This window comes from Lytechinus pictus, chromosome 18, assembly GCF_037042905.1.
Source record: "Lytechinus pictus isolate F3 Inbred chromosome 18, Lp3.0, whole genome shotgun sequence".
Taxonomy (NCBI): Eukaryota; Metazoa; Echinodermata; class Echinoidea; order Temnopleuroida; family Toxopneustidae; genus Lytechinus; species Lytechinus pictus.
This window is the reverse complement of record NC_087262.1, coordinates 12,489,912-12,562,000: the sequence shown is the minus strand read 5'-3', so window position 1 is coordinate 12,562,000 and position 72,089 is coordinate 12,489,912. Positions and strand designations below refer to the sequence as shown.

The 72,089-nt window shown below is 35.0% G+C and overlaps 3 protein-coding genes and 1 long non-coding RNA gene across 5 annotated transcripts; 2 read left to right on the top strand and 2 right to left on the bottom strand.

Moving 5' to 3' along the window:
• Nucleotides 1-10,441: 10,441 nt before the first annotated feature.
• Nucleotides 10,442-20,918, top strand: LOC129281517 (zinc finger CCHC domain-containing protein 24-like). Its single transcript, XM_064113446.1, has 4 exons — nucleotides 10,442-10,471; nucleotides 12,028-12,192; nucleotides 16,278-17,697; nucleotides 18,297-20,918. Exons 1-3 carry the CDS (start codon nucleotides 10,442-10,444, stop codon nucleotides 16,389-16,391), a joined length of 309 nt encoding a protein of 102 aa, XP_063969516.1. The 3' UTR covers nucleotides 16,392-17,697; nucleotides 18,297-20,918.
• A 13,140-nt stretch (nucleotides 20,919-34,058) lies between these two features.
• Nucleotides 34,059-48,185, bottom strand: LOC129281150 (voltage-dependent anion-selective channel protein 2-like). Its single transcript, XM_054917091.2, has 9 exons — nucleotides 47,973-48,185; nucleotides 43,302-43,399; nucleotides 42,622-42,671; nucleotides 41,834-41,918; nucleotides 41,010-41,130; nucleotides 39,958-40,068; nucleotides 37,742-37,858; nucleotides 36,510-36,718; nucleotides 34,059-35,329 (listed from the first exon to the last, which is right to left on the bottom strand). Exons 2-9 carry the CDS (start codon nucleotides 43,366-43,368, stop codon nucleotides 35,238-35,240), a joined length of 852 nt encoding a protein of 283 aa, XP_054773066.2. The 5' UTR covers nucleotides 43,369-43,399; nucleotides 47,973-48,185; the 3' UTR covers nucleotides 34,059-35,237.
• A 5,052-nt stretch (nucleotides 48,186-53,237) lies between these two features.
• LOC129282267 (alpha-(1,3)-fucosyltransferase 10-like) lies at nucleotides 53,238-56,332 on the bottom strand (the record flags this gene model as incomplete). Its single annotated transcript, XM_054918197.2, has 1 exon — nucleotides 53,238-56,332. A coding segment is annotated over one exon (1,254 nt), but the record flags the coding sequence as incomplete, so codon positions are not given.
• Nucleotides 56,333-66,617: 10,285 nt separating this feature from the next.
• LOC129260579 (uncharacterized) lies at nucleotides 66,618-71,267 on the top strand. 2 transcript variants are annotated; one of them, XR_010296528.1, is made up of 4 exons: nucleotides 66,618-66,715; nucleotides 68,301-68,450; nucleotides 69,536-69,648; nucleotides 70,575-71,267. It is a non-coding gene; the product is annotated as an uncharacterized LOC129260579 (long non-coding RNA). The 2 variants fall into 2 exon arrangements; XR_010296529.1 differs by lacking the exon at nucleotides 66,618-66,715 and adding an exon at nucleotides 66,813-66,998.
• Nucleotides 71,268-72,089: the final 822 nt, after the last annotated feature.

The following is a 72,089-nucleotide window of genomic DNA, read 5'->3' as shown; positions in this document are numbered from 1 at the left end:
TATAAGCCTACCTGATTGTTAACACATAAACCCTATATGTTGGCCTACAGAAATCATATAAAACATATATTCACATGTGTAGTTTGCTTACAATATATCCCCAGCAGTAGATAATAATTGCTATCTCCCAGTTTATGGTACACTGGATTAGCATGCTATTGCTGGCTTCTGTTGTTTTATCAATACTAAAAACCGTGTGCTGTTCATCTTATCTGCTTCTGTACATAAATAGAGAATGCAAGCATGCAGAGATAAGCATATTTTCAGGAGCATCTGGCATTGTAAGATATCATGGGCCTACATGTACAATGGTAGTTGGTAGTTGCCATGTGTTAGCATGTCCATCTACATTGGTAAATTATTTTGTGATATGTAAGCTTTCATGTAGTCTGGATAACTGATTGGCCTACAACATACATGTAGTACTGGAAAGAATGTATTGAAATGAACTTCATCTTGGGTATTTCAGATTTGAACATTATTTTGTGCGTGTGGGACTCCGCTCAAAATAATGTTTTCCAGTTAAATAGGAGTTGGTTGTGGACTTTGGATAGGATATAGCTGTAAAATCTTTATAATTTTGCATAGATTAAAAGTGTAACCCATATAAAATACGCCCCTTGTCAAGGAATTTTGAATCACGGAAATTCAGACTGATATTGGGATATGAAGAATATCACTACTGAATCATACTCCCTTTTCTTCATCTTTTCACTGTTTTGTACACCCTAAATGTGCTCCCCCTCCCTCCATAAATTATGATCATGTTCTCGATATGTTCTTTCTAATAAAACTGTTTGCAGTATTTGAGCATTTTGACCACTGCTGTTTACTACTGCTAAACAATCGTAAATATCCAATGTTTATTTACTTGCACATTATAAATAGCAGTCCCTATGAATTTTGTTCTTTGTGAATACCAATTCGTATGAAGTGCAAGCTTGTCTTAGCGCACTGTCTGTGTCACACATGTGATGAGTATCATTGATAATTGATTATGCCACAGTCACACTGGCATAACTGAACCCAAACTGACACAAGCTATAACATTATGACCAATGACATACTATCTGTCCTTTTGGAGCCGGCTTCGTGGGTGTGACTATAGCATTAGTAGTTGTAGGGCCTGCTATCAATACCGAGGAACTAAAACGAAGGCGAGGAACTAAAACGAAGGCGAGGAAGTAGCTACATGGCCTGTATTGTCAAGTTAGCTCTTCTGCTTTTAGAACCATAACCTGTTATTGAACCCAGAGATGAGCCCTGTAACAGCAGGTTGAATACATTATCTCAACTCCAATTCTAGGATAGAGCCAGGTTGCCTTTATGCATGTAAAGAAGGTGCTTTAAGGAAAGTAAGTTTGGTTCATGAACTTCTGCATGCATGTTCCACATTTTCCAAAAGTTTCGAAGGTTGGTCTACACAAGTGTATAGAGCATATTTGTTATTAACACTTGGCAATCTATCGAATGCATAGTCTATGAGGATATAAGAGTTGCTCTTATATTGGCAGGCATGTTTTGACCAAATATGAATTTGGGATTGATGACACAAATATTTTGACATTTTATTTGGGTAAACTTCTTTGTAAGAATTTGATTTCTCTTTCTAATCTTGGAAAAGTCCAGAATTTATACAGACCAGAATGAACATCTGGGCATTTTCACGATAACTGACGTTACACAGCTCAATTTTACACACTTTTCATTGTGTGTATGATTATCTCTAAAACAACAAATGATGGGAGTTTGCTTTTTGTTTTAGAGATAATCATACACACAATGAAAAGTGTGTAAAATTGTGCCATGTAACATCAGTTACCATGAAAAGCAAACTCCCATCATTTGTTGTTTTAGAGATTACCGTGAAAATGCCCATAGGCCAATCAGTGGAAAATGTTTCACTACTGATTCCCCTTTCATAAACCCAATTAAGCCCAATTATGCGGCTAATAGCAGCATAATTTGGTCGTAAAATCAGAGGAGGACAAGAGTTATCCGCATTATTCTGATGCTGCTATTATCCGCATAATAGCGGCATCGGGACAAGATTTTGAGTTTATGAACGTATTTCCAAATAATGCGGATCATTGCCATGGTGCGGTCACAAGGTCACCCTTTTCCAACACAACCGCATCGGAGGGGGCGTGTCAAGTTGTCATGACGATTATCCGCCTTTTTCAGGACGGGCGCTCGTAAAAATAATGCGGATAATTTTTGGAGTTTGTGAACGCAATTTTTATTGAATTATCCGCATTACTCTTAGGCGGCTAATTGGAGGATAGGTTTTATTGGGTTTATGAAAGGGGTATGAAACCAATATTTTTACAATTTATGTGGGGAAACAACTTCTGTGTAATAGTTATATTTCTCTTTCCAATCTTGGAAATATGGGAAAGTCCAGAATCTATACAGACTGGAGGAGAGAGAGAGAGAGAGAGAGAGTGACATGTTGATGGATTAGTAGTGGCCAAATGCTCATCAAAACAAGAAATGTTATGATCTTTTGACCCTAGGGTGAACCATTCACACCTAATTGATAATTTCCTTGCTGAGAAATAACAACTTGGAGGTGGGGGCCAGTCTATTTGGTTGAATTGGCACTAAAATCTTGAGGTATCTCTAGGTGGTTTCAGACCGCCTCGAAGTTCGTCAGTTCCAGGTATTCTCTGATCGGGAAATTTACCCTGATCAGAAAATACCAGGTATTTTGGTAATGTGAAAGCAAACTACGCGTAATTTCCCCAAAAGAAAATACCCGCTAAATAGTAGGTACTTGGCAAAATTACGAGAACTTTCGCGGGGATTTTTCCAAGGTCGCAGGTATTTTGGCAATGTGAAAGCAATTTACGGGAACTTATAGCCCAGCGTGTTGTTGGGCGCGGGCGCCGTAGGTGGCTGCTGGGCTAGTGATTTTGAATCTCGCGCCTTGCATGCTTATACAGACCATACTGCACATGCTCGTAACTTCAGGAACTTATCCCGAAGGGTGTGTTTCGGGGCGGTGTGAATGCAGGAATAATTAATGGGTATTTTTTAGCCTAAAAAAGTTCTCGTAATTTAACGGGGATTCTTATGATCGAGGCGGTTTGAAACCACCTTCTGTTTATAGGGTTTGAGGGGTTTGACAGCAAATGTGTGCACAAATTGGTCAGGAGAAAAAAAAATGGAGAAAAAAATCCACTTGGTCAGCCTATGGACCTACATGTATGCTCATATCATGGACTTACTGGATATAGGCCTAACAGTGTGAGTTATGTCCTTTTCTTACATCGTCAGGCCAACATGTTAAGATGATATTTAGAGTATTAAAGATCGATACATCACAATCACAATTTTGTTGGAAGAGTAAGAAGAAACCTTCTAATTCTACTTCTTGAGGTTTGTAAAAGCATGGACCTACTATTGTAAAAGAAAGGAATTAAGACACCTATGGCATATTGGCTTTCAGAAATATCCAGTTAAAAAAAATACTTCTTGCAAGTTGTCATCTGAATCCTAATGATGACCATGCTAATCAAGTAATTATATTTCTGCAGAGCACTCTTGTGTACACACTCAATGACATTAAAAACTCAAGGACATGGCATGCCTTTTGTGTGATATAACTTAATGTCCATTCTCAACCTGTTGCAATCAATCACTTGTGCACATAGGAATAATTTATTTTGATGTCACTCTCCCTTGGTAGTTGGTACTATTTCCAAGAACAGCCCACTCTATTGTTTCTCTGTTCTGTTCTTGGGTTTATGAAAGCATGGAGGTATAAAATGGATGAATAAGGGCTAATGGTGATTGATAATGGCCTCAAGTTGTAGAAAAGTTGATTATTGTGAACTGTCATGTGTCAAACAATAAATGAATGACTCAATTGTGGTATTTTGTCTGCAAAATCCAGACTTAAGAGAGAAAAATCATGGATTGTTTTTTGCTGCATATTATTAATACGAAAAAAGTGAATAATAAGTATTTTGATGAAACGGATATGAATCAGAATTTGAATTTATTGTGAACAAAATAAAGACTTCAGAGAAAAAATCAAGGATTTCACAGTATATCTCAAACAGGGGGAAAATGTGAGGAAAAAATAAATTAAAATGCCAAACAAATTTGATCAATAAACATATCCACAATTCCACATCACATTTATTGTACCTTCTGAAATAATTTTTCTTAACACGTATAGATTGGATTGTATAATCTGTTATATGGTATAGCCTAGGCCTAAATAAACAGAATAGAAAAGAATGTCTATGAGAGTATTTAATATCTATTATCTGTATTTAATCAGTTCAAATAAGTCCAGGGAAGATGAGTATATTATTACCATGCAGAGTGACATGTTCTGTGTATTGTAGGGTTACCATGAATTTGATATATTTTTATCATTGTGGTAATATGCTTGTTGCCTGTTTCATTCATGTTACTCTGTTATTATCTAATAATCTAGACTAAAATGATATCAATCTATGTTTGTGCTAAATCATTATCAAATTGAATTGAGTCACTTGACTAGTAAATATTTAAAAGAAAATAAATTTGTTAATGATATCTGAAGGCCAACACAAATTCTATTTTGATTAAATGATTGATTGTGATGTTAGATAATTTGGGTGTCCTTTTTAATTAGTATGTTAATGTAAGGAACATGTGCCTTATTAACTTGATAATTGATTCTAATAAGTCGTGCAAAACCATGTAATTATTGATCAATTATCAACATTCACATTTCATTTATATAAAAATAAAAGAATGTATTATTTGTGATCTTTGGAATGATATGAAAGAGCACAATAATATTCTATTTTGATATTTCCTGTGAGTGTGAAAGTATAAAGGACTTGAACTCTGTTAAAGGGAAATTCGAATTGATATCAACCAGAAAAAATGAGAGAAAGGTCTTGAGATGGAAATTCATCAAAAACGAAGTCACAGGCAATATACAGTCTTAATGAATATAAGAAGATTTGAAATTAAAATTTAGAATTAGGGATTTGGGCTTATAATAAGAAGAGAAATAAGAGAGATTAAAGTTAAGTAAAATGTATTTAAGGTGAACATACAGGCCTAGGCATAAATGGAGGTCATCATTTAATCATTTCTAGATGCAGGGAATCTTGGAAATCAGTTACTTCTTTAAAAATATTTTGAAATTTTTAACAGTGTAATGGAAATTATTTGTACATATGACTATGAGTGCTATATGTACAATGAACTGAACAGAGGATCATCTGCAACATACAAGGGCTTTATTTCCTAATTCGAAGGCAAAATACTCAACTCCATTTGCTAGCATACACCAGGGAAGTGTTACACTTCCCTGCATACACCATACTTGTAGATCTATATAATTGGAGCTGTGTTTTACTTGTACATGGAGTATACTGCAATGATCAACATTATAGTCCCATGTACCAAGGAGCTTCATGTACTGCCTCTTGTGTGTAGTTTGGTGATGTCAGGGGAGATACTCTGTGTGTATGTAATTTCTGTTGATGCAGAGAGTGAAAGCAATAAAAAGTATCAAGTTGCTCCCCTTTTTACATCCCAGCTAATCCACTCCCTGGCCAGAAATGTGAGGACTCTGGGTTCACTCACTCAAGGATGGTTTAGTTGCCATGGCGACCAGACATTCCTGGGGAGCTGGGTCATGGGGAAATGACATCTGGATGCTATCCATGGAAGGCATCAGCAGAAATGAGAATGGTCCTCTTTGAACCAGGTCCCTATTTGAACCATGGACATACTGTTTGAACCAAGGAGCTGGTTTTCAGGGAAGCATTTCATGAAACATCCTGTCAATAATTTTCACTTGTAATCGTTATAAGCTACTGAAATCCTTGCATTTGATTGGCTCAGAACAAATTCGTAGTAAGTGAAAATTACTGGAAAAACAATTGTTCATGGAACAAACCACAGATGTAGATATTCAGGGGCAGATATAGGCAGCTTTTGATAAAAATAAAAGAGGTTACACCGATAGATGGCCAAAAATGGCAAGGGAACTATAGGAAGCCCCTTTTTATTTTGAAGGTGGTATCTGGCAATGTATTCTTTACTCATAAGTCCTAAAGTTGTTCGATTTCATCAGAAATTTCTGACAGCAACAACAACAAAAAACCTCAAACAGTCACACAAACCCTCTGAGCCTTGATCCTTGCCTGTTGATGTTGTGGAACATGTGAGATACGTTTGCTACTTCATCACTTTTTAGTGAAAACACCTTATGTTTGCAAAGCACACATTTTTGTTTCATTATTTGTGTGTATGTTTTGAAATGTGCTAAGTACAAACTGTACTACATCATGCTCGGGCTGTATCCTACCTGTTATTTGTGAAATTACACTTAAATTTCTAAAAGTAAAACTTCAAAATATAATTACCTTTCATATTTTGCATCAGATTTTGATGGAAGTTTTGTTGTTGATGTTATGCTTATTTCAAAACAAATAACTCATTTTGGGGTGATGTTGACCTTTTTAAATAGATTTAATCAACTTTCATATTAACCAAGTACTATTAATATGAATGCATTTGATCAACTTTCCTTGCCCTGTTGTCTCAAATGTTGCATCATTTGAACTGTTTTCTGAGTTAACACATCCAGGGATCCTCCCCATTTTTTTTTGGTTTATAAGATCAAAGAGTCCATGGGCCCTGAATAAATGTGCAAGATGAAAAAAATATCTTTTCCACCAGGCAGAGAGAGGGGAGGATGAAATCCAATTTCATAACAAGATTCAATTCAACACTTCTAAATCTTTTAGGGAAAACAATGGCACAGAAAAGGGAGTGCTATACCATCTGTAAAGTATATGTTGTGTCTAGTTCTTGCCCAACTTTCAAAGTTCATGTTTATCAGTGGGTTTCCATAGCCAGAGTTGTTTGGATCTTTCTATAGTGCTCTATGTTTCTTTTTTGTGATCTACAAATTGGCTGTTTAGTTGGAAATTGCGTGGTTTGTCAATTGAATAAAGTCCAATTTTCTCTCACCTGTAGATGTTTTGGGTCTAAGGATTTTCCTACAAAATATGAGCTTAAATCTACATGTACATTCAAAAATACTTTTGTATTATTTTCATTCAAACTTTTTGATAATGTGTATGCTATTGAAGTATGGTGTTTTACACCTCTACTGGCATAAATGTAGGCCAACAAGTTTAGAATGTAGAGAGTAATCAGTCCCCAAAAACTTTTCACAGAAATACGTAACTATCTTTGTCTTTTAAGTCATTGTATTCCTCATTGTAAATGTTATCATTTCCTGTCTGGAACTTTTACAGTTGAAAGCTATATAGTATGAAACAAATTCAAACAATATAGGTAATTGTTTGATATTTTTACTTACATGTAGCTCTTCACTCTCTTGCAAGTTTTGTGAAGTATTGCAGCATTTCCAACTTGGGCCGTTCAAAAATTTAGCCTCATTATAATTGCCAACTTGTCCCTTGATCTGCAGCCAAAGTATAAGCCTTCTGTTCAGAAAAATTGCCATTAATTAGTGTCTGCTTGTAGTGGATTTCTAATATTGTTTCCACTTCATTTTATTTGGAACTTGAATTGAAATGAAAGTTATAGTTCATTCACCATAAAGTATGCATAAGTACATCTATGTACCTAATTTTGAGGGTCAGCATTTTTGGTAAATAGACCTGAGAGACTTTGTCTAGGTGGGATGGATGTTGGATGTTTAGACTGTGGGAACATCCCCTAACCCTGAACCCTAGCTTATATTCTTCTGAAGTATAGAAGCTGTGGCAGTGCCAAGTACTGGCATATGGTTCTGCGATATACTTCATTTAACTTCATAGATTCGACAGAGAGTGGCGATTGACCATGCATAGCCTGTTTTGGAACTGCTGACGGAGTCAGATTTGCAGTTGCCTTCCTTCACTAAAATGGGAAAACCTTATGTCTGTATTTTTCTCTGGATGGCCATTTTGTTCCTCTTTTTTTTTTTTATATCAGTCAAGTTATCTAAAGCTGAATATTGGTATACATGTACCTCCTAATAGGCCTAGTAGGTATAAGGCCTTTGCTATAGGTCTCACACCACTAAGTTTTTGATGTGTGTTGAGTAGTACTGTTGCAATGGACCATGGAGCTATGGTGTAGCGGTTCTGACTCTCGCCTTGTAATCAGAGGGTCGTGTGTTCGAATCCCACCATGGCCTAGCGTCCTTTGGCAAGACGTCAATCCACAATATGCCACTCTCCACCCAGGTATTAAATGGGTACCCGGTAGGATGCGAAAGCCTATGTAGTATGCCTAGCAATCAAGTCTTGGAACTCTTGTTGGAATGCTCCCCAGGGAGTGGAGAAGATGCATACATTGTATGCGGGCATGCAAGGATCCGATGACCGGGGTAATGATATATCTGTAAAGCACTTAGAGACGTCGTTCAGATGTGTTAAGCGCTATATAAATGCGGAATATTATTATTATTATAAAACACAAAAATAGCCCAACATTATACTCAAAGGGGTCAAAACAATGATGCAACAAAATTCTACTTAAAGGTGAAGTCCAACTTCAAAAAAAATATTATTTGAATAAAAAGAGAAAAATCAAACAATTCTAATGCTGGAAGTTTTATCAAAATCAGATGTCAAATAAGAAAGTTTCAAAGTTTCCCTCAATTCAACAAAATAGTTATTATGCAAATGGGGGAACCAATTAAATCAACCACTTACTATTTCTTTTGTATTTTATCATGCCAGATATGAAATGTCTTATTTTCCCCCTCATTTTATGGTGAAATAGGGTTTGTTTCTTCCTTGAAAATGTGAGATTACCATTGTTGCAACCTACTGTCATTCATAAATAATTAATATATGCTTCCTTATTGTTGAATCTGCTAGATTTAATATTATAAAATATAGGACCTCAAACTAAAAGAAATTGTGAGAGAAAGAGTGACACTGACTCTTATTTCCATATTACTGTGTTGTGCATAAAAGTGTTATGTGAAAAATAAGTTATAACTTTCTTTTATTTTGCGTCTGAATTTGTTGATTTCGTTGAAATTTCCAGCATTATGCTTATTTCTTTTATTTCTGTCTTTTATTCAAAGTCACTTTTGGTTGGGGTGAACTTGGTCTTTAAAACCCAACCTTGCCATATGACAGCGTGCGACACTGGCACTGGTCCGACGGTCCCAGACCAGTAAAAATTGCTGTCTGGCCAGTAACTTTTCAGAAATAGCCAAATTTACTGGTCTGACATGACCAGTAAAAAATGTATCAAACTATTAATATAAATGATATTTTCTCCTCTATAGTAAATGATAAAAAATGGCTTTGGCATCTTAAAAAATGGCTTTCCAAAATTGAGAAATGGTTCTCATGAATTATGTTATGTGTGTGTATGTTTGTTAATAAGTTATTGGGGGGGGGGGCAATAAAAGCAATAAAAGACAGCAAAATAAACAAGTCTTTATTTATGTTTTTTTTATTTTGGGGGACCAGTGAATTTTAGGTTTGGACCAGTAAAAAATTGAAAAACTGGGTATCTACTGGTCCGACAAGAACAGGTTGGACCAGTAGAAAAAAAGGTTAGTGTGGAGCCCTGCCATATGTAGGCCTACATTGTAATCTTTTAGCTTGCGATTGGTGTAATGATAGCAAAAATTACAAATCAATTAAGTATCAGAATGTAAAATGAAAATTGAATAGCTTGCACCATACATAAATGAATTGATATAAAATTGCTTTGGTCGAATCTTGGACCTACCGCATTGCTCACAAACACAAGTATTTTCAAATGAGATATGTACCTGTAGGCCTATATTATTTGAAAGAATACTAAAGTAGATAGGCTATCAGGCTGCCTATCATTTACATTCATTGTATATTGCATTCATATCAATGTAATGAAGACTTTGGTGGTATTCAATGATGTTATACAGGCCTAATACATCCTGAACTTTTCAGGATGTTTTTTGAAATTCATCTGGGGTTAAAATTAATGAAACAGGAACTTATATTTTGAGCTGTCAAATGTGTTTCCCCTTCGTATCTTCAATATGGAACTACATGTATTCATGTTACAATGCCGTCTAATTTGTCCAATATTGATTGTATTTTTCATTTCATAAGCTTTGGAAAAAAAATGATGTTTAGCATTTTAAGAAGCATTGTTATATTGTAAGTTAAAATGGAATTTTAGAAAACATGGTCCATTTGAGAAGATGAAATGAAATAATTCATGTTATTTTTAATACTATAGGCCTACGTTTCTAACTTTCTATTCGATGATATTAAAGAGAGTGTTCATGGAGCCTGAGTGGAGGGGATCGATACACAATCAATGCAAGATGAAGAAAATATAAGAGAAATTATTGAAAACATGGTTTATTTGAGGAGTTGAAGTAATTCATTATCGGCTTTCTTTTCACTATCATTAAAATGTCTACCAGGAGGAATATCTGTACACAATATACATGGGCACTGCCTTCCCTAGTATCTTCATGGTATTTCGAATCATCCATTGGGATTATAATGCGCATGCCATGAGAACTGCATGACATTATGTGGTCAGTCCCAAGCATTGATTGTGGCGTGGTGCTGTGTGTGTGTTGACAGACAGACGGCCATTAAATGCGAAGGACGAAGAAAGGTCAAAGGTCGTGAAGATGTAGTCATCAAGAGAGGGGGTGCCTGACTTTTGGTATCGCTGGATGATGAGCTCTGATGGGAACTACTGTTCCAGAGATTGAACTACCTTCAGATGCAAAATTTTGAAGGTCTAGTTTAGGCCTATATTTCACCATTTTCAAATCTTAATAATAATACAGGAAATCCAAGTATAGTCTGAACAATATTGGTCATACAATGACAAAGCTGGCTGTCAGATATTTCCTGAAAGGTGAAAGATCCTGAACAGCGAAAATTTTCCTGAATGATTTTCATTCTATTTCTTTTAGACTTTTCAGTCTCTTGTTTAATTCAAGAGTCGCCCTTCAGTGCCATGTAGCATTTAAAGGTCAAGTCCATCCCAGAAAAATGTTGATTAGAATAAATAGAGAAAAATCAAACTAGCATAATGCTGAAAATTTGATCAAAATCGGATGTAAAATAAGAAAGTTATGGCATTTTAAAGTTTTGCTTATTTTTCACAAAACAGTTATATGCACAACTTAGTGACATGAAAATGAGAGTCGATGATGTCACTCACTCACTATATCTTTTTGGTTTTTATTGTCTGAACTATTCAATTTTTCATTTTTTCAGATTTGACAACAAGGGCCAACTTGACTGACCCATATAGTATAAAAATAATTGTAATTCCACATGTTCAGGGAGAAATTAATCTTTGTTTCACTTGACAATGAGCTAGGTGAAAATTTGAATATTCAGTATTTCATATAATAAAATACAAAAGAAATAGTGAGTGGATGACGTCATAGTCTCCTCATTTGCATACCAGGCAGGATGTGCATATAACTGTTTTGTGAAATTAAGCGAAACTTTAAAATGTCATAACTTTCTTATTTTCCATCCGATTTTGATGAAATTTTCAGATCAACTTTCAAATCAACTTTTTGTTGGGGTGGACTTGTCCTTTAAAAGATAAAATCAATCTTTCAATCAAGCATGAGAAATTGTGTACCAAAATTAACAATCAATCGGGGATATTGCTGTAATCATATTCTCTTTCGATCATTCAAGTAAGCATAACTACAAGTCTGTCAAAGGCAAATCGATCATGTTAAAAAACTTACAATCTCGTAAATGTTGAACACATCTTTCTTTTATTTACTTGAGTTGTAAACAAATTCTCTTATAATCATTGAAGTAAAATATAACTTTAAAGTCTGTCAAACCATGTAATAAACCTTATAATAAATCGTCAGTGTTGTATCACTTTATTCTCCTTCTTGAGTTTCCGCTTATCTCTTATATGTCATTCATGAACAAATTGTAGGCCTATATCATTTTCATGCTGAAAACAATAAATAGGAATTGAACTATACTTCATTTATTACCCCCAGTTATAAAGATATTCCTCCCTTTTCCCCAATCACAGGCAAGACCGAAGGGTGAAGGGTTAACCCCCTACCAAGGCAAAAAGAGGTGTTTCGGCGAGTACAAATGTCCCAAGTGTAAACGCAAGTGGATGAGTGGGAACAGTTGGGCCAACATGGGTCAGGAATGCATCAAATGTCACATCAACGTTTATCCACACAAGCAGGTATGAAATACAGTTGTGAATTAACGTTTCATATGACGTTTTAAATTCAACATTATGTATGAAGGTTTCTCTTTGATTGTAAAGTCGACTTAGCATATTTTGAATCTTTTTGGCTTTGGATGCACAAAAGTGCTAAGAAGTAGACCTATGTATGCATAATTAAGGTTTTGAAATTGCGAGTAAACATGTTAAGTATTTTTAATAGTTTTAATTAAAAGGGAAAAAACATTAAAATAAGGAATATTGACTGTTGCATCTCATAGTAGACAGTAAAGTTGATTTTTCATTGATAGATAATAGTTTTAATCAGTTTTTACAAAATCAGGGTTCTATCGATACCGAAACAGCTGCTTTTTTATAAAATTTTCAAATATCAAGTGAAAATCCAAAGATTGCACTTTTGATTGGGAGTGATAAAATCATGATAAAGGGTCTAAATTGGATACTGGAAACATGTTTTTTTTTTTTAATTGGAAGAAAAACAAATACATAAAATGTGAAATGAAACTTGCTATTTGGAGAGATTTTTTTTTTACAGGATAACCAAAGATTTTATGTTTCATTTGAGCATATTCTTGGTTACATATTTATGAGAATGCTTTATTAGTTTCATGATAACTAATAGATGTAGTTATATCCGAGCAAACAGAATGCAAAAAAATTTAAGTTTGAATGTTACGATTTAATCTTCATTGGTAGAGATAACTATGATTTGATATCAAGTACCAGTTCAATGGCTTGGCTTAAAATGAATTTCAAAATCTGGGATATACTTTTATAGACAAAACAAAAACAAGTTGTCTCGTCATTGTGAAAATTTATGAGTCAAAACAGACTTCCAGAATCCTATAGTATGGTTCCTTCCTGTTATGAAGAAGTTATTGTTTTGGGGGGCTTTTTAAAAGTATATATGGGTCATGATAAACCTCACATATCTCCTTGTTGTGCACTGTCTATATTTTTTAACACAGTATTTTATATTAATTGTGCACTTCCCAGGTTTTTTGTGTGTTATCACTCAACACTTTTGCATGGTTGTTTGAAAGTTGTTTTGCATTTACTCAACTTGAAAAAAAAAACACAAAGCCCACCTTAATTCAAAATGTATGTGCTATTCTTATCTTATACATAACAAATATCTCATTGCATGGATAATTTTGCCACATGTATCCATAGTTATGGTTATTTGGAATTTCCAGGTTAATTTGAAACATCTGATTGTCTTTTCATTTCCCATTTTTCTTTCTAATTAAAAAAAAATAAGGCTAACTGCCAAGTTGGACCTGAGACAGAAACAGTTGCAGAAAATACAAAATATCTTACTTTACATATACTTTATAATTTCATATGAAGTAACCATATAGATTCATAGAAGCAGACATTTTAACAATTAACATTTAGTTTATGTATGATAGAAAATAAAATGAAAGTTTATCCCAAATCAATGCTTTGTCATTTCAATTCAGTTGAAATAGTTGATATAGTAAAAGTAAAATAATAATTAATGATCCTTATTCCAAATGGTAGGAAAAAACTGCCTTTGAGATTTTCACCCAAATCATGGGAAAACTTAAAAGTAGCAACATGAGTCATGAAATCACACATTTTTCGTCGTCCTTGAAAATCGTCAAATGCCCAAAGTGATGAAAACATGAAGAAAAACTTAAGAATTTATATGCATTTTGATGTTTCCATATATTTCATCTTGCATGTGTTTTTGTGTGTAGTTTTTTTAGAGCTCCTTGTGCCTATTATATTCTCCCTGTTTTCTGCTTCCCCCTTCTTTGTTTTCTTAAACCATTGCAGCGCCCCCTAGAGAAACTAGACGGATTGGACGTGTCCGCTTACGACCACCAGAAGGCCAAGGTATAGAGGTTATGCACAACTCTTCTTATTGTTTGTAAATACCATTTTTCTTGTAAATGTGTAGGGTTGTGGGTCCATACACCATTCCTGAGTGGCAACCACAGAATTTCTTTTCCCCCTCCAAATAATGGATATAAAATGTAGGGCTCAATATCAAAGGACCCATGACGTTAAGTGTTTTATTGGGTTCTTGAAATTGACTTAGTTTTAGTTAATCATTCTCTCACGATTCTAACAGCGTTAGCTTACCTAAAACGCACAATTTATTTTGTACTTGGAAAACACCTGTATATTTAGTTTTTATACTTTTACTGAAAAAGGTTTCATTTTTATCTCAAAGTTTCATTCAGGTGGAGAGAGAATTTGAAGGGTTGTGAAAATGAACCAAAGTGACAAGAAGAAATGAACATGTAAGTAGTACTTGATCAAGACTAGCTTTCACGCCATATTTTTATATTTTTTACATCTTTTCACCCAATGCACATTGAAGATAAGAGAATTTCCCTAACAAACTAATATCCAATCCTTTTTTTTCAGAGCGCTTCTATATGAAAATTCCAATGTAATTTTTCACGATTTAATGAGGAATTGAACGGTTTCTTAACTGTATAATTTCAAACAATTGTCAATATTTACAAACTATGAGAGAAAAAAAATGACTTCTGTTTACTTGAGCTTATATATGTATGTCACTTTAAGTTAATTCTTCAAATACAATTGAAAGTCAAAATGCTCATCTTAAAGAAATCAGTCATTTTCTTTTGAGACTGGGACATTGAATACAAACCTTTAAATCAGTTGAAATGTATAAAACATGAGTAATCATATCATATGATATTTACATAAATTGATATCTGTATATATTACTATTTCTGCAAATACATATGTGTCTCCCTATTTAATCCTTACAAAAATTATTGTATACACAGGTATATTTATTTTGAATATTTCGAAAAGTCACTCAGGAATGGGGTCAATTTAATTATTCTTCATCCTGTCGGGAATAGGAAGTTTAGCTATTTCGTTAAATAAGATTCTTTACTACTTATCTCTGAATTTCATTGTAAGGGTTACCTAGTTTTATCGTATTTTCTAATTGCTCAATTTTTGCAGCATTACAATTTTTTTTTATAAAAAAAAAAACACAAAAATAGGATTTTCCTTCTAATATCCTACTGTTTTCCACCAAAAGTCCAATCTTGATTAAAAATTGTTTATGCTGTAGAAGGAATGCTACGCCTCACTGTTTTCCCGTGTGATGGCGTCCCTTTCCAATATCCAATGGTGCATAACCTCTATGTCATATATATATGTAACAAAAAATGTTTTGTTGTTGAAAAATATATATATCTATATTTATGTTTTATATATCAATTAGTGAGAAAGTGCTCTAATTCATGTGCTGTCATTAGTATTATTATTGTGATCCACACTTTATATATTTTTTTCTTTTATTCATTTATTGTTGTTCATTTGCTTGTGAAATTATTAATATCTTGCTCATAGCACGTTTGGCTGAGCACATTTAGATGCCTGCCTTTTTTTTAACACTTTCACTCCAATTTGAACTGCCAAAATTGTTTGTCGCTGATTGTTTATCTTTTCATTTTGAAATGGACAGTGAAAAGTTCTATCATGAAATACAGCATTTAAAGTGGAATGTGATAATTGATTAGACATATTTTGTACGAAGATCACTGCACCAGTAAACACCTATTATTCTTGTTTCAATTGTTCTTTTTTCAGTTAATCAATTGTTAGAAAACTATCTTTATTGACCCTGTACCTGTGAAAATGAGGTTATTTCTTCAAATTGAATTAACTATTGATTGATACAAATTGATATAAGCCTGTTGGTACTAACCTTTTAGTTTTACATTTTGTTGAATTATCAACTCACAAAAATTCAGTAGGGGTATATTTTATTTTTTCAAGATTTTAACCTTTTTCTCTTTTTTTTAGGTATGGCTATGGCACCTGGTGAAAAATGCTATCCATAATTGTTAATGTAAATTCATGCTGTGTATCAAGTTACAAGCGTTGATTGCTTGAGATTGCTTTATTATTTTGGGGGGTTATAGTCATGAAAATCCACATTATTCAAAGCAGTTGTCTTATATTGGAAAGATGTGTTGAAAAAGAGGTCTTATGCCACTAGATATTAATTATACTTTTATTGAATTTCGTCCCCCTCTTGGCAATTCCTTTATTTACTATAGCGCCCTCTCGAGAAACCAGATGGACTCGACGTCTCGGACCAGAGCAAGGAACACCCCCAGCACCTGTGCGAGAAGTGTAAGTCGCTTGGTTACTACTGCCGACGGGTGCAGTGAGGTGGCTTTACGACTGACCGATGCGATCGATGACCATTTCATCTCGTCCAATCAAGAAGGAAAACAGCGTACTTCTGGAGAAAGATTCAACCCTTAATCTAATAACAAGAGACACTGTCCCCTTTTCTTTTCTGTAATCCTTGTGATCTTTTAAGTTTTAAAAATGGACTTGGACATAGTTGCTAAGTTTCTAAGTTTCTTTCATTCCCGTCTCTCTTTTTGCTTTCCATACTTAATATCCTATTTGATTTTAATTGACCTAATGTGAAAATACATGTTTTCTTTTCAATTATGCATACCAGCTTAAATGCAATCATTCATTTTTTTTTGTGTTCAGATATTTGTCTTTGTTTATGCCCTGCGCTGTCCAGCCATTTGCCAAAAAAAAAATTAGTGACAAGTGAAAGCCAAAGTGATGGGTTTTATTAGTCTTTAATCATGCAGGAATAAATCATACAAACTAATCATGCAGGTACCTTGAGTATTAGAAGGGAACAGTAAGAAATGCATGTATACTGGTATGGACATAATCATACTTTGAATATTAGAATGGTATACATGTAGTTCTTTTGAAGTGGAGGCTGAAATCTTGGGGATTATTTCATTGACGTGATGCAAAACGTATCGCAGAAGATGAAGAGAATCCAGGTGTTTCTTAAAGCTGTTCGTAGGTTATGAACAACTTTGGGTGTTACAGCTAATTTAAATTGCCTTCTACGAATAGCCTGATGGCTATGCCCTACCTCCGTAGGGAAGGTGGCCCTAGTTTACTTAGGTATCTGCCAAAGGGCAACGTATACATGTTTCCACTGGGAACTACTCCGTACAGGTCCGTACAGGTCGTGGGTCAGATCATCAAAGTTAGAACTTCGTAACAGCTCACCTGTCTAACTTGCAGAATCTTCAATTTCACACAGGTGGTTTTGAAGTCATGATGTGAAATCATGTTTTATGCAGATTCTACGTTTATTATTGCGCTCGGTTCTGTGACTATATGTTGACAGGTAAAATAATGGCTGCACACGTGGCGCTGCAGTCGTGCTTCTTCCTCAGCTTACAGCATGAATGGGTCCACCGTAAAGAATTAATGAGCCCACCATTTATGTGAATTGATTTACATTAGGTCTGCATTAATTGTTTAACGCTTTCTCATCATACTTGCTGATGTAATTAATGGACGAATCTGTATACAACATGTTTTCACACCATGGATTCCAAACCATGCACCTTTGTGAATTTAGACCAAATGTTGCTAGTCTTTGTTGCACTAGCTCTACAAGCTTAAACTGTATACTAATCTTTAAAGGTCAAGTCTACCTCAGAAAAATGTTGTTTTGAATTTAAAGAGAAAAATCAGACAAGCACAATGCTGAAAATTTCATCAAAATTGGATGTAAAATAAGAAAGTTATGACATTTCAAAGTTTCGCTTATTTTTAACAAAATAGTAATATGAACGAGCCTGTTACATCCAAATGAGAGAGTCGATGATGCCACTCACTCACTATTTCTTTTGTTTTTTATTGTTTGAATTATACAATATTTCAATTTTTGCGAATTTGACGATTAGAACCTCCTTGCCTGAAGCACAAAATGTTAAAATAATGGAATTCCACATGTTCAGGGAGGAATGAAACTTCATTTTACTTGACAATGATGAGAAAATCAAAATATTTCATATAATAAAATACAAAAGAAATAGTGAGTGAGTGATGTCATCAGTTCCCTCATTTGCATACCTACCAGGATGTGCATGTAACTGTTTTGTGAAATTAAGTGAAATTTTAAAATGTCATAACTTTCTTATTTTACATCCGATTTTGATGAAATTTTCAGTGATATACTTGTTGGATTTTTCTCTTTTTATTCCGATCAACTTTTTGTCGGTGTGGACTTGTCCTTTGAGCGAAATGGAGACTGCAGGTATATCTTTGTTCATGCAAGCGATGCGTCTGATTTGGCGAGACACAGACAGTGGAGCACCATCTGCATAAATCATCCTAGCTCTCTTTAGCAATTGTTTTTGTATGATCGACGGTGCAGATTTTTCATCCAAAAACGCAGCCACTATATATTTGTCGATAAAATGATTAAAGCGAAACGTGAAGGCAGAGGCAGTGGCCGCTCCACAGACACTGTTTGAAGTTTGCAGCATCGGATGCAACGCTTAGCGTAAGCTGTACGTCTAATGCTGCAGATTATAGACTTGCTCTTTACATACCCCTGTCACATATTGGCATCTCATAATACATACCTAAACACTGTCACCTATCAGAAAAAAAACGAACAAAAGTAATTCATAAACTTAGAAATGAGATCTAGTCTTAGCCTTTCTATGTATGTGGCTGACTATTGTGTGATTATTGTTGATTTAGAATATTTTTTGTCTTCAGATCTTCATCATTTATGATTTATTTTAAATATATGCAGAAATAGTTATATTTGTGTATAAAATATCCAACCTCTAAAAACTGTCCAGTTGAAAGACCAATGGGGTGTTGCAAGAAACCTGCAATCAATTGCAAGCGTATATTGGTCCCTAAATCAATCATATGTCTTACAATTAATTAATCAACTAAAATTGATCTATTAATTGTAAAATTGCAACATATTTTTTTTAATTTGCAATTGATAGCAAATATTTTCTTGAAACACCCCCTAGCTCACAATTCTAGCATTTCCGGATAGTGTGATGATCTTTGTTTCTCTCTCATAAACAGAAGTTGTCTTCAGTACTTTTGCAATGGCATGTTCTCTGCCCCTCTTATTTTGCTCTGTGCCAGTACTTAATAGTTGAGTTACTACAGGAATCTTACAAATAGACTCTCTACTCTCATTTCGTTTTAAAAGATGACTCTATGACAAAAAAATCAAATGAATAATTTACTCCTCCAAAGGAGTGAATACAAAATTTCCTAGATTAAGAGTGACCTTCACGTGTTGTTGAGTGAACTTCACCCTTTTTTAAGTTGAATTTGTATCGAAATCATATGTTCACTCTATATTCACTCATTTATTTTAAAGAGAGTATGTGTATCAGTGATGTTACAAAATATTTGTGTTTAGTCTCTATTTGGTATCATCTATTGCCCTTCAAACTGGCAGCTTGTTGAGGATCTCACTTCAAAGGCACTGCTCCAGCTGGATATGAAATTTGAATTATAAAACATTTTGGTCATCTGATCAAATGATTGCAACTTCACAATACTATGAAGCAAGAATTAAAAAAATGCTTCAGAATAACGAGTGCCAGCTATTTTATTCCTTAGAATACCTGAGAATTCAAATAATCTGCTTTGAATTAAAGTTCATATCTGATTTCAAGAAAAATTATGTATTTGTTGTCACCCTCAGATATTTTTTAGTCTGACAGGTATTTAATGTACTTGTGGTTTTCTTTCACTAATCAAACATATAACAAAAAATCACAAAAATCTTATTAAATCAGAGAAACAACCTATAATTGTTTTCCATAGAATGCCTTTTATGAAGTCACAGCTGTAATGATACAATATTATCTTGATTAGTTTTCAGTATTCTGTATCAGTATTGTTATTCTTGCTTGTCGTACAAAACTTTAAAAAAAAACATCACCGATGTGAATTCGGCACTTATTCAATGAGCATGCATTTTTCCCTGTAACCTATTTTTTGGTAGTGGAGTCCCGCTACATAGAAAGACACCTAGGCCACATAATATGAAGCTTAGTCATTGATTGCATGTTTGATTTTAATGAGTAATTGTACATTGTAGTCAATGCAATCAGTCATAAAAATTGTTCTTCAATCAATTTCTAAGCTTTGTGTTAATGCCTCAGAGTTTATTGTAACACAGTATCCAGATGAATGTAACAACTGCCAAAGAGGATTAGATATGCCTCCTTCTTTTTTTTTTCTATTCAAGCATTAAAAAAAAAACCTGGCTGAAAAATAATGGATCTTATGTATATTTAGATTAAAAAGATTGTACATGTTGGGTGTTCACTTTTATGCAAATTTTATCAACAAGTTGTGGATTTATATATTTGTCATACCTTAAATGGGTTTTTTTTATTGTTCATGTTTAAAGCTTATGAAAGCCTAGTATGTTACCCACAAGTTGTAAATATATATAGTTTCTGACTAAAGATGTGTACTATTAATATCTTTGTTCAGTTTTGTATATTTGTTGGACAGAGAAAAAGCTGTTATTATATAAGAAACCGAGCACAAAATAAACATTGTAATTGCAGTGGAATTCCTAATCATCAACCAAATGCAAGATATACTAAATTAATACCGGAGGAGTGGTTGAGAAAATGATGCATTTCATAGCAAGATGAGATTGGTGCCTCAATTCTCTACAAATTTGACATTAAAATACAATTAATCATGCTTTCAGAGAAACTCGATTAGTCAGTATTTAAAAAAAAATCTGAATTGTAAAAGGAATCCAATGATTCTCTGAGCTATCTCATAAATTAATCATGTAATAGGAAATGAATTTTCTTCAGATAATTGCGATCATGAGACAAATTTTTTGCATTATTCCTTATTACAATTATTTCTTGTTTCAATTATTCCATATTTATTCACATTATATATGAGACTTTGCAATGTGTGCTAAACTGAGAAGTGCAAGAAACTTTAATGTATATGCATTCTGAATAGCTATTTATAACCATATTCATTTTTAGTGTACTGGGAACAGTTCAATATTTATCATGAAAAGAGTTGGACAAGCAATAGGAAATCTCTTCAGACTATTTGCAGAAAGTAATTTTCCATCAACTCATATTTCTGAAAAGTAACATGTCATTATGATCATGCTTTTAATTCAGGGCAATTATGTAAATTGTCAAGGTATATTGACATCTTGGATAATCTCCAAGTAAAGATTAACTTCTTGGAGGGGCTACAATGAAAATCGTAAATACTTTAGAAAAAGTTGCCATAGAAATGTATATATTTGCCAACGCAATTTATTATCTGGTGCTGTATCTAATCAATATAAAAAAAAAATTCTGAGGTAAGCTGTTGAATTTTTTTGCTCTGGTACTACAGTTATTTTTTGTCTTGCCGCAGATCTTTAAATTGTACAGATTTGGTGATACACATTATGGCAGATAAACAAAGATTTCTAGATTTGAGAAGAAAAAAATAGTATGTTGATTTGTGAACCAGCTAGAGGGGATATTATCTTAAATATATTTTAAGCCACACACGCTATTGGATATATCTGAATGATATTTGCATATATTTGCTCAAGAAAAAAACAAATAAACAAGGCAGCAGATTTTCTCAATGTGTGAAGATTCAGACAGTTTCTGGAACTGTAAAATTTGTTGTCTCTTATTTAACTTTTGCTGCCTTTTGATTACTTTCCAAGATGTGTAAATAATGTTGCCTTTGAGATGAGAAGGAACAGACATTTGAAGATCGAAGGTTGGTTGTCTCAAAATCGTTCTTGTTGACCAGAGTTTCTTTTCATAATAGTCCACTATGCATCAAGAATTAACAGAAGTTGGCTTTTAAAACCTTCATTGCCAGGCTGGCAGTAGGTTGTACGTGTGCAAAGATTTTTAATTCTGTGCGCCTGGCATAAAGGCGTTAGCTCAAACGCATGCTTCACAAAATGCACCCGAGAATTAACGCCCTTGTACATTACTAACGGGAATGGGAATTTACATATATAAAGCCGAACGTCCTTATGTCAGCCAGGAGACAACATGATCATAAAGCGTTGATTGGTGCTGTTAAATAAATGTACATGTTCATGAGAGCATTAAGGAATATACACTGCTTAGTTTTAAGGCACAATTCATTTCCCTATCACTCTGACTTATACATGTATGTCACTCCATTAAGTCAGGGGTGCTACTTTTCAGACTAAATTCGGGATTCAGACTTTTTAAAACATATTTTGGTCTTAGAAAGTGATGATTTTTAGACTTTTTAATCATTTGTAAGTGGTATCCCTGATAAGTAGAAGAATATTGTAGTGTAAATTTTATTATCATCAATACACGATGAGCCATGAATTTCAGTTATTGGTAAGCGCATGTCTGCATTGCTACATATGGATGAATGTCAATATTGTTGGTCAGTATCATTGAGTTAGTTCCTTTCAGGTATACCTAGGTGTGATCATGTGATGTTCCTAGACTTTAGAGAATCAAAGTAACTCAAAGTATTTTCCCCCTCCTGTGTGCCCCACCCCCCAAAAATGAAGAAGTAAATAGATGGATAGATAAATAATAAATAAATAAATAAATTAATTAATTAATTAATAAATGAGTGATAAAATTATCAATATATAATCAATGAATACAAAATGAAATAATATAAAACAAAGTTGATAATCGAAAAAATCAACCAAGCAATAAAAAATAACTTAAGAATTCAAACATATTACAAGGTACATACATATACATTATCCAAACATCACATTTACTACTTCTTTTTAATTTCTTCTTTAAAATGAAGTGAATGTCGGAAAATTGAAAATAGAGGTGTACACATGGTTTTAATAGTTCCTTAGTAAAGACATAATGAATGAAAGGGAAACAGATTGGGATCTGCAAAGAAGCAGCATTGAAAGTTCAAAATTCATTTTTTTTTTTTTTTTTTTGGGGGGGGGGGGGTAGTGCAGTCAATAAAATCATTGATTTGAATACTCTGTAGGATATTGAGCATCTCATATAAATAGCAATTTGTAGCATGGGGAGAGGCTATTAATGCCAATGCAACCCATTTTTTCAAAGAGTTTTAACACATTCAGTGGATTTAATACTACTCCTCGGAACATTATAGAGTGCTTTAACCCATGTTTGGCCAAATTTGGTGCCAGCCGAACCTCTGGAGAATTCTTGGTACAGTAATTCTCTTTGGTTGTAATTACCTCACTCCAATTTGATCTGACTTCGATTTCCTCTTAAGGGGGTTGTTTCTTTTTGGTTGGCAGTGCCAGTTGCCTTTCAAGCGTCTGATACTGTTTCTTGAAATGTCACCTGAGGTTAAGAACCAATAGCATTCAAGCATTGTAGGCACAAGCCGTTGGATTGTCGAAAACACACTAGAGGGGTCTGAATATTTAGCCTACTTGATGCTGAAGGAAACTATGTGCTTTGTAGCCTTACGAATTTCTCACAGTAAGTTAGAATTTGCTTGAAACCCTTTTTCAAGACATAATACATGAACATACATTTTGGTGTTGAACTTTCCGTAGGAAAAGGCTCAAAGTGCTTGGATTGTTGAAATGAAACAAAAGGGGTCTGATTTTTAAGCATACGGGGGCCTGGATGGAAGTTTGTACCATATGGCCTGACAATATAGCACTATAAGTTAGAGCTTGTTCGAGACCCCATTCCAATATGTACATACATGTACATGTTGGCATTGAAATAGCACCTTTCTATATAAACATGCTTGAAGTGCTTCAATACATTGTGTATATGAAATTTAGAATAAATCTCTCCAAATGCTTGTAATGCTCATAGAGGAAAATACTCGGAGAGAAGATTGAAAAGTTTTTAGTGTGTTTGAATAAGTATACAGAACATACCTGTTCATCAAATTGTCATTAAGAGTCAGCTAGCAGACCAATTTTGTAGTAGTTTTTTATTTCCTTATTCATTTTCCTGCTGTGTATTTGGTATCTGAAGAAAAAAAGCCAACTTCTGCTGAATATTTTGATGTTGCTGCACTATTATTACAACAGAAATCTAATCTACATCTCTCCACATAGATGTATATCTTCTTTGTATAAAATGGAAAAAAATCACTGCTTTTCAGGAAGCCAGATCTTTGTGTTTTCTACTTGCCTTCCCTTTATGGTGATCGGTGTGCTATTTATCAGATGTGTATAATCTTCAGTATTTTAAAATGCCGAGAAAAGAGGAAAATATTTTGTCATATTTTCTATTATAGACGTGATATGTGTATTTAGGTCAGTAACTTCATATGGATTTTTTCTTTATCTTTTTTCCTATGGCAAAGAATAAAAGAGTGTCATTTTTAAGTTTGATATATGTGTATAAATGGGTAGTTAGATAAATTAGATGTTACAGTTTATCGTTTAAATAAATAGAGATAGTTGATGTTCTTATTTTTCATGATTTTTAATATATCTTGTTTATGGTACTAACTGTATGTGAGTTAATTGTGAAGAAAAGTTGTCAATATATTTCAATATATATATCTAATGCTCTTTCTTTTGCACTTGATATTCAAATTTGTATTATTTGTTAGAATGTTCATCTTATATTTTCTTTGGAATAGCCAATGTCATTTTCTTGTATATCAATTCTTCATTTTAACTGTTGATTCTTTCATTTCCTTGTTGAATGTATTCAAATGGTGTATTTCTTTTTGAGCCCTTTTGATTATGCATATTTGTACAAACATATTTATGTACATAAAATTGCATTTACATTGTAAACATTTCTTATTTTAAGCGTTCTCATTTGCATTTTAGACCTTGCTTTTTCATACATCTCATGATTTCATTTGATTTTCATTAGAGTAGGAAGTTTATTTGTTCATATATGAATTCTGATATCATTTTTGTTTTTGCATTTTACATGTCAAGAACCAGCTTTTAATTGTTTCATGTTCAGTAATAGGTCCATGGTTTTCCCCATCATAAATTCCAAACTAATTGCCATTCACATTTCAAGTGGGAAAATGACATAAAGTAGAAGAAACAAATAATACTACGTCCCAATTTGGAAACGGAAAAGTTAATTTTTAAAAAACAACAGAATTAATTATTTTCTTAATGAGTAAACTTAATAAGAAAGTGCAAGTGCCCCTCTTAGAATTTTTTTTGGAAAGGGTAGAAATTAAAATTTTCCATGATTATTGTGACAAGTTGGTTTGAAATGATAATTTAAAAAAATTGTTTCATAATAATTTGAAGACTCAAAATAACAGTAGATATTACTTTGTTATTTTGAATTGATTGGAAATTTGAGTACAATCATGACTCTTGCCAATTTGTAAGCTATACTAATCTTGCCCAAACAGTAAGCAACTCATAAATCAGTAGCTTTTAGGATTATTAGACGGCAGATTTTTAGAGTCGGTATGTAGGTAAATCAGTAGGCAATGATGTCAAAGAATTACTGCAAAACAAACAATTTTTATTTTCATACACATTCGGTTTGAATTCCTTGGGTTTATCTACATAAAAATTATAGAATAAATGAATCTATGTTAAATCGATAAGAACTAGAAGTTATGTTGGTGTAAAATGTCTTTAGCACCATACATTAATCTGTTGATATGGGGCAAAACCTCCCCAAGCACCACGCATTGTGAATTAAGTGTGTTTCTATGTGGATGCAATATTTAAAATACGTTGCTAAGACCCCCCTATTTCATTGACAGTACAAATTGATAGGTAAGCATTCATGAAAATGGATTACAAATAGTTTTATTTTGCTTTCAATTATTAACATGCAGTCTTTCACTCAAAATAAATCAGATAAAATTGATTTCAGGTGTATTTGATAGTATTATTACGCACATCCCACCCTTTTATGTCTCAATAAATAATCGCATAATAATATGCATAAATGCTTTAGTTAGATAATGTAGAGATTTGATGTGTACATGCATTATGAATAGGTAGATATGCTTACTTGCCAAAATTACACCATCATTTTGTTCTTCAGTCTTAATCTTCCCTTTGTGTTTAAAACTGAGATAGGCATTATCGTAGTTATTAATTTTTTTTTCTGTGGCCATATCTGTTTTTTAAATAAATATTTGCTCCTGGATATTTTTAATGGGCCAAAATCAACCTAGACATTAATACTTGCAACTCACATGGTATTTTGTATTTCTTGCCCTCTTCCAATTCTTAACCTCTGCCAGATTCAAAGTGTAATAAATTTCCAACTTATTGGAAAGAACTAATATTTTTGTGCCAATTTTCAGTTTATTCCAATGCAAGGTTATCTATCTATTCTAGCAAATTTGCAAGGTGCATTTAGATTTTCCTCATGATAAAAAGATGGAAAGTGCACAAACGGACTCCTTATTAAATGGTATCCCAAATTAAAATATTTGTTTAGAACAATTTATCCCAATCTAAATATGTAACTTTTGCTTCATGTAAAACAAATCACATGGTTTTTGTTGACAATGTAATATTACACAAGTAATGTTCTTCCTTGTGGTTTTTGTGCTTCCACACAAGTTGTTCCAAAAAAGAAATTGCAGGTAACTGTTTATAGATATGGATATATCAATTATGATAATAATTCAAAGGTGTTCAAAGTCGTTTGTTGGAAAGAAGGTATAATATAGATTTGTTGAAAATTGTTCTTTTTTTTACCAGAAGTATGATGAATATATTTACAACATTCATTTGCGGTGTTGAGATACTTTTCAAGGCTTGAGGTGTTTTATATATATTTGGGTTTTTAAGATACCATAGTTTTATTGGATGTTTCTTACAAATTAATATTATTTTATTGATAGTTGGCTATAGGTCTATATATACTCGTACATTAATGTTGTGCCATTACTACATTGAGTTGTTCAGATTTTGTTTAGGATTGATGTTGGCATAGCGATCCTGGGTAGTTATAAATACATTCAATAGATTTCAAAAATTATATTTTTACTGGAGCTATTTTGAGCGCCCCCCAGCAGACTTACCAATATCATGATCTGAAAGCCTAGAAAATAGGGCCACATGCAAAAGTAAAATAGCAGACACGTAAAATCATTCGCGTTTATTTTTTCTTTGAATGGAATATGTTGGGACATTATGATTTTTTTCATATTTTTCTCATAATTGTAGTTTTAAACAGATCCAAAACTTATAACTTAGTAGAATGGTTGAAATGCCTCGGATATGTTTGTCAAAAGTCTATAAAATATACTTAAAGGCTACCTCTTTTGCAGAAGACGATAAAACAACTTATACAAAGCAGGACTTGTAGCATATTTTTTGTCATTTCAGATTTCCTGTTTCATTTTTGTCATTAAAAATTTATCAGTACATCAGTGGCTTCCAAATTTTAATATGTGTATTTGCAGAAAAAAGGAAATATATGTCTTAACCTTGATTCTAAACAAAAAAATATACTTGTAAATATTGTGGGAAAGTATGTACATGAGTGTTCTAAGTTGTATTTTAACCTGCCTTTTATTGAAGAGAAATTAATGGAAGTCTGGCTTGGAATATGTAATTTGTTTAACATTTGTTTAAAGAACCCCGGCTGTATATTTAGAGTACCGTAGACTGAGTTGTTAATATTTGTTTGTTTCTTTTTGTTTTGAATGTGTTGTTGCATTCATAACCATACAATCGTGTACAGTAGTTACAAGTAAGATTAGCAGTTATTGTTATTGCAGTCATGAGTAAAAACAAATTTAAAAAGCAGTAAAATATAAGTTATTTTATCATAATAAATCAGTTTGTATTCACTATCTGAACGTACAGTTTAGGGGATCGTCTCACCTTTCAAAATACAAGGTAAATGTATTGAATGTATAGTGTATATTTGTGTGAAAGACAGTTGAATATTATGGGCAATGTCAGCATTTGTTTAATATGACAAGAGTTATACTGTCACTTGAAAAAGTCAATGGGACAATTTTAATATTTCTGTTATTGCCAACAGATCAATAGGGGTGTTGGATTCGATTTTTCTTGCAAAAGAAATGTTCTTCATTTTGGGATTTTGAAATTTCTGGAGTATATGCTCGATACTATATGAGCAATCCATACCTTAGGTAATACACTGCCGTGTTTATAACGATGTGTACATTAAATGATGAATTTGATAGTGTATTATTCTGCAAAGTGACAAAAATCCTTATCTGTTATAAGATGCAGCATTTAGGTATAAATTGAAGAAGTAGACCTCGCCGTATATGAAAGAATAAGTTTCTTTTTTTTTTTACAAATAAATGCCTAATGCTTTTTCCATTGGGTAATGGTTTAAGATTCCATACAGAATCTTTGTCTAATAATCAACTACTGTATGAATGTGTAAATAATAGCATATGCAACATGGGCTTTTTAATTATATCCTAACCTCTGAATTAAAAAAAATTGCTTTTAAGAAAAAGGTTTACAAAAACGTCTTGTATGACTTTCCCAATAATAATAATTTTCTGCTTGGAAAATTGTAAATATGATAATGCTGCTACACAATAGTCTTCTCAATCAGTGTTTATTAATTTCTATCCTCGTTCTCATGCCAATTATGTTATTGCTCAATAGTGTGTATGTTGCACGCTATTGTTTTATGTTTACCATTGTAATTATACCATTCATATCTTTTGTTTTGCATGCTTTGAAAACCATTAAAATGCTATTTACTCTGAAAAAATATAAGTGTAATTGATATTCTTTTGTTTTTTGTTTGTAAGAAGGGGAGGAGGAAGAAGGAAGTGAGTTTAGCAGTGTGTTTGGATAAACATCTTGAGGTTATAGAAAGGAGAAATCGATTTTGAATTACCAACCTTGGTTGAGGGATGTGGTTGTATTTATCTGATACTACAGTCACACTGCCAAAGCCGACTCCGGACCGACCAAATCTATTATGTTATTACTGACATTATTATTTGTTTGGCGTCACCTGTGCCTGGGAGGCAGTGCTTCCACTCTTCCCGAAATCCAGGAAATTCCGGTAGTTTTGCTATTTTCCAAGATCATTTTGGGAAGTTATCAATTCCAAGAATGATATTATTTTCTGAATATGTCAAAATCTATCTCAACATAGGATCTTTGTAATGAAAATGTCGACATTTTTGCTTGCTCGCTTGCAATTCTTTTTCCTGATATACGTCTTTGGTCATATTTCGCCCCTCAAAATGTTTGGCTCATTACGGCACTGGGCCCTATATTTCATCTTTTTTGTGTGTAGAAGAGAAGTATAACATCTTATGAAAGGCTGGAGAACATTTGTAAAATTCTGAGATATTTTGTAACATTACAGTAACTTTCAGAGTAAATTCCAGGAGGTTTCGTTTTGAAAAGTGGAAGCACTGCTGGGAGGTGAAAAGAGAACTGAATCCCTTTGACACACAGGTCTCTCCCCGATATAACCGATTAGGAGGGATGTAGGTGGACCACTACACTGGGGTCTCCCCCTACTCTTATCCGAATAGTACAGTGGGTTTTTAATGTGCACAGGTATTGACTCTCCTCTACAAGGGGCCTCCATGTAAAGTCCTATCCAAGGGACAGAGTTTTTCCCACTTTGACATAGCCTGCATCTACGGAACAGGGGAGGTACATTTATGCACAATGCAGGCCTCTGTCATCTGCCCAGGGTGGACTCGGAACCCATAACCTTTGGTTGGACAGGCAGATGCTTTATACCTTGGTCACATTTGTTCTACGGCGGCCGCACGGCGAGTCGAAAACAGCCGTTTTAACATTGTTTTGTACCAGCTACATATAGGTGGTTTGAATAAAAATGAATAAAACGGCTGTTTTCGACTCGCTGTACGGGCGCCGTAGAACAAATGTGACCAAGGTATTACCGGATGAGCCAACTTCGCTCTCAATAAGATACCATTTGGTCCGTTTGGAGTCGCTTCAGTTTGTGACTGTAGCAAGACAGATTTTGCCCTTGAATAATTACCACTAGGTTGAGCCTATTACAAGTTTTGGGGAATCCCCCAAAAGTGCATACCCAATTCATTACTAGATTATCTCGATTTCTATCCCCTAGTATGGGGATTTCATTTGATAAATTTTGCAATTGTATATGAGAATTTCTTTTGTGTGCCCAATTGAAATAAAATATGCATATTCTGCTCTTTTTAATACACATGTCAAACTAATTCTCAAGCATGGAATGGACTAAAAACTTAAGGATGTAATCTTTGTTTTGTAGTATCTGACATGGGATGCATAAATGGCTATTTTATTTAAGAAAAAAAGTACTGACTGGGGGCTTGATATCCAAGTTAGAGTTAAAAAAGAATCGACGGGAGCTAGACTTAGCGAGATTTAAATGATATTCAAGGATAATTCTAATTATTGACCATGTTTACTCAAATTTTTTTTAAGGTTTAAACTATGCCCTTTTGGTTTAGCAGGAACATGTAGATGATGAAGATGGAAAAGAAAAGGGGAAAAACTGAAGGAGAAAGAATAACAAGATGGGAATGAAGTTCAAAGAGAAAGAGGGTAAGAGAAGGGAAAGAAAGAGGCAAACAGAAAGAGAGAGAGGGGAAATGAAGATAATATGGAAGAAAGTAAGAATGAGAAAATTTCAATAAAAATACTCCCAATCTACATGCCGTATATGAGATGCTGGGTAGAAGTGGCAGAAATGACAGATGCTGAAAATGGGAAAGGGTTAAAAAGAATATACATGTATATTCCAATTTGATGTAATACTTTTTTTATTGAAAGGTTAGTGTTCTTGGTATCTTGTAAGTGCCTCTCAGTTTTCCTATAGAATAAGCCGTTGTTATGACATTTTTATTGCGTGGGGGAATGGGATATGATCGAAAAAGTGCTCGACTTGCAAAGAATCATTTTAAAATCCAATCAATCTACACTTTGGGCCATGCAAGAGAAGGGATACTTGAACTGGGCCCCGTAACACAAAGGTTAGCGATTGATCGCTAAATGAAATGACATATCAAGATCATCGTTGCATGTGCATATTGCTCAGTAGACTGATTGGGAACCAATCAGAATTGCTCTTTCTAATTAGCCATTAATCGCTAACCTTTGTGTTACAGGACCCAGATGAACGTGACCTACCACCCCAAAACCACCAATAAGTCGCCAGGTAAGGTTCTCTGTCAATAGCCAAAATAGTAATTTAGTCTCCACAAACCAAAACAAAAAAAAATAGCTTCTCTGAAAGAGCAATTATTCTTCTACATACTGTGAAAATTTGAAGTTGTGAAGTTGAATAAAAGAAAAGATACGAGTTTCTTGGACACTACTTTTTCGGACTGCTTAGAAGTTTCACTGAGATTACACCGTATGCATTCGCACGCTTGAGTGAATCCCCAACTTCAAACCTTGTTTCTCCTTATTTCAATCCTTTCAATCTCTTGCCCCCCGTCTGTGGAACAAACTCCCTCCATCTCTTCAAAACCTCTCTTCTCTTGACCTCTTCAAAAAACATCTCAAAACACACTTATATAACCATAAACCTTAACTTGTCTTATGCAATCAACAGCGCTTTGTATCCTCTGGAAAAAGCGCTATATAAATCCAATTATTATTATTATTTTTATTATTATTTTTAAGCTCTTGCTGAATTTCCTCAGCATTCAATCAAGTACTTGTAATGGTTATTGTTGGTCAATATTAACATATTATATATCATTTTAAAACTGAGGAATGAACTTCCAAGCCCAATAAAAATCTCAATATTCATTTTGGTCGACTAATTGTTGGTTTTGAGGTGGCAGGTCACATATTCTACATGGCGTTTTTCAGATTTCTTTTGTTGAGATTGAATGGGTCTCCATGATGGGGTCAAGCAAAACTCTTCGAGAGGGCCCAGAAAGTAGGAACAAAAATTTGGAATGAAAGTTATCTATTTTAGGGCAAGAGAGGGAGACATGCATATATGAATTACACACAGCTTGGGTGGCAAAAGCTTCAATCTAAAAAAATATATATATATTATTCAGGAAAGTAAAAATAAAACTTGATATATATCCCTTCCTTTTCATGTGACTAAGCATTGTAGTGGCTTGCATTTTAATAGTGAAATACATCCTGAAAATATAAATTGATTAAAGAAAATTTAAGCTAAATGTAATAACAAGAAGATTAAAATTTTGCAATATTTTGATGAGATGGTTCTTTACAATGCTGGTCTCCTTTAAAGGTCAAGTTCATCCCAGAAAAATGTTGATTTGAATCAATAGAGAAAAATCAGAAAAGCACACTGCTGAAAATTTCATCAAAATTGGATGTAGAATAGGAAAGCTATGACATTTGAAAGTTTCACTTATTTTTCACAAAATAGTTATATGCATCACTCAGCAATATGCAAATAGAGTCAGTGATGTCCCTCACTATTTTTTTTTCTTATTTGAATTATAAAATATTTCCATTTTTACAGATTTGACAATAAGGACCAATTCGGCTGAACAATAAAATGTTAAACAATAGTAATCCACTTATTCAGGGGGAAATAAAACTTTTAGAATTAGAATTAAAATTTTTCATATTTCATATAATAAAATACGAAAGAAATAGTGATGTCATCAGTTCCCTTATTTGTATACTGACCGCGATGTGCATATAACTATTTTGTGAAATTAAGAGAAAATTAAAAATGTCATAACTTTCTTATTTTACATCCGATTTTGATGAATTTTTCATTATGCTTGTTGGATTTTTCTGTTTTTATTCAAATCAACTTCTTGTTGGGGTAGACTTGTCCTTTAATATGAGTGAGCTGATGATTCATCTCCCCACTTATCTTTTTTATATTTTATTGAATGAAATCATATTTGTCTACTTCTACATCCTAGAGTGTATAAAAAGATTATGTACTGATTTAAAGTGTTAGTTATTAATTCTCTATTTTCTTACAAGCGAGACATGTAATATATATGAAAATATAAAATATTTCATGTAATAAAATAGAAAGAGGGACCGCGACATCACAAGCCCCCCCCCCCCCCCCTGCATTTTCATACAACATGCATGTACCGGCAACCGTTTTCCAAAAATATTGCTTTATTTTTAATTTGATAAAATTGTTAATTTTTAGCAGTAATGAATTTTTTTGGCATTATGTTCATTTAATTTACTAATTTACTCTCAAGGAGCCTGTTTCAAAAAGATTTGATATAACAAATGCACATTTTCTATATTTAGTTTGTCAGCAAATCAAATTGAATGTTTCAGTAGATTTAAACTGTTATTGTAAATTATAACAAGTTTTATGAAACAGGCCCCATGTGAATCTGCCCATGTTAAATCTTTTGGGACCACAGAAATCTATTTGACTTAGGCAAAATTTGACTTAAGGCCACTGCACACCTTACGACCCCACTGGTCTGCTACTGAGGGGACACAAATCGCAAGGTAGTCATAAGCCTCGACACCGCACACCTTGCGATCCGACTACCATGCTCTCTGCGACTCGCGCATGAGCCTTTTGTTTTTTGCCATAACTACTGAGAAAATGACGCTTACTACTGCGTATGTGCATCATGTGTCGGTATTCTGTCTGATTGGCTGGAAAATGGATTGAGCTTGCGATCCAGTTGTAAGGATTCAACATGTCAAATCCTTACAATTTGTCTCTGATCGGTCTGCGACTCTCAAACTGACAAGAGTTGTGACGTCACATCTCCCCTCACCAAGTTGCAAGCAAGTCGTAGACCAGTCGGGTCGTAAGGTGTGCAGTGGCCTTCAGATGATGTGAACCAATCAGGTGGGTGTTTCATAAAGCTGTTCGAAAGTTACGAGCGACTTAACAACTGATCCTTTCTTGTGGTAAATGGTACACAAAAAATTTTCACTGGTGGCCAATTAGCAAGTAAGAATGTATCACCAGTCGTTCTTAAAGTCGCTCATAACTTAAGAAAGACTTTATGGAACACCACCCGATATGTGTGCATTTTCTGGTCTGAAAGTGACTTATGAAAGGTTGAATCTAATAGGCAGAATCTATTGTAGAATTTAGATTATACACACAAAAATAAATCACGATGCACAGGACATGTTAAATTATTCAGAGACTTTATTCCCACGAACAGTCGGTAAGTCAAGTCGGTCATTTCACTACATCACTTTACCAGTTTTTTTTTCTTCATGTAAATAAAGCATTGCATACACACATCATGTTGTAGGGTTCAACATCGCACATCTTTAATTTTAAAGACCTCTAACGGAAGAGGCTGCCGTTTAGACACACAGCACGGCAGCATGTTCAATTAGAGCTCGCATCATGGAAAAAATATATATATAGATATGCAGCAGTGCATGGTAACACATATATTCAAGTGATTGGTTAATATCATTCCCGAATTTTTGCAATACCCCCACTGCCAAGAACGGAATAGTGTATGACAAACAATGACCAATCTGAATTCCACAAAATATCACTATATAATACACAAGGAAAATTTAGAACCTTCAAACTACAAAAAAGAAAGCCATTACCTTTACTACATACACACAGATGTCAACAGTAACATGTCAACGATATAGTTTATTATTAATTTCTAGAACAGGATTATTATACCACTATAAAGGGATGAGTTTACATAGATTAAGATTGCTAATTACCATGGGGGGGGTATGATAATTCCTTCTAATGGCGGTTTAAAATTCTGATGAATGAATTGCAACAAAGTGCACAACATTCAAATTAAGAATACTCATCAGGAAAGTATCAAATAACTACGTACAATCAATCTTCAGTGCATATAATCATAATATATATATAGATTTTTACTCTGGTTAATCCAATCACACATTTACAACCTTCGCAAGAGTGTTTAGAATGTGGTCATTTTTAGCACATAATCAAGCAATGACCCTAATCACCTTTCAAGTCCATTTGAAAAAGAAATGTGCGAAAGCCCCGCGAGAAGAGAAGGGAAGAAGTTAGGATGGGGGGGGGGGGGGGTGATCATTTTTTGCCTGGCATTTCAAAGTGGGGGATTGCCGTTTATAGGGGAGAGTACAAACAATGTTTTTTTTTCCTCCTCCTGTCTTGTATTGCAAACATACCATTCCCTGCTCATTCATCTTAAAGTTACTACACTCATTGCAATGACGACCTCTCTCCTTGCCCATGCGAAGGGGAACCATAGATCACATCTTTTCTTACACTCTTTTGATACATCAATCTGTCTTGTTAAATACATGGTGGTTAAATTGGCGAGGTAAGCGGATATTACGCCTCAAGGTCGAGTCCCACACCGAGTTTGTGTCCGCCTTGGTTCAGGCTCTTTCCATCGATGAGGGTTGAAAGGGTCATCTTTACTCCTGCGACAAAGGAAGAATACATAAAGGAATTCATGACAGAATGGTAAGAGTACCTTGCCATTTGGTCTACTACCACTTCACTTTCCATTTGGTCTCATTTCAAATAAAGGAAGGAAAAAGGATATAATTCATGATAAAAGGGTTACTGGGTAAATTTTAATCCTAGTAAATTACCACTTGGTCTACAGGCAGTACGTCTACTAACCATATTTGGTAAAATAGCCATTTGGCCAACTTACCATTTTGTCTAATTTCCAATTTGGCTATACTCATTCCATCCAATATCCACTTGGTCTATGATTACATGTCTTATTTATGAACCCAAGTTTTCATTTGACAAGTGCAAATTAAATACATAAAGTGGAAATCGGACAATCTGGCCAACCCTGACAGCCAAGGAATAAGAACAAATTTTCGGCATTACTCCTATGTGTTTAAGATTGCATGCCCGATCTGTAATGAAAATCATAAATCAGAAAAAATTGGAACCAGTGGGATTCAAACCTGCCATCTACTGCTTTCGGGGCAGCGACTTAACCACCAGGCTCTTCTGGTTCATGGCTAAATCACAATGAACTGGAATTCAAATACCCTCAATCCTCTTCTTTCTGACTCATTAATATGCAAATACAGTCCGCCGTGGACAACAGATAGTAGATAAAGAGGCTTTCATTACAGATACCGAGTTATACCGAGTTTTTTTACCTGACTGCTAAGAAAGCACGAATGCCTGTGAGCAAGCAACCAGGTGACCAACGGCTTAGGGTCCTCTCTGAGGGACCTGGTAATGAGGATAAATGCCTTACCAAAGGGTAATAGCGCACCACTTGGGAATCGAACCCGGGTCACCGGAATCCGAAACCCCCGCTCTACCGACTGAGCTATCGCGCCATCAAGCATGCAATCTTAAACACATAAGAGTAATGCCGAAAATTTGTTTACAAATTATAATTTCCTCCTATTAAAGCCTCTTTATCTACTAGGAACAAATTAATAATGAATTTCCAGAAATAGGAACATACTTATATTTCAAAATCAATATGACAGAAAATTGTTCACAGAACTAGGAACACATGGTTTAAATTAATATTTCCTCCAAAATAGGAACAGGTATGCAAGTTTAACTGCACTTGACGGAATTGCCGTAATATCTAGCTGAATGAAAATCACAATTCCTTACCTGGCCTTAGGGTTTGTGTGTATCCAAGTCCGACCTGGCTGGTGTTGCTGACCTTGGCGTTGAGGTAAGCATCAGAGTCCAGCACGTATTTGGCGCCAAGGGCAAAGCGGGTGGTGTTGGTGGTGGATGCCCAGCCAACATTGATGGCCGTCTGGAGGTTGTCGTTGACCTTCTGGTAGATGGAACCGCTGAAGTCGGATCCCTCGTTACTGTGGGTGTGAGGAAGGTATTCTAATTCAAATCAAATCCATTCATTAATTCAAAAAAATATTTCACATCTCTTCACAAATACCCCATCCCCCCCCCCCCAATATCAAAATTATATTCACAGCTTGACAATGACCTACAAACAAACAAATATATGACAACTGCCAGATGTAAGGGACAGACAAGATATTCACCTCTTCACCAATATCAATGATTTGGGTATCATATTCTTTGTTAGAATATGCTTTAAACAAACAATGCAATAAACAACCCTCTTAGGAGGCAAATTACTTAAAGGACAAGTCCACCCCAACAAAAAATAGATTTGAATAAAAAGAGAAAAATCCAACAAGCATAACACTGAAAATTTCATCAAAATCAGATATAAAATAAGAAAGTCATGACGTTTTAAAGTTTCGCTTAATTTCACAAAACAGTTATATTCACATCCTTGTTGGTATGCAAATGAGGAGACTGATGACATCACTCACTCACTATTTCTTTTGTATTTTATTATATGAAATATTCCTATTTTTTAATATGAAATATTCCAATTTTCTCCCTGTTGTCGTGTGAAACAACGATTAATTCCTCCCTGAACATGTGCAGTTTGCATTGTTTAATACTATATGGTTCAATCAAGTTGGTCCTTATTGTCAAATTTGTAAAAATGAAATATTGTATAATAATAATAACAAAAGAAATAGTGAGTGAGGGACATCATCGACTGTCTCATTTGCATGTCACAGAGTTGTGCACATCACTGTTTTGTGAAAAATAAGCGTCACTTTAAAATGTCATATTTTACTCATAACTTTCTTATTTTACATCCGATTCTGATGAAATTTTCAACATTATGCTTGTTTGATTTTTCTCTATTTATTCAAATAAACATTTTTCTGGGATGGACTTGACCTTCAAAGCCGCAATTCCACTTTTCTGGGACACGCGATAGAGTGATTGCCTGATCCATTCCTACTATTCTCTTTCAACCCAAAAATGACAAAATAACAAAGGTAACTTACACTGCTGTGTGAAGTTGGAAATCAGATGTCTTGTAACCAAGTGCAAAGTTGCTCTTCTTCAGTTTTGATTCAGCTGTATCAAATGAAACCTGGAAACCAGCCAGCCATCCCTCATACCTGTTTAAAAAAATACAAATTCATGAGACGAAAGAAAAAGAATTTTACACTTACTATCATTCGTAAAATACTAATGGCCGATTGTTGCATGTTCACATATCTACTATCAACCAATCAATCATTGTAAATGTGCAGCCGACTGCAAATTTCTTATTAATAGTAATGGGGTCCAGGGCCCTATAATAGCGATTAATCACTAAATGAAATGGCCTATCAAGATCATTATTGCATGTGTATTTTGCTCAGTAGACAGACTAGGAACCAATCAGAATTGCTCTTTCATATCGGCGATTAATCACGCTGTTAGATACGATGTCCACATCTCAAGTGATCTTTAGATTCTCTTTATCAATCGCCTACTCCCCCAAATATGCCCTTTCTGTGCCCTTTAACATCATGCCCCAGGGTTCCCAGCTGTAAAAAAAAAAAAATCCCTGATAATTATTTAAACCCATTCCCAGTTTCTCATGTTCTCTAAGTTATTGCAGTGAATTACATGTATTTTCAGTATAAAAACAATAATGTAAAACTAATTAGTATCACCATAACCAGTCATTCAATGGATGTTATTTTGATATGCAACAAAATACAGTGGTCTGGGCGTGCCTTTGACTTTTGGGCTGATCGAAATTCCCTGATTTTTCCCTCATTTGAGGCATTTTTTCCCCTGATTTGAGGTATATTTTTATCAAATTCCCTCATTTTTCCCTGACTGGAAAAAGTAAAATAATTTTCCCCGATTTCCCTGATGGGCTGAGAACCCTGTGCCCCCCCCCCCCAAGCTTCTTGACCATGTATCATGCAGAAAAAATGCTGGCAATATCTTTTTAAAATTCGGGCTCAATATTCACACAAGAAATGCATGGTTTTCTCTTCACAAATTTATAGAGAAAAATGATTAGGTGATCATACCCCCCTCCAAAGCTCTTTACTAGTCTGCAAGCACAGACTCATATTTGACACTTTAACAAATAACAGGTCTAGAGTAAAGACTAGACACTAAAGGCTCTGTCTGTGTCAAGTAAGAGCCAGCCACAATACACGGTGAATCTAGTCTCAATACTTCAGCCTCTGCACTATGCACTATGCGAAGTGCGAAAACCAAGGGTCTGTGCCTGCAGACTAGCTCCTTATAGTGAACTGAGAAGCAGTGTTAATTGCGCACAATCAATGATGCTCACTCCTGCATTCCTACCCCTATTCCTAAACGCTTGAAATTGGAATATATTGCTAGCACAATAAATGCTTAAGATTAAAAAGAAATCATGAATCATGACAAATCATGGCCAGCTCTTAAACCTAATTCTCCGGGGGGGGGGGCCATAATGGCCCCCTCGACAATTTTCGCGATATAGCTGCTCAAAATTTTTTGACCTCGCCGCTCACTGACTTTTTACTTTCAAGTCTCGCGCAAATTTGTGACGCCCGGGTACGTGGTTACGACATTACGCAACATTATGAAAGTGCATGTCAGACCCCAAATTGCTCATAAACGTGATTTCATGTACAAATCCAAGCAGATTGTGTATTAGCCAAAATTCATAAATGTATCATTATTAATACTTTTACTGATTAAACTTAATTAATTTTGCCTTGTTTATGATCAGAATTAAGTCTGGAACGATTTCCATCGAAAACAATAAAAAAACATAAAGTAAAAAAACAAAGAAATACATAAGAAATTTAAAAAACAATGAAATACATATGAAATCGGTCTTGGTACCAGAATGTTTTTCATTCACAATTGTTAGGAATGCTATAAAGAATTATTTTCACCAAAAAATAGCATTCTAAGAGCGTTATTTAGTGAATCAGAGCAAAACGTATGATTTCATGAATGAATTAACATAATTAATTCATATAAAATATATGAATTCAGTGAAATTTACCAATGCAACTGCGTAGATTACGTCATTCTCTACCATCATGCAAATTTTCGTTGTGATCGCGCAATCTGCGGCTGAGATCTTAAGGGGGGCCATAATGCCCCCCCCCCCCCCCCGGAATGACAAGAATCAAAATACCCCGGGAGATTTATGGTTAAATTAGCAATGAAATAATCCCAAGCGGGTTAACAATGGGATAGATTTCACACTTACCCTACAACACCAGTACTGTGTATGGTTGGTCCTGCAAAGTCAAAGTCAACGTCTGCTGTAAGGTTGATGTAGTCCCTCTTGTATGCCGTCTTGATCTGACCGCTCTTCTTACTGCAAAAAAAGAAAGTACATAAAAATCACAAATGAATATTAATGAGAGAATTATAAGGACAATTTTATAAACTGATCTTGCCCCTTTATATGTTTGACATCCATTTTTCTCCATTTTGATACTACACTCATTGAATAGCCCAGTTTAGGTAGAGGCTGCGGCTAATATCTCTGCTATTAAGCTAAACGTAAGCAATATGTCTGAAACAGTGATACTACAGAGGGTGCGAAGCAACCACAGCTGACACAACCTCGTCTTGCCTTAGTTGTTTTCTTTTTATCCACGATGCCGTGTAGGTTTTACGTAAAAAAAGAAATCACCACCAGACATTTGCTGATAAAAAGAAAACAGCTAAAGCAAGTTGGGGGTGTTTAGGCAGAGCTTGCTCTGCAGTAACTGAATAATTTTCCTGGTATCGCATCGCAATTTGCTCTACATTTTTGAAAGACTGCTATGCATAAAGTCTTTCGTATAGCATATTTTTACATAGGACTGTACATTACTTAGTTGAGAGCTTTTCTCTTATGACCAAAAATGCTATTCAAATTTGTAAAGCAAAATTATTCCCTGAGTACCCATTTGTAGTCTTGCCACATCAGACGCATTGTTTATGTTTTGCATTACAGCATAAAACTTTTAAAAGCAAGGACAAAATTTGCAGCATCTGCCTAGAATCTAAGCAACTCCATGAATTTTTCAAGCAATGATGATTTGTTATTAAAATATTTTTTTTAAATATGTTCTGGCAAATATTTTTCAAATTCACTTCAGAGTTACTTCATCACATGCTTGTCTATAAATGAACAACTTCTGATATGTATCACTATACAGTACTTTTCAAGATTAGGGGTCTTTAAGATGAATATCATGATAAAAACATCAATGAATTTTTTGTATCCATGATAGACTTGTGGCATTCCAATTCTAAAGTGGAACTTACCCCGTCTGTGGTGAGAAACTTGTGTCTAGTGTGAGCTTAACTCCCTGTGCAATCTGGTCCTCAATTGTTACTTCTGTTGATAACTTGTTGTCTGTGTCCCACTTTTCCTTGAATGATAGACCTACAGATTGAGCCATAACACGGATGTGCATACACATAAATGAAACAGTACATAGACCAACATCATCAACAAAAGACTGATTCCACAGACATGCGCCTCCTGCCTGAAATGTGCACACTGGGAATCTATCAATTTTCAATGCATAAGGGTACCTCACATACTTAAATGCCCTTTACTGGACAGGAAATGTGAAGTTACCGAAAAAGAGTCATTTCATGTTTTGATAACCACAAATCCTTGCCCCTATCAATGTCAACGTACCATATTCATGAACATAATTTTCAATCACTCCAGTTTACTTCACCCTGTAACATATTACCTGGGCCCCGTCTTACAAAGAATTACGATTGATCCGATCAATCGTAACTCTATGGAAATCCATCAGTGTCATACATGGGCAAAATTTCAAATAACTTTGGCAAATGAATTTCAATTGCAATGTCACAGAATACCAAACACAGGGGCCTATTTTGTGAAAGCATTTTAAGTCATGCACGACACCATTTCTATAGAGCCAAGCTGGACAATTATCGTCTCTGAACAGAACACTAGTGTGCTTTCAAAATGCAATTCCATGTGTCTGCATTCTGTATAATCAGTGTATTGTCCTGCTTGGCTTTCCATAGAGAAGGTGCCGAGCTGGAGTTACGGCACTTTGATGAAACAGGCTACAGGATTTTGGGAAATTAAGAAGCAGACATACCATATTCTTTCCATGAATACTTGGTTTCAAGGCTGGAGTCTACCTTTCCTGTATCGTTATTTGAGGACGATGACACAGTGAAACCCTACGAGGAAAAAAAAAAGAAAGAATGTCAGGGTAAATGTATCCAACCAGTGCAAGTCTGTGCAACACTATGCTTGTGGACATTTCCTAACCTACCTGCAGAAAATATATTTAAATTGGAGAACACTTCTATAAATGCACAATTTGTTTACTTAAATTTTAAAATAGAAATACAAGCAAGATAACTTATCCTTCAAGTGTGTGCATAATGAACATAACCTCAAAGAATCAAGATGTTTTCAATAATCACTTTCTATAGTATTTTATTTTTACGGTTATTTTTATATTTTTCGTTTTTGTTGTTGGAGAAATATTCCAGTAATTTCTATATGACTGACTGTGTCATGTAATATTTCCTGTTATGCCAATCACAGAGGTGAAACCAACTCAAGACTGACCAAAGCCATAACATCATTTCCGATTGCATACCATTGGTCGATTTGGAGTCAGTGTCCTTAATGTGACTGCATCATAAATATTGCATCAGTTGGGGAACTAAATGTACATGTGAGTCAAATGAAATTGCTCATTTGATAATTTGATATCACAAAGATTAAAACAATATAATTTAATCTTGATTTCCTCAATATGATTCATAGGATAGTCTTATCTAATAGAGCACACTCCCAAAGTGCACTCCCTTCATCAAATCTTGATGTGATGACCTAGCGTATAACAAATTTTGCACTGGAATTGAAACTTACCACATTATTGCTCGTTGTTGTCTTAGCATCCAGCTTTACAAATCCAAAGCCTGAAAAAAATAGGGAAAAAATGTGTTGACTCCTTCACATCCTCTTTATAAATAGCAAATTCATATTTCTATAATAAACTGTTAAGAAACAAATCAGCATATATTTCTGTTGCATGAACAAGAGTTCAAATTTCTATCAAAAATTTTATAAAAATAGTTATAATTATTTTCATAAATTGTTATCACTCTTTGTATTGTATTTGTATAAATACAAAGAGTGCTAAAATTGATTTAAAAATAAAAAAAGAAAAATTACTTCAAACTTGGGATCATATAACTTACTGCATGACTTTTCAAACGACTGGATCATGTTCTTGACTTCTTGTTAATCTTTGTAGGTCAATTTTGTGTTGAGAATTTGAATGCAAAATGTTTGTCAAAATTTGATGAAGGTTTTTTTTATAAGTCCCAATTTTATTTTTCTAAAACACCAGATGGCACAAAAGCATGGTCCAGCCATTTGTACAGTTGTGCGTTACTCCACAAATACCTTTACGAGACACCATCCTGGAAATCATGATGTACATGTATGTTAAATTGCTCCTAATTTGATTTATGACGGATTTACATGTACAAGGGTAAGGGTGTAAATCACTTCAAATACTTGAGAAAAAAGTCAGATATGCTTACCAAATCCCTTGCCAAAGATATCCCTGGCACTCTTTCCAAGATCACAATATGCAGAAGGGACAGCCATTTTTGAATTTATATGTTGGTGGTTGCTGGAGCTACAAAAATGAAAGATGGATAAATAAAATACACACACTTGCTATTAAACTGGTTGATTACCAAACACAGTAAATCCCATAGGCTTTAAACAGGAACGATCCGGCTCCAGAGGGAAAAGATTAAGAGTGCAAACATTCATGTAAATTTATTATCAAACATATTTTCTGTACAGTGGTTTATGCCCCATAATAATCATAATAATGGTGGCTACTTATATAGCTCATGGCGCTTCAAGAAAAATAAACATACACACAAACAATTGAAAACGAAAAATAGAATTTTGAATTCTCCTGTGTAAAACACAATAAATTGTTAATGAGAGAGGAACAAATAAGTTTGCAGTTGGGACTTGGAATGGTATTGTTTAACATTTAAAAAAAGAATTGCCTAGAGCATTTCATTTATTCATTAGAAATTAGTTGGCCAACAAGCAATGCATAGGGAAAATAAAGAATTATTAATGCACAATATTGAACAGTTATATGGACTGTTTTCTCAAAATAAATCCACTATTAAAGAGACTAGGTTCTTTAAATGCCGGTAAGGAGTGTACAGAATTAGTTTCTTTTCATAGTGCACCATTGACACATGTACCAGAGCTGTGGTATGCTGTACACTCTCAATTATACATGCGAGTCACAAGAAAAAAAAACATGAAGTTAAGGGAGGATGATTACGCAATTAGAACTTCCAATCGTACAGAAGAAGCGTCATAAACAGATGTACATTTTATGCATGTCAAAATGAAAATAAAAACATTTGTGGCAAATTTGCAAATTGAAGCCTCCTGACCTCTGAAAATGTCAATGACTTATCATACATGTAACTGCTTGAAGAACTTCTCTTTATACAATACAAAAACACAGTAGAGAGATCTTCTGTCTGAATGGTGATGAAATTAAAGTGATTATTGCGCAATTCAAATAGCACCTGATTTTACGACTCACTATGATGTACGTGTAGCCAGGCCTATGTACATGTAGGCTCAACAGGAAGAGAGAAAATGTGTTATATAATTCAGTTCCTTTATTCCTGGTAAACTTAAATACCTGTATTAAAGGGGAGTTAACTGTGTGTGGTGTCTGTCATTGACGGTGTGCATGAATAGCTAGTCACAATATGTACATGTACCTTTCAGTTAATTCAGATAATAAATTAGCCTTTAATTTTATTTGAATAGAGGAACTAAAATTTTTCTACAGGAAAACAATTGTTTATATATAACTACTTTTTGGTAACATAATTATTGTGGTATGAATGCAATGAGAACAGTAGTTAATTAGCAGCTACTATTCATATGGGTTTACATTACAAGACTACATGTACATTGCTGAGAATCATGCATTATGGGTTAAGAATCTGGTCAGGTACAAGTATTTGGGGACTTGAGGTGGCTCCTGGTTTGTTATTTGCTTTAAAGCTCACATTGTTGCTTTTCTTTAATACAAAAATACTGAAAAAGAGGTTAACTCCCAACAGCTCATTGGAGCACAGGGCAAATTATTCATCCAAGGCCATTAAAGGCCATGGCTTTAAATGTCATTTTTACTGGCATTCGTGCCCCTCTGACTGACTTTGGAGACTTGTGATTTGTTTTGGGGTTTCCCCATATGTGCTGAAATATAGAAATGTGAAAAGTGGTCTTGTCCTAAACAATGAAATTCAAGCCCCAAGAGCTTGAGTTCCCTTTTCAAATGTTATTAATCCGATAATACTGAACCTATCTAGGCATCTCTTAAGGGTGCAGCTTCATGTTACCCAGTCTCCTTCATGGGAGCTGCTCTCGAGAGAGTGAGCTTTAAGGATGGTATTATCATATCAAACATGCGATAATTTCTACACTCAACAAGAATTTTAACCCACACTTACATGTTGATGGAATGCTTGGTTTATCTTCCTTAACGAAGATCATTGACAAATAATGTACCAAGGAAATCATTGTATATTCATCTTCCTATTTCATTGCTTTTTCTACCCTCAACTTTTAATTGCAGAATTATCAACAATTTGTACCGAATGAAGGAGCAACTCTGTCTCTGGCACTCCATGTTATCAACATGTAATTTAACATGGGATCACAAAATCATGAAGTCCTGCTTCTTGATGTCTCCCACAGCGACAAGATACAAAAATTTTCACCATTGCTGAACCAACATCATTTACAACACTCAACTTGGATGTGGACAACATGAATCATACATGTATGTATATGCTGCTTGCAAGAATCAAAGGAAAAATAATTTGTTGAAGTTCAGTGGTCGTGGCTACTACCGGTACCGTAAGGGCACTAGTATTCAACCCGTTTGGAGAGTTTCCTCAAATATATAGAAATATAGAATTTACCTGAATTTCAGACCCGTCTTATTTCCAAGAGCAAATGCTGGTTATTCTTTTTCCGTTATTTTTTTCTTCAACCAGTTGACTGTGTGCGCGGGCGATCGAATTATACGGCGACGGATTTTGGTACTAGTATTCAACCCGTCGGCACTAGTATTCAACCTAGCGATGAAAGATGGCCCTGTCTCTCAATCTGCCCTTGTCCCATCCGACTATGGACTAGACCATTTGAGATGAGACCAAACAGGGAATTAATCAAAGCCAGAGATTTACATAGATCTAGATCTAATTTGGCAATCTAAACCCTTTTGAGATTTGCTATCAATCCTCACTAGGTTGAATACTAGTACCATTCAGTGCAAAAGGCCATCGCCGCATAATTCGATCCTCCGCGCATACAGTCGACAGATTGACAAAGAAAACTTCGACAACAGATTACCCTGGAAATAACAAAGGTGTGAAATTAAGATAAATTCCCTATTTCTAAATATTTTGGGGAATATGTCAAAATCTTTGAATTATGCCGGGTTGAATACTAGTACCCATACGGTACTTGCTAATGGCAAATTTCAACAATTTTTTTTTCTTGTGATTCTTGCAACTCGATTCATGAGCATCCACATCAAATAAAAGTTTGTTCGTGAAGACCTTATATTGGCTGGGCTTTGCTCAGCTATAGTACATTAATAAAGGGAAGTTCATCCTGACAAATTGGATTTAACAAACAGAAAAAAAATAAAACCTGGTGAAAGTTTTATGATAATCCATCAAATATGAGAATTGAGAGTTATGAACTTCAAATTACATTATTTTAATGGAACATGATAAATATTTTTTAAAGGATATGAAATGATGAGTCTTATGAAATAGACGCTATTCACCCCTCAAATAAAATCGTTTTCACTATTTAAAAGAAATTAAAAAAAAAAATTCATATCATGCAACAAATGGAGTTGCTCGAATGTGCCGTCACAAATCAAAATCTTATTGTTCTTCGCCAAGCAGCTACAGACGCATATCCAAGGATATGTGTCATGTGGCTTGGACTTGGTGAAGAACAAAAAGAACAAGATGGCGACGTTAACATCGCGGCAATTTTTCCCTGTCTTTTCATATTTTTCTTGTTTTAATGAATTCTTGTCTAAAAATGAAATCAATGTCGGAAATTAAGTTGTATCCCATTTCCATGATTTAGGGCTAGATATAGATCTTTTACTAAGTTTTAGAAGTAGAAATCTTGGGGGTGAAAATTTCAGTTTTTTCGTGGTAAACGCACATGAATGGGACGCAATCCTTGGCTTCATGGAGAGTAAGCATACTTTAGTGTTCTTGAAATGATTTTTACTCGCTGTTAGGAGCCTCCTCAGCTCAGGCTCCTGGCTAGCCTCACTCACAGTCACGTATTGCGAAGTTTAGTATACTAACCTCGCACCATGAACCGCGTTTGGCAGTGGATTTCTAACCAGTGGGTCGCGCGTGCTGCGACCCCACTTCTGGTGTCCACAACACACGACTTCTATGGCTTGATTTTTCTGTGCGCGGCGGCATGTAATGGACCCTGGCCTTGAGTGGGCTAGCCTCGCCTTCAATCATGACATGTCCTTTCTAATTCTAAATTCTAAAGAATTTTTCTTCTCGACTTCCGACACGGGCTTGACCTGTCCTCGACATTTCTTTGTCAAAATCTATTTTTTATCTCACTCATATCTATTCATCTAACGTTAATTATTCATACTTTTTAAGACCAACAATCAACACATCAATTGACCGATCTTGACTTGTTCATGATTTGTTGCAAAATTTTGTGCTCATTCCGAACCCAAAAATTCAGTTCACAAAATCACGGTAAAAATCATGATTTGATCAGTAAATATGCCTAGATACAGAGAGAGTTCCTTTTGCAACAGGCACCCTAACCCCATATATACTTTCTGTCCCTTTTACTTGGAATGGAATCTTGGGTGACTGTCGCTGTCGCAAAAATCCAAAATGAGCTCTTCCCCTGGATTCTGTTCAGCATGCACATTAAACGTGCAGTGCAATGGCGAATCTCAATCGACATGAAAATTTCTATCATGTTCACGCTATTACATCGAAAATATAACATTATGAGCTGAAAATTTCGAGAACCTTAGAGACATTGACTATTCTAGATTAATTAAAATCGGTTACGTGGTTATCATATTCATTAATGGATATCAAAAATAGTAAAATAAGTGTGGAGTTTGGCCTTACCAATGGAGCAAGACGCCGGTAGAAGTTGCAAGCTAGCTGACGTACGCGCACTTGATCTACACGTGCATTTCCTATGGAGAAAATCGCACACGCTTTAAATGGCCTTCACTCAACGAACGCGTATGAGGTCATCCAGTTTTCCATTACAAAGCAATGCAATCGCACGTAGAAAATACTGCGGAGGTTACCGGATATGCTTGCACGGTCAAACTTGTTAGGTATTTAGACGGGTTTCTCGGTTTGGCTCAGGGCACACATGCATGCTTGGCAAAACTTTACCCAATGAAAACTGCTCCATCGACCACGCCCCCTTCTAATAAAACTTTTCTCAAACTTTCGTATTAGATCTAAGTAATTTCCTTCCTTTCTATTGATATTTATCAAGATAGATCTTGATTTGTATAAAATTCCACATTTTTCAACATATGTTTTATAATAAGTTTTGTGATTATAAGAAAGTGGACTTGAAATTATGTGTATGGCATGCTATAGGCCTGTGGTATATATAGAGTCCCATCTATAATACCGGTAATCATTATATTTCACTATGATTTCCATCATCATCATCATCATCTGGTATACGGGAGTGAGGTAATCATGTAGATCTCCTGGTCGTCGACGAAGTCATAATGGTAAACAAAATGCGGGACAAAATGCAAACTGATAAATATGATGCGTGTGTACGTGGATGTCGTCATGGTACATTGAACTGTTTGCTTTGTCAGAATTTATGTAATTTATCTAAGCCAGTTTTGAAAGAGACAATATAACGTGCAGATTATGATATAAGTGATTCCGGCAAGGCATTCCATGACCCAGCCGGGATCAAAGTAATATATGCTGAAGTAACTGATAAGTTTCAAAGAGTGACCACGGGTTGTATTATAATGGGACCTTTCGAAAAAGTATTCTGGGCTAAGTCTATCTAAGCCATTGAGTATCTTTTAACATGAATCATATCAGCCCTCTTATGACGGTAGTAAAGAGAGAAGAGTTGAAGCTTTTTCAACCTTTTAGTGTAGGTTAGAGAAGACATACCAGGAACCATTTTTGTAGCTCTCCTCTCCACCGCCTCAATTTTACGGTCAACATTTACAAAGCGTCGATTCCAAGACACGGCACAATATTCGAGATGTGGACGGACAAGAGTTTTAATTATATACAAAAAAATTTGAGGGGCTAGATATGGTGTATCGCGTACAATTCCTCAACTCCTTTCTATGAAAGAGGCTGTAATCCTTCTCTTTACACAATCAGTGCGCATTAATCATGCCTTAGAAATATGAATTTTGGCAAGGACTGTGCAGAAAATATGGGGAAAATTAAGCCATACATATAGTTTCAAGGCACCTGCCCTGAAAAAAAAATAGATCAAATAAATGAATTTAAAAAAATAATGAATTGATAAATAAATAAACAAATAAGTAAATAAATAAATGAATGAATAAATAAATGAATGAATAAATAAATGAATAAAATAAATAAATTAATAACTAAATGAATTAATTAATAAATAGTAAAACAGCTTTGCTGGAAGTTTATATTTTATACAGTAGATTTTACTTTGCACTCTTTCGATCTCCCCCCCCCCCCTCTCTCTCTCACTCTTTTCAAACTATCTTATTTTCAAACTATATTATGGTATAAATGTATACAAGTTAAGTTCTTAAAAGAGGAAATGCAGGACCCCCCCCCTTATCAACTTATTTGACTATTTATAACCTATGTCTCACATGTGCCATGTACCCTACATATACGTTCATGACAATCTAAAATAAAACAAATGTTCAATCAACAAATTTTAGAAGAGATAATTACCTTTTATTCTAAAAGTCTGTCAAGAACATAATAGAAAAATATGCATAAATAAATATACATTCACATCTATACCACAGAAGCACACATTACTAAAATGACATAGTAGAAAGAATATTATATTCTCTGTTCAACAACCCCCCACCCCCCCTCCAAACTCACGAAGTAATGATGCTCTATTAAAAAAAACCTTTCCTACGAAAAATCATCACTTTTCTGCCTATTGCATGACATACTAGTAGTTGTTTCAGCTATATGTATTCAGCCTTGTTTTAGTTACGGTACATTAAAATCAATATCAATCCATTAACACATCAGGGCCCCGTCTTACAAAGAGTTGCGATTGATCCAATTAGTCTCAACTGTATGGAAATCCATCCATACCATAATTTTTTCCTACAAGAAATTTGCAAATAGATCACACCGAATCTTCAAGAGAACGATGAATGTATGCATATACATCATATCTAGAAAACATTTAGCACAAATTTGCATTTTAGATGTTGCTGGCCATCCATAGTTGTCGTTGATCGGATCAATCACAATTCTTTGTAAGATGGGGTCCAGGTGAACTATGCAAGTGCAGTCAGGTCCTCACCATGCCGAGAGGCAATGTTTTTCAGTATTTGAGCATCTGACTCGAGAGGGCGGTTTGGGAGAATTTGAATCAGACTTCAAATCTTGGACTTTTATTTTTTCAGAGTCTTGCTCAATTTGTAATAATAAAAAAAATTCTTTGAAAAAAATTTCTAGGCAAGACTAAAACCTGTGTCAATGAGCTCGAAATGCAGGATTGGCTTACTGATTGAGCCACACGAATTGAGCTGATCGATGGTTCAGAAATTAAGCGATATCCTAACTTTTCATGTCACCATGAATACATAAGGCATAGTCTGACTAAATAAACCCTATACACTTATTCATGAAAGAGTTACAGCTACAGTATACTGCCCTCTCGTGTCCGGTACACCTGAGGCCCGTTGCAGAAAGAGTTGCAATCAAACGCAACTCTAAAAATCATGCGTAACTTGATTTTCAACCAATCAACAGCGCGCATTTTTTACTTGCGATTGATTTGTTGACTTGCGTTTAAACGCAACTCTTTCTGCAACAGACCCCAGTACTGACAACAAAAAATCGCTCCCAGGAGGGGGGGGGGGGTGCACTGGCATTACAAGGTGGATACCATGCATGCTCGCCTAATGATTTTCAATTTGACCCTGAACAAGTAACGATCCTTTGATCCAAGAGTACCCTAAACCAGTTTTTAGTTATTATGATTTCCCCACCTGATTAAGTCCTTAAATATTTCATTTCCATTTCAATCATTGGCATATAGAAATTACTAGATACAAATGATCAAACTCTCTTATTTTTCAAATTATTTTGATGAAATTTCTCCATTCTGCTTGAATAATTCATTCTACTGAATCAACTTTATTTCAGGGTGGAGCACCCCTTTAATCCAGAATCCAGACAGGAATAATCACATAATTATACACATGGCACAAATAAAAAGATTTCAGCTGAAAACGGAACATAACAAAAGAGTTAATACTTGAGTTGTTATCTATTTCTACTAGAGTATAAAATCTTCTATTTACTTCACATTGAAAGATTACAAGACAATCAATAAAAATCTGCATAGGAATTAGTTACAGAGTTATCCATTTTGAAAGAATGCCAAAATTGAGACATCAAATCATATTGTACTCATGATAAATCATATTACACACTATGAAATACACTTTGCATGTTATAATGGACTGCATATTAAACAATATTACTGATTGTTAAAAGGACTATTATTACACTTGTCCACGCAGCACATCCATGTCAATTCTGAAATGTCAGCAGATAAAATATATAAATAAAAGTAGTTTCTACTTTTATAATAAACAGTGATTGTCCACATAATACATTAGTTTCAAATTAAGACTGTGTAACAAAATGAAGTTGTGAAAATAGTTCTCCATTTTTCAAAATTGCATCTCTAGTCTTTTAAGTTTCATTGGAGTGATTGTTGATCATCATATTGTTTCATACAACACAAATAGCTGAATGACTGATCACAAAGATTGTAAAATGATACAATTCTTAAATACATATTTTATATCTGTCACTAAAGATAAATGAAATCAAATAAAACAAAACAACCACAAATTCTTTTGAACAAAAATGCTGATATAAAGCTTTTTGGAATATAATGAAGAAGTAGTTAAAATATAAACATGTTAAAACAAAATATGAATGAAGTTTGGCACATTGTACCTGTAACAATCTCAAGAAATGGTAGTTCAAAAACCAAAAGTATTAAAACAAAATAGATGAACTGAAGCTGGAAATAAGACATTGTAAACCACCAATCAGAATATCTGATTTTGGCACATATTATTGCCTGGAAAAGACAGACAAAATATTATTTGAAAGGAGAGTCAAATAAAGGAACGTGAGCTGCGATTTTTATGATAGAAATTTACAAAATATCTTCAAGACATTTAAAATACCAATCTGATATTATTTTTGCACATTTTGTCTGGGAAAAAAAACTCTTGGAGAGATTGATTGAAAGAAAAAGGAAATAAAGGGACATGAGTTGTGATATCTTCAATACATTGTAAAATAACAATCTGATCATATTTTTGGCACAAATTGACTGCAAAAATAAAATCATGGCATTATCGCTTAAAAAGAAAAGGGCCCATTAAAGGAACATGGGCTGTGATCTTTAAACATTGTAAAATACCAATATAATTGGTACATTATAACTGCAAAATCTCTTGCAGAAAGATTGTGTGAAAAACCATAACATAAACAGGACCCCTAAAATTTACTTCAAGATCAGACCTAGTTAGAAGCAAAACAGCTGATGTAAATTGTTCCAAGACAAACACATAATAACATTTGCCTTGAACAGAAAATGAATGAGAATAGTCAGTCATTTCACCCCTTCAGGTATTTTAAATCCCAATGTTTGGTTAGAAGTATATAGATTGTCTAGTTTGTAGTAAAGGCATAGGCCCGTATTCTGAAGTCAGGTTAAACTTAAACTCAGGTTTAAAGTTGTGGTTTAAATATGGATAGCCAATTGTTACATAAATCACTAACAGCAGAGATATCATATTTCAGCTCATTTGGCTCTCAAATCATTCATAATTGTCTAGGAAGTATAAATATATAATTGTCTTCACCATTGAAGAATCAGGAAAGGGCACAGTAAATATAAGAAACATACAACTTAATAAAAATTTTGACACTTTCGGCTTCCCATAACTTCAGCACAGAGTTAGACCATGGTCTAAGTTAAAACCTGACTTCAGAATACGGGCCATAGTATATTTATCATCATTATTTTGTATTTCCAACTTTAGTAGGCTGGTTTACCTAAATTGTAATTTGTAATATGATAATTCTTTACTCAGTACATTTCCTTTTTTGTTTGTTAAATGTTTGATTATAATGTATGTTATTTAATCACTTTGTAAAGCGTTTAGAAAAACCATGTATTAAGCGCTATAAAGATACAATATATATTATTATTATAGTTTATTCAATTTCAAAACTATAAGAAATCTAAAATATTCATCATCACCATCATGAATATTTGCACCAGCAATGCTGAGGTAATTGTTTTCCTGGTGGAAGTTCATCTGATTAAAGAAAATCTTTTTAACACCAAGGCTTATAAAAGCCTAAACCTATCTTTTTTTATGATTCAGTCCCGCCAATAACTTTTTTCTACATTTATAATATTATTGCTTACTTAGAATGAAAAAAATATACTGTATATATAGAAAATACTACCTGTTTAATATCATATTCCACTTTGGGATGTGAAGTTATGATTGGCTACTTGGCTTTGTATATGATTCTGTATTAAAAGCCAACTGCCTTCAGATGTCGTGAAAATCGATTGTATTTGGCAAATACCAGACTCTTTGAAAAGAACTGGAAATATGTGGAGCTCGATCATATTAGGACACGGCAAATCATTTCTGATCCATCACGTATACCAATTTTCATTTGCCTGCATGCTGTTGGCAAAGGTTTAGAGACAATGACTTTATCATATGTGTTAGGTGAAAATGCAAGGTGTTACCATTAGTATCTCAATGTTATAACAAAATGTTGATAATAATAAACGTAACTTCTATGGCTGAATTCATTCAACAGTTTTTACCTGAGAAAAACAGTTTTATAAGATATTTAGATCAAAGCCAAAGTTGCATTCAATCAATTTTTAATACATTGGTTGTCAATTCAAACGCCTTTCAAAACAAAACATGAAATAATTTAAGGTGCATTTTGAAAAGCAATTATGCAGAATCACAGAGATTAATAGCTGATTGAACATGATGGACATCTTCATTGATCATGATTCTACTACGGTCAGATATGTATTACATTGACCTTCACTTCCTGGGTCAAACCCAATGATCTACAATGTACATGAATCATGCACTCAAAGACCTGTATACTCAAAAGAGGTACATGTATCAATTATACCATTGTATAAAACCATAGACTATGCAGATTCTCACACATAATTATGCTTAATTCATAAGAAGATAAAGAAGAGTCAAATTATAAATGCACGCTTTTGGCTAAGGGCACTAACTTGAATGAAGCGTGATAATGCAAGAAATGTGCATAATCCACGGTATTGTACCACAATACAAAATTTTGCAACCTTTTTTTAGAATATGGCCAAAGAGAGGGGAAAATATTGCGATTGAATGCTATCACAAACTGACTGCGTTTTGTGTTCGTGTTTTTCTTATCGATTCTTGTTTATGAACCCAGAACCCCAAAACATACTAATGGTATTAAATTCCCCATGGAAGTTGACTCTCGACAGTTTTTAAAGCAACAAATGATTATTCTTTATCACCAAATATTGGAATCTTTGCACCAACAATGCTGAGGTAATCGTTTGGCTTCGGGAAGCTTTAAAGCTCATACAAATGAAGGAAAACTTGCTAGCTGTAAAACTTGAAGTCTTTTTTAGATGCCTTTTCTATCTGTTTTGATGACTTGGTCCAAACCAATTAAAATTCCTTTTAACATAAAGGAGCAATGAGTTATAAGGTAAATCGCTAAAAAGTACATCATTTACAAATATATTAGAAATATTTATAAAATCTTTGGCATCACCATTAAAGTATCAACATACATATAATAGTGTCAGAAGGACATAACAATTTAACCCTTCAAAAATGTGAATGGGCTTTTTATCACCTCTCTGGCTCCCCGAAGACAAAATATTTTCACATTTAAAAGTAACTAATGACTTAATTTCTTTCTCCTGTTAGATATTTGTAAACCAGAGCCGAGTACTGCTCAGATGTAAAGTTAGCTTTGGCATCTATTAGCTCTCTAAGAGCTTTGGCTCTCTTAATATGCTCATCATATAACTCGACGTACAAGTGAATTGAGTTGTACGATTCAGGGCTGAATGCCACAGGCCTTGGACAGGTGTAATGGTCTGGAGAAACAATGTGTGGGGTTTCAGATTTGCCTTCCCTTCTTGCCTTGAGGTTTTCATGTAAGCGATTGCAAACAAGGCACTCAAAGCCGTCTATGAAATTTGGCTGGGTATAGTCGTTCACGCCCCACTCCCGATCCTTCATTACAGAAAGGAGATGAGGGTTTGTGACACCGACTTTCTTGAAATTCAGCAGTTTCTCATAAGCTTCATCATTGCCATCCAGATATTTCAGGCGATCTGCCAGTTCTTTGGGTGATCTGAAGTCGTCCACGACTACAGCAGAGTTGTTATCAGGTAGCCAGTCCCGGACAGTGGGTGAGCCACGATACACAGGCACCGACCCCAATATGAGTGGGCGCCATAACTTTTCTGTAACATAGTCTTCACACAGGGCATTCTCAAATGCAAGTGTGAACTTGTACTTTGACATTATCTCGAAAAAGTTGCTCTTGAACATGGTCAGAGGGTCTGTGAGTTCATGTGGGAGAGGCTTGTTGTGGAGGCAAGCCCCATAGGAATCGACATGGATGTGCTTCATCAGTTCTTTGACGTAGCTGTCCCTATCTGATGGTGGATTGCAGTCACTCTGGACGTACGCGACAGGGGCCAGCCCTGCCCGTTTCTTCTCCTCCAGAGTCTTTAAATACTTCCGGCTCTCCAGATCCTCTATGCTCTTTAAGTACTGTGTGGTGATAGGGTAGTCCGAGACCCGCTTGAACGTAGCCGTGTGGTTGAAGAGCGTCAGGCACTCCGGATGCGACAGAATGTAGTTGTTCTTCGGCGACTCCTCGTGGAAGAGCGCCCACTCGTGCTGCCGCTTTCTTGGCACCGGGACATCGTCTGGCTTGAAGTCGGTGCCGTAGAACATGAAGGCACTGGTGTTAGGATGATGCTGGAAGTGGCGGTCGATGGTGAAGAAGCATTGGTTGTTGCCACACTTGGTGATCTGGCCCCTCTGTCCAGTGAATGGAGTCCACCAGATGATGATGGGGTGTGGCACATTCAGCCGGGCTGCATCGACATGGTTGACATCATGCTCATCGGTGCCATCTGAAGATTAAAAGAAAAGTCAAATATTTTTAACAAATTGAATGGAAATTTAAGAAACCAGTAATTAGCATTCAATGTACCAAAGGAAGCTTTGTAATTGAGTAGTTGGCATTTAAAGAGAGACTTCTGATATGGAAAAATTGAGGAAATATCATTTTGAGCATTTTAGTTCTTTTCAAGTTATTTACGAAAATTACATTCCCCGCACTTCTTGGATGCTCTCACATTCAAGCTATGTTCAAAGATATTTGAAATGTTGACTTGACCATAAGTGATTGTGGTCCAATTCATGCATTTATCTGTGCAGTTGATATGATAAAAGTTAGTTTAAGATAATCTTGGTGATTACAGTATACACTAAAGGTTATGTATATTTACTACATTAAAAATCAATATTTCTCAACTGCTGTCAGAATTGAGATAAACGTAGCGTCTCCCGCAATCCATTCATGACAAGACCTTCTCTATACGTGTGTATCTTTAAAGTTTAAGTTCTTAATTCTGGGGGCTTACAGTATGAGTCAGACCTGGTGGGTGTTTCATAAAGTTAAAGGGGAATCCAGCCTTGGCCATAAAATGTTGTGTTGGGAAGGAGAAAAATAAATTAAACAGAATGGTGAAAGTTTGAAAGAAATCGGACAAGCAATAAGAAAGTTATAGCTGCTTTAAAATTGAGATCACTTATACTATGTAGATTTCAAATTGGCAACTGGGTAAGTTAATTATGACAAGGGGCAAGGACTACTTTCCCATAGGCCATGTACTTTATTATCAGGGATTTGTGGTTTTCTCCTTAGTACCCATTCCCTGGGGCAGTAATCTAAATATAACCCAGGTAGTATATTATTTTATGTCCTCATGAAAGAAAAATATAATTTGAAATAAAACTTTTTGGAAAAATGACAATTTAGCCATAACATGTATTGGAGTACATGAAAGAGTAGTCCTTTGCCTTACATCACTATGACATCCCATATGCGGCAAATTTGAAGTCTCCATGGGTATAGTGATTACCAATATTTACAACTTTTAAAAATTCATAACTTTCTTGTTGTTTGTCCAATATTGTTCAAACTTTTACCTATCAACTTGTCTGATTTTTCTTTTCCTTATAAAAACAAGTTTTTCATTTGGGTTAGATTCCCCTTTAAGAGCGACTTTAAGAATGAGTTTGACTGATAATCCTTTCTTGTGCTAAATGATATTCACTATTAAATGTTCATTGGTGATTAATAGGACGAAAGAAAGGTTCACCAGTCATTCTTAAAGTCGCTCTTAATTTTTTACACACAGCTTTATGAAACTGCCTCCAGACCTAACATTAATCCCTTCAAACTCAGTCACAACAGCATGATGATGAGCGAGAACTAATTGTTTGAAGTTTACATGCTTGTACATTTTTGTATATGTTCCTTTGTTTTATAAAACACTCCCACGTTGTACTTCTTATGTACCTGCTTTGCCATTATAAAATTCTTTATTCTCTTTGACATGCCTCAAATTATTCAATGAAAATTTGAGTTATAATTGAATGGTTTCCAAGCAAACACCTTAAGCATGTCTTTCCATATTCTTTTTTATTACTCTTTAATATTGTTTACATGCTGTCTATTTGGTTTGTATGAATTTGATTTTACATGCATGAGGAGAGCCTACAAATAATGATTTATTGTAGGTAATCCCCACGCATTGGATGTTGTATGTATATCATTAAGTTTCATTTGAGAATTGTTATCATAATGCATTCCTGGAAATGTAACATTTTAAACATTAACAGGAGTCAAGTCATCTACATGTATAGTTTTTCATGTATGGTCCCTTATCTTCAGCATGGGTGTAAACACTACCCTGTTATTAGGATACTTTTTTGTTGTTTTTTATATACAATGTATAAAGCAGATGGGAATGTCGCTAGACGAGACAAAAGGGCAAAGGTCTGCTTGACACGTGAGACTTGCAAAGTCTGTTCGACAAATCTGAGCATCATCATTCTGGGAACTGTCTATTTCTTCTGAACTTTCTGTTTCCCGGAGATGGTGTTCCATGCCATCATCACTTTGAATAATAGTCTGTCCAAACTCCAAAATCAAACAGACCTACAGTTCTCAATGTGTTAAATATTCCAAAACCATGAAATAAATTGATATAAGCCATAAATAGCTATTAAAACGTATACATGAAGAATCCTCTGCCGATTCCCACATGATTTTCTTTGCATCAAATTGAAAGAGAATAAATAATAAAATACAAGAAAACAGACATATAGAGCTAAAAGTAACAGTCACATGTAGACCTACATTGGGGGCATCAGGAAGAGGGGGGGGAGAGGGGAGATGAAGGGGAGGGGGAGAGGAGAAATAGGAAGGGGATGGGGAAGGGTAGAAAGAGGAAAGAGAGGTGAAAGGGAGTACATCCCCCCTCCCATTCAATTTTGTGCTAATTTCAATCTCCATGCAAGTTTAACTTAATTTTCTTCAGATTTGGAGATGAGATGGTACATGTATTTGTCAATAGTACAAGTCCTGGACCGCACTGCCATTAGAAAGTGGGTACCATGGTCATTTTACACAAAAACATGATGTCCACATATAACAAAATACTTTTAATGGTACTATTTTGAGAGTCCATTTAGGAGAATGATGTCCACAATGTAATGACATTCTCCCCCCCCCCCTTGCCCCCATAATGGCACTCACTCTAACTTGAAGGTGACAAAGACATTAGGCAATGCTATTCCACAAAGGAAAAAAACATTATAACCTGAAACCACTTGAAAGGAAACACAAATGAGGGGGTGAACAAAAAAGCTTCAATAGAGGCAAACAAACTATCCACTCACATGGAATGAAGAGGTCCATTTCATCCTTTCAATTCTCCCATCTGACTGTTTTCTGTTACATTAGCTTCCCATTGTACATAGACAGGGCTGTTTATGATGGAGAAACTCTATCATACCTACATGTATGCTGTGCAGAGATTGCACAATTAACATTGAGAAAATAATTCCGGTGACAATATTTTGGTATTATGTACATGGGAAGACAATTTCCACAGACTATGAAAACACACAGAGAGGTTAATTATTAGAAGTCTAGAACAAAGTATGTACATGACTGCATGTACATATGTGATTTTCTTTTGAAATGTGTGTAATCAGTGAAAGCTCTAATTGAACAATAAAAGAGACTCATTCAAATTATATCTCCCTCTCTCACTCTCAACATTGTCATTACCTCAACAAAAGATTACATCCTACACTTTTCAGTTTGATTTTTTTTATTTGAATTTATTTCTGTTAAAAATAAGAAACTAACAAATTAATAAAGAAATAAAATGGGAGGATAGCCCTACTTGGCAGCATCGAACATGGCGCTGCTGGTCTACCGAAGGGTCCGCAGTAGACCAGCAGTTTTGCACTTTGGAGATCTACATAAATTCCAGTCTCTAATTTCCATTCTCAAAGGATCAACAATATTGCTGGTAATATGTCAGGAAGGAAATTACTTGTAAGTTTTTCTGCAGGTCAACTCATCTTACAGGAAATGTCACTGCTTACACAATAAACATATATTCATGACTGAATCAAAATGCATAAAGTCATGCTGTCAGCTAGGAAAGTGTTTAAGTTGGAAAAATAAAATCATCGCAATTTTCAGTTCTTCATGTGACTAAAAAGAAAAATCAGTATCAGAATATGAATGGTTTTGTTCTCGAGTCTAACAAACCGCAATGGATGCATGCATTTTCAATCTTATGTACATGTAGTTCATTACAACTACCGCCGTTTGTCAAGTTTCATCCATCTGATAATCAAAGGGGAAGTAAGTGGGTTTTAATAAAAGCAGCAAATTTTAGAGAAAAATATTGATGAAGGTTTGACAAAAACCCATTAATGAATAAACTGAGTTATGAATTTTTAATGTTTTGATTTTATTATGTCACAGACGAGCAGGAGTCAGAGCAGCTCCATCATACATTATGTCATGTGATATGAATTCCCCAAAATGCCATTTTCTATTTTAAAAAATATTGAAAATAATTTTATTTGTGCAGTGAATATATCATCAGACATATCATTTCATAACCTGTTCGATAAGAAAAATATTTTCATTCACTATGTTCCATTCAAATGTCAAAACTTTGAATTTATAAAGTAGGAGCTGTTTGAACATGACCTCACAAAATAAAATATGAAACAGTTTCACAATGCTGTTCTTTGGTGGATTTTATATCAAAACCTTCACCATTTCTTCCCCTGCTTTTAACAAAACCAACTTACTAATGTCAGAATGAACTTCCCCTTATATAAGCAAAGAAGACCAAGGACTTGGGAATATTTATGATTACAAGTAGTCCATGGGACTAGTCTGCCGGTACAGACCTTTTGTTTTCGCAATTCACATAGTGCATAATCCAGAGTCTGAAGTAGCGAGACTAGATTCACTATGTACTGTGGCTGTACCGAGTGTTTGGCATCTAGTCTTCACACTAGACATAATAATATAATTTGTTTAAGTGTCAAATTTGAGTGTGCGCTTGCAGACTAGCTGTAACTGATGTTGAATGATGGACAAAGATAATACTCCCTTTAAAATTCTGCAATAAAGAATTTCCTTTTCTACCATGCTGTTCAGGTTCAACTCAGGAAATTAACTTGATTATCAGTTAGTCATTCATCTTGTCTTCTTTTGCAAAAAACTGTATGCAGTTGTCAATGCTGACATGTATGCTATAAGAGAGAAAACATCCATAGATTAGTAGTATGCCTACAGGGTTGCTATGCCAATGAGTATTGAAAGATACACGGCACACAGAGTATGGTAGACTATGTGTTACATGTAATGTATGTATGTATGTACTGTATGCCAGGACACTCTAGATAGCTTTGCTTTATTTTCTTCGAAACAACTATTCTGTAATTTATCCAATCAAAATATCCTATCACTGCAGATAATGCTAATATTGCAAAATGTACTGTATTGAACAATTTGTTATGTTTAGAAATTGTTACAATATATAGTCCGGTCTGTTAGTGTCAAAAACACCCTACTTGTGGACACGGTGGACAAAAGCATGATTTTTTCTCCAGACCTTTGTTTATGTATGAGAATTAAAAATGGGGTATGCTCCAAAAAATCTGGCTGCAGGAACAGTGAAAAAATGGGTGAAAATGTCAAAATTTATGAGTTTAGATTGGTCTGACATATAGACTAGCGCTAGTGCAAAACTCAATAGCAGTGCATTATTTTGCATTGGTTTAGTTCTTGAATTCAGACCCTTTTTGAACAGATATTCTGTTTGTCCTCACATCTCAATGCACAAAATATCTGAATGCAGATGCTAAACAAGCTGAAGGGTGGTGGCGGAGGGGTTGAATGTTGGTGTGTATGTATATATTTTGGTCTTGGGGTAAAGATGTGCAATACACATTTTTTGCATGTGTTGGAAATTGTGTTGCCATGGTAACAGTGTATTATGGCAAAAATAAGGTACAAATATTGCAGTTAGAACTACTTCCTCTGTCTTCATCAGATTCTCATGAAATTTGGCACACGCATTGGTCTTGAGGTGAAGATGTCTAAGAAACATTTTTGTGTGTCTTTCGGAAATTTTGTTGCCATGGTAACAACATAACATTTGGTGAAAATTGGGAAAAAACCTTACATTTCAAACTGCTTCATCAGTTTTCAATCAATTCACATGAAATTTGGCACACACATTGGTATTAAAGTAAAGATGTACAAGGCATTTTTTGTGTGTGTTTCAGAAATTGTGTTGCCATGGTAACAACATATTATATGACAAAATTTAGGTAAAAACCTTGCAATTTGAACAACTTCATCAGTTTCAAACCAATTCTCATGCATGAAATATGGCTCACACATTGGCCTTGAGATAAAGATGTGCAAGAACCTTTTTTTTTTTTGCATTTGTCAGAGAGTGCATTGCCTTGATAACCACATATAGCCAGAAATGCAGGGAAAACTCACCAATTGTGGATCAATCTACTTCTCTGTTTTCAGGCTGTGCTCAGAAAAGTTTACACAAATATTAATTTTGGGTAAAGATTCATATTCAGTGTTAAAGGGGAATCCAGCCTTGGTCATAAAATGTTGTGTGGAAAAGGAGAAAAATAAGAATGTTGAAAGTTTGAAAGCAATCGGATAAGCAAAATAAAGTTATGGCTGCTTTAAAATTAAGATCCCTAAGGCTACTAGTATGTAGATTTCAAATTGACAATGGGTAAGTAAATTATGACAAGGGACGAGGCTGCAAGGACAACTTTCCCATTGGCCTTGTACTTTGATTTTTGATTTTCTCCTAAATTCCATTGGGGCCGTAATATAAACCTGTTAGTATAATGTTTTATGTCCTCATGAAAGAAAGATACAATTTGAAGTAAAACTTTTGAAAAAGACATTTTAGTCCATTAATTATTTCTGTACATGGAAGAGTGGTCCTTCCTTCATGGGTATATAGTGATTACCAATGTTTACAACTTTTATATATTCACAACTTTCTTATGGTTTGTCCGATATTGTTCAAACTTTGACCTATTGTCTGATTTTTCCTTTTCCTCTAAAAACAAATGTTTATTTGGGTTGGATTCCCCTTTAACATCATAAAATAGCGCAGGGTATTCATGGTATTAATCACCTTCAATAATATTTATAGGGTTTTTTGGGGGGCAGAGGAGGTCCTTAAAAACTGACAACATAAAAATATAGAAGGTTAAAGGCCATGGCCATTAGGAACTTAAACACTCTTAAAGAAAGCACCCCTTCCATTTTTTTTTTTTTGGGGGGGGGGGCTTTAGAAAATTGCCACATAAAGAGTAAAAGGAAATGATTACAACTAGGAACTGAACCCCCCCCCCCAAAAAAAAAAGGGGGGGAGAAAAATCCTTTACACTTCAGCGTATTAATTTAAAGCCTAAAACATTCTGGTTTTGATAAAAGATCATTTCCGGTGCCCAATTAATCAACGTTTTATTTATCTCTACTCAGTATTTGTTCATTTCAGTTCTTACTCTGACTTTCTTACATCACTTTTTGCACTTCTTGCACTTTAGAGCTTTACCATACCTTCTTGTTTTGTTTCCTCTCCCCCCCCCCCTATTTTTCTCCCTCTCTAAGTACATTTTCTTTGCTATTTTAATTCATTATTATCTAGCAACAATTATTCCATTTTGAATGCTTACACCTACACTGAAATATAATACCATGACATTTATTCTTTTCTTCATAATCTTTTAAACTCTATTTTGGCTACACTCTGTCCTAAATAATACTATTAGCTATATTTTATGTCTAGTTTAAAGAATTGAAGAAATGGTAAAGGTGCATCAAATTCATAGTTGCAGCATTCAGAATGGAATAACTGTTGCTTGAAAAAAAAATGGATTTAGTTGTTTTCCGAAAATCCTCTGTGAAAATTTTAGTTATATCATTGAGTTTTCCCATTCCTGCAGTTACCACCATCTGAAAGGGATATGACTACGGTAGCATATATGTAGAGAAATAAAAGTCATCATTTGCTCAATGAACAGTGAATACGTTCGTCCTTACTCCAATGGAAAATTATTTGCATTTTTTGTGACAGTCAGATCTTGCATCCAACAATTTTGCTACTGAAACATAATATTCATTTTTTGACAATTGGAGATGTAGGATGTATAAAGCAGGGGCTGTCACAGAAATATACTGAAAAAATTAAATGAAAGAAAATAGAAGGCAAAAATTTATTGTGCACATATGCATATTTTTTATATGGTATGTTATTGAGTCATGGATTTGCAAGTGAATTTCTAAAACAAGTGCAGAGATTTTTGTATATATATATTTCTATAATTAGTTGCATGATTAAAGGTACACTTTATAATATGTCAGAGAAAATATACTTGGAGAGATAGAGGGTAAAAAAAGGAGAGAGGAAACATTAGATGGTATGGTGAAGCTCAAAATCAAGAGTGATGTGATATAGTTAAAAAGAAAGAGTAGGAATGGAATATGAATAAAAGACTGAGTAGGAGAATATAAATAAACAATGATTAATTGGCTACTGTAAACAATTTTTTACCAAAGCAGAATGCATTAAACATCAAATGAATGGTCTGAACTCTGAAGTGCAAATGACTCTTCTTACCTTTTAATGGGGGGGGGGGGGCATTTTTCTGCTCAAAAAATATATCAGCCCCCTATTTTTTCAGGGGGGGGGTTAAGTTCCTAGTCATAATCCTTTAACTTTAACTTTTATGAGGTCATTTTCTAAAGACCCCCCCCCCCTCCCTCCCCCCCCCCAAAAAAAAGGGAGTAATGTCTCGCTTTAAAATACAAAGACCCCTGAGGGGCAAAGGCATAGACTGGTTGAGCATGGGGAGATAGAAGTGGTATGGGGAGGGGTCCACACTTCATAACCCAGGCTCCATACATCAGTAGAAGAGATCATATGCTAAAACTCTCTGTACCACAAGCAACGATTGATGCATACAAATTTTCATATTATCCCCGTACCATTCGTATCTGGAACCATCTACCAGCTAAAGCAGTTACTGCCCCATCAGTTGCTGTCTTCCGGGGGGCTGCCCTTCCTGTCATCAGAGGGTTAAAGCCTCCTGTAGGTTCCAGGATGCTGTAAGCACTAGGAGCATGATTTTTACTTGCACTTCACCAATTTTATTGTAAATAGAATTCCAACAAAATTGTCTGCACCATCACCTTCTGTCACAGCACATCCCATCCCAGTTTAGCTTGGAAGAGCTGCTTAAGGGATTATTCCTTCAAGGTTCAAGGTTCAAGGTGGAACTAAGGTTTGGAAAATTAGCCGTTGAAAGTAGAAGGGGTACACATTTTGTTTTGCTTGCCAGTGTTGGAACTCCTTTGCCACAGCGGAAGGTTTCACATTCACCCAGTGTACCCCCAGCCTATGCCCTTGAGGGGATGGTTATTTCAAGAGTGTTAATGGACACCGCCTTTAACCTTTATTTTGATGTCAGATTTTAAGGACCAATCCCGCTCCTCCCCCAAAACCTAGAAATATTACTGAAGGTGACTCATATATTTTAATGCAGTTTAGAATTTAATATGAATCTTTACCCAAAGATGAATATTTCTTCCAACTTTTATGAGCACTGACTAAAAAAAGGGGAAGTCGTTTGATCCACAATGAGTTTTCCTGCATTTCTGGCTATCATATGTGGTTACCATGGCAATATACTCTCTGACAAATGCACACAAAAAATGGTTCCTGCACATCTTTACCTCAAGGCAAATGTATGAGCCAAATTTCATGAGAAATGGTTCAAAACTGATGAATTTGTTCAAATTGCAAGGTTTTTACCTAAATTTTGCCATATAATATGTTGTTACCATGGCAACACAATTTCTGAAACACATACAAAAAGTGCCTTGTACATCTTTACTCTAATACCAATGTGTGTGTCAAATTTCATGAGAATTGATTTAAAACTGATGAAGCAGTTTGAATTGTAATTTTTCCCCAATTTTCACCAAATAATATGTTGTTACCATGGCAACAAGATTTTTGAAAGACACACAAAATGTGTCTTAGACATCTTCACCTCAAGACCAATGTGTGTGCCAAATATCATGAGATTCGGATGTCAGACAACAGAGGAAGTTGTTCTAACTGCAAGATTTGTACCTTATTTTTGCCATAATACACTGTTACCATGGCAACACAATTTCCAACACATGCAAAAAATGTGTCTTGCACATCTTTACCCCAAGACCAAAATATGTACATACACACCAACATTCAACCCCTCCGCCACCACCCTTCGGCTTGTTTAGCATCTGCATTCAGATATTTAGTGCATCAAGATGTGAGGACAAACAGAATATCTGTTCAAAAAGGGTCTGAATTCAAGAACTAAACCAATGCAAAATAATGCACTGCTATTGGCCCGTATTCTGAAGTCGGGTTTAACTTAAACCTCGGCTTAAGTCCGGTCTAACTCCAGTCTAAATCTCACTTTAGACCGCGGGTTTAAGAATTCACTTTCTGAAGTCCGGTTTAACTTAAAACCTCGGTCTAAGTCGAGTCTAACTTGCGCAAAATTTAGACTCCGCCTAGGGGTAGTTTAAACCATGGTTTAACTTTCAAAATGGCTGATCTGCTAGCTGCCTTGCGACGGGGAGAGCAAATGCTCGAATGGAATCAAAGACAGATCGAGAGGCCATTGGTGGAAAGGAAAAACCCCTTTCATATTTATGAGAACAACGAATTTCTGCAGCGGTATCGCTTCACGAAGCAAACGCGTTACACATTATCGAGGAACTGACGCCAGCTTTGGAGAGACACACAAGTCGCACTAATGCGGTGCCAGAGCACCTTCAAGTTCTCACCGCCATGCGTTTTTACGCAGTTGGTAAGTCGATCAGCATTTACATTCTTTTGATCATTAGATCTAACATCGTTTATTTTCATAAACTTAGAATTATTGTAGAAAAGTGGTAGGCCTAGTTGAATCATCGCTCAAAATGACTCACCCTGCAGCGTAGCGCGCTCTGCATGTGATCGATAATCAGCTGTTCTGATCAGTTGATCATCGATAATAGCATCCACGAGTTAGCCAAGTCAACCACGATGTTACGGGAACTGTCGAATCGAATGCCAAGCAAATAGCTGTACCTGTAACGTTAGTTGTAATTGTAAGTTTAAGTGTTAGAATTCTAAGTGGTGATGATGATGATAACGAAATTGAGCTTTTTGAGGTATGGCATGAAGTTTTGGTCTGCGTGCATGGCATTTATTTTGAATAAACCCAGGCCAGGGACAGGTTATCGTACGCACTGGTTTTCCTTCTCAGTGCACCGCTACTGCGCTAGTGCCCGTACTACAATCCTTCTAACCAGCCAGGGGCCAGGCAGGGAGCTCCGGCCGGAGCCCAGTAGCCCACCGTGCATAAATACACATACTCACGGGACTAGGGTATGTGGTCACACCGTCACAATAACTTGGAAAGAAAATTGTGAAAACAGAAATTATGCACTTACCACGATTATATGAATGAAGGTCTATCATCGTGTGTCAGCATCCTGACATCGAGGCACAGACTGGAACCTCTAAAAACCCTGAAAAATTGTCATGATGTACCTGATACCTCTCCTTTCATTTTCAAAATTCTTAACAAAATGGCTGATCGAATCTGGGGTAGAAATACGAGGAGAGGTATCGCAACATTGATTTTTATGATTTTCAGCTGTATTTTCAAGGTTATTATTATTATGAAAGAATAGTTCCTTATTAAGTACCCTAACTAAAACTGCAAAAAACCTGATTAGGGAACTCTTTATCAGTTTATGAGAAAATCCATTTTGAAATGTGTTGCAAAGTACATCCTGTATATGCATGATTTAATATGCTTCTTATGAAGCACAAAGATTTGGAAGAATTTCACGGTCAAATGAATTTGAGTTCAAATATTTTATGTAGCTTAAAGTAGAACAAAAGCAGCGAAAAAATAGGTTCACTGACAGATGGTATACTATATTATCACTTGGTCTAATCATCAGATGGGCTAACAACATTTGGGCTTAACCCACTTAGTCCAATTTGCTTTTGGTCTAATGACCACTTGGTCTAATATCCAATTAGTCTAATCAACTCTAATGACCACTTGGTCTCATGGCCACTTGACCATGTGGTATTAGACCATCCGATAATTCACCAAAAATACACGGGGGTGGCGGGTGAATTCGCCCTGGAAATGCCTAAAGTCGCCCTCGAATCACCCAAAATCATGTTTTCGGGGGCGACATAAAATCTTTATGTCGCCCCCAAAATAATTGCCCAGTGATAACAACTTAGCGGCCTACGAGCGCCATATAGGCCGTGGGCCGAACGATCAAAAGTGCTTTAGTTTTTAACTTTTGCTTCAGTTGACCCTGAGGTATTTTTGATATACTATATGTTTCTAAGGGGCAATTTTATTTTCATTTCATTTTCTGTAGGCAGTATGCAATCACAATGGACTGCTAATCAACCTTGTTGCCAGGTGGCCAGGAGGAACTCATGATTCCAAAATATTCAGAGAATGCCAACTGAAAAAAAAATCTTGAACGAGAAAGTCATGAAGAAAAATGGCTTCTTGGCGACAGTGGGTAAGTATTGAATTGTTTGCATAATATTAATACACATACTTTATTAACATGTCATCGTACAACAACAATTTATTTCGTTCCAGTTTTCACATATATGGCTATGGTTTGGCTCAGGGACCTCGAGAAGGATATTATTGATAAAGCTTTGGAATTGCACCTAATAATTCCTCACCAAAGATTAAATAAGTTTGCAAAATTGCAAGGATTATAAATTTCCAAGAAGGTTGCAGCTAATCCAGTTCATAAATGTAGTAGTACACAAAAGGGAAATTATGTTGCAACCTTATTGGTTTACATGGGTGGGGGTGGTACAGGGTACAAGCTGCAGAGAAAGTGAACCATTTTTGTAAAGTATTGTAACCTTGTAAAAATAAAAAGAGTGAATTACCTAGACCAAATTCAAAGCACCTTATCAAAATGTACTGTTGTCTTGTTTATTTAAAACCTTCTCAAGTATGGAAGAACCATGTTTTTTAACTGTTATGATGAAATCACAGGAAAGGTTAGCAATTGAACATTTTGTATTGCTTAAGGGTGTTAATTTCTAGTTTTACCTTTATCTTATTTCTGGCTGTGATATCATGCATTAAAACAAAAAGTGTTATTTTATGGCCATTTACAAGTTAACATTTAGGTATGAAGTGCATAGTTCCATATTTCTATAAAGATTTTGGAAAACAGTGCGGGGGCTGAAAAATATGAAATGGCCATCTGGTTATGATTTTTTGCATGGTCAGCCCGCTAACTGTAAAAACCTTTCCGCTGACCCTGCAGTTAACATGCACCCCCCCACCCCCCAATCCATTTAGCACTACTTGCTCATGTGTATGTACATACAAGCTACATTGTGAGGAATAATTTCACTTTTTAAGTTTCTCAGCCAGAGCATATGCCATTTACTATTGTTTGTATTTTTATTAACATAATAAAAACTTGAACCCTTTATTTACCCCCTTCTATATGAAACCTGGTAATCAAAAGATGTTTTATTTCCTGTTTTTAGACATGTACACATACATGTGAGAAGAAATACCAGATTATGGCAAATATTTTAATTAGTTATTTCAATACTATTTTTCCTTCAGGTGGAGGCTACAACCAAACTTTTCAGACAGACATGAGATACAAAGTTACACAAGTATAAATGGTTGAAGGTTTAGGAGAGCCAGACAAGAAGGCAGGAAATGTGATGTCACTTGTAAGTTAAAACACTCTTAATTATGACTGCCTCACTTTGGCGAAGAAAGTAAAGTCACATTAAAAAAAAAATTACTGGTACTGCTCTCTTCTTTATTTGGCCTACTTAAATATTTGAAAACAATGACATCTATAAGTGCTTAGATGCTTAATGGATTAATGGTGATATTTCTTGGACAGTTGTAAAACAACCAATATCAATCAATGCTAGATGGTGTGACTTGCTTTCTATTGCCAAAGTAGTAAATGAATGTTCCATTGTTCTGCATTCCTATTAGACCCCCCCCCCCCCCCCCGTCCCATCACCATCTGCTTTGTCTGGGAGTAACTGGAAGATTACCCCCCCCAAAAAAAAAAAAAAAAAATCTCTTGTAGGCCTGTATAAATGTAATGCCTACAAAAGCAGTCATGAAACCTCACTAATTCAAATTTGATCTTGGTAGGGGGGGGGGTGCTTAAGGATCTTGCCTGTTGATTGTGCACTCGCTTCAGAAATCATGCTGCTGTTCCTGATGTTTTTTTGTTTTTTTTAATATGATAACATGACTCTTGCATGAAATCAGCATTTGGCTCAAGAAATAAAGACCAAATGTGATAATTTTGGATTTTGACTCCCTTTCTTTTGTAAACCAATGAGAAAATCCCAAGTCATTTAAATCAATTGTGTATAAAAAAGAGGAAATTTTAATCATTTACTTATGCATTTGTTTGTTATTAACTTTTTTATTTTCATTGTTTAATAAGGCTTTGGTGACAATATTTTAACCACTTAGAACTTAAAGTTCTTATTTCAAACATTAGAAATAAAAAATGTAAGTTTTAACAATGATAATTAAATTAAGAATAAATGACTGATATCAATAATGATGGAAATTGATATCTTTATTAATAAAATATCACATGCTCTATACATTAAATCCATTTCAGTTACTTCAATGAACATGGACAGCAGCAGGAGCAACAACAGCATCAGCAGCCGAAACTACAACTGCAGTAAGAGTTGCAACAACCACACCGACAACATCAACAGCAGCAGGAGCTCCAACAACCATGCAGGGAACATCGGGCGCAACATAAATAACTTCATCAAGAGATGCAACAACCACAGTGGTAAACATCAACAGCAGTAGCAACAATGACAGTAGAAACAAAGCCAACAGCAAGGATTCTAACAAGCAATCATACAAGCAACAACACAAGCGACAACATCAATAAATGCATCAGGAGATGCAACAGCCACACTCGTAAACAGCAGCAGGAGCAGCGATGACAACAGCAACCACACAGGCAACACCTTGAGCAACGTCAGTAGCAAAAATAACTTATTGCACCAGGAGATGCAACAACCACACCCACAACACCAAGAGCAGCAAAAACAAACAGCAATTCCAGCAACCACGATAACCACAGCAGCAGCAACACCAACAACACTAATGAACATTGAAAAAACTTGTACAAAAGTCAATGAGGTCGCATTTTTCAGACATTATCAGACATTGATTAAAAAGTGCACAATAATTTATTTGGGTTAAAGAAAATTATGTTTGAAAAAATGTGTACATTTGAAGATGTTTACTATGTATTGATTGATATAATATAGTTTTGAAGATGAAAATATTATTCTTGAAATGTCTACTTTTTATTTGTCATTGACTAAAAATAAATACATTTTCTTTGAATTTTCTCAATGAAATGAAAAATAAGCAATTTATTAAAATGTTATATTCAAAATCAACTGAAATTGATCGATTTTAGCTGCAAAGGCCCTCAAAAGGCTGATTAGTCGGTGAAAATTGGATTAGTCGGTGAAAATAAGTTTTGTCGGTAGGTGAAGGCCACCGACGAAATTAGTCGGTGGTTTCCAATAATTTGTCGGAGAAAATCACCTACAAATTTTGATGAAATGGAATTTAGTCGGTGATGGCAAAATTGTCGGTGAAAATGAAATTAGTCGGTGAAAATCACATTTAGTCGGAGAAAACCACCGACTAATTGTTTGATGAAACGCCCCCCAGTTGCCAAAGTTTAAATCCTGAACATCATTCATTGTCAAAAGTGAGATGAAGGGTGATAATGAGCAGTGTGTGGCAAAAGAGGTTTTCTGCATATTTTTTCTTCTCAATGCCAATGATAAAAGGGCTGCATTAACATCCACCCCCTTCCTGAAAACATCCTTGTTATTATTTTCTTAAAAACATCAAAGGTGGCATTTATAATGGAACAGCTAGGAATACAAATTTTTCATGGGGGGCAGGGCAGGTGGTTCTAATTTGCATTTCTCGATAATTTAAGAAGGGGGGGTGCAAGTTACATGCACTTTACCCATTTTTCTCTCTTTTTAAATAATTGTTTTTGTTTTGTTTTTTGGGCTTTCTGATCTTCATGAGGCTGAGAGAGGGACACAGATTTAGCGCTGTCCATGGATAAAAACGTCCTAGACAT

Excerpts from the sequence above, each read along its gene's own strand:
- LOC129281517 (XM_064113446.1), top strand. The coding sequence starts at position 10,442 with ATGGGCACTGCCTTCCCTAGTATCTTCATG. Across the intron at positions 10,472-12,027 it reads CCTTCCCTAGTATCTTCATG|GCAAGACCGAAGGGTGAAGG; the intron begins GTATTTCGAATC and ends CCCCAATCACAG. Across the intron at positions 12,193-16,277 it reads ACGTTTATCCACACAAGCAG|CGCCCTCTCGAGAAACCAGA; the intron begins GTATGAAATACA and ends TATTTACTATAG.
- LOC129281150 (XM_054917091.2), bottom strand. The coding sequence starts at position 43,368 with ATGGCTGTCCCTTCTGCATATTGTGATCTTGGAAAGAGTGCCAGGGAT. Across the intron at positions 41,131-41,833 it reads GTATTCATGGAAAGAATATG|GTCTATCATTCAAGGAAAAG; the intron begins GTATGTCTGCTT and ends CTCAATCTGTAG. Across the intron at positions 40,069-41,009 it reads AGTTTCTCACCACAGACGGG|TAAGAAGAGCGGTCAGATCA; the intron begins GTAAGTTCCACT and ends CTTTTTTTGCAG.